This window comes from Phoenix dactylifera, chromosome 18 (assembly GCF_051530095.1).
Source record: "Phoenix dactylifera cultivar Ajwa chromosome 18, Ajwa_hap1_PhDact_Kaust_v1.1, whole genome shotgun sequence".
Classification (NCBI taxonomy): Eukaryota; Viridiplantae; Streptophyta; class Magnoliopsida; order Arecales; family Arecaceae; genus Phoenix; species Phoenix dactylifera.
Window position 1 is genome coordinate 12,142,738 of NC_143207.1, and position 72,089 is coordinate 12,214,826.

Here is a 72,089-nt window from a genome sequence, read left to right on the forward strand (position 1 = left end):
TGAAGGATCTCGTAAAGCTCTAATAATTTGTCTCTATCTTCTCCGTTTTTCATTGTCAGCAGTCGGATCCGGATTTCTTCAACCGATAAAGGATCTTCATGTTCAAAGAGCAAAAGTACAATTGAAGCGAACGCGAGACGAGGGGCGGAGACGCGTGATGGCTCGGATCACACGCGGACGAAGGATGGAGAGCCAGAGGGGCTTCGGAGTGGTCGTGGGGAAATGGGAGCGATGTGTGATGGCCCGTAGTCCGCGTCGACGTGGGGGAAAAGGGCACTGATGGATTCCGAAGCAGAGGGGGGACGTGATAGGGTGTGATGGACGATGGCTCGCCTTGTACGGGAGTAATTAAGTGGAAGGGGGAGTGAGGGGAGTTTTTGTCTTTGTTCTGTTGGTTAACTTGTATTGGGTTTCTCTCACCCGAAGAGGGAACTGTATCTTTGCTATTTTGCATGGCTTCTCTTCTCTTTGGGAAGAGCTTTGGGAAGAGCCACTGAATATCATTTCCTTTCCCCTATCTTTGTTGGTTTCTTCTCTGGTTGGGACCTACCACCCTTTTCTTGACATTTTTAATAATGAGTTAAAACTGCAAGAGCTTCAGAGTTCAGTGATGTCCAGATTCAGAATGGGCAAATGGCCTTGGTACATACATCATGTATTTGCCTCCCATACATCATGTATTTGCCTCCCATACTGAAGTAGCCAGGTATCTGTATTTATTGCCAGGAAAATATGAGAGCACGTCACGAATAGCTCATGAGTAAGAAAACTTAACTAGAGTAAGAAAAAGGAATAACTTTACCATTAAGCTCATGAGTGCCAGCCAAAACTAAACATTTTTATTATATTGTGCATACCATTGTCACTGGGTTTCATTCTTTGACTTTAATTCAATAACTTAACGGTAGAATTTTATTTGTACTAGCTTGTCACTGGGTTTCATTCTTTGACTTTAATTCAATAACTTAACGGTAGAATTTTATTTGTACTAGCTATGCATTCCCACATGCTGTCATCTTTCAATACAATTATGGGAAAGCCCACGTCCACAAAAAGAAATAAGACATCACCTTTCAGCTAATTAAGAATGGAGTTCCATACGGGGTTCATTGCTAGGGCTCAAGAATGGATGAAAAAAGGACTCAACAAGCCACAATAGCTCTAACTTTGGGGGTTCATGAAGTGCTATAAAATAGCATAAGCTTTGCAATACATTTATCTGGCTATTGTAATTTTATTTTCTTTTGAAGATCTTTCCATTTTCTTGCCAGTGTCATTATAAGGGTGTCATTTTTTGAAATAATGAAAATTCCTACTGCACTGTTATACAATAGTCATATAATGATTACTATGAATTGAAATCCCAGAGAAATTGTAAAGGTATTATGATGACATTTATGTATCTTAGAGATTATAATCATATGAAACAGTGGTTAGTACTTCATATATTTAGAAACCAGACTATTTATTTTTTTTGGAAAAAACAAAAAATTAGGCTGTTTAAATACTAGCTAAAGAGTCATAGAGTTTTAACATAAGTCATGAAAAGTTGAGATCAAATTCACAAAGGTCCACTGGATGTACTACTTTCGGGCTAAAGAATCCTCAATATTAATTTTCATTATATAAGAAGTATATAGGTAGGTCAAACAAAGATAGAAACTATCGGAACTGATTTAAACAACTCATTTTTGCCATGCTATAACTTGGACAACCTATGCAAGTCCCATTTTTGTTGCAATATTATTGACTGTTTCAAACAAAAGAACTACACAACCAGGATAACATTAACCTGATTATTACAAAAAAGAACATTGATTGTCCAAATTAAAACATGATCACCGGTGAGAAGAGAAAAATACAATACAAATTTCACCATCCAAAACATAAGCTCTAGTTATCTGATAATGTAAGCAAGTGAGACGATATAATTATCAAAAAGAAAATGAAAATCTCTAGTAAAACTCGAATAAAACCAAAATTTAATCATTGTTAATCAGAGAGGAAGAGCGGTGAGGGACAGAGCCTCTAATTATTATTAATCAGAGGGAGTCTCTATTTTCTGAGAAACACAGGGTGGATTTAATTCTACCCACAGCCTACAGGCAACCGGCTAAGCTCTTAAAACAACAGCAGCAGCAAGCCAACAACAACAACAAATACCTACAGGGAACCTGGCCCTCAACAGATTAAAAAAATAAATCCCAACCCATACTGTTTGCTGTGTGGGGAAGCTCTCATTAACAGAGCATTTCATGCGCCACATCAAAGCCATTCAGCTTTCTCCGCGGCAAGCCCCATCAAGATTCAAACCCCACAACAAAGCCCCATCAAACTCGAATAAAAATGGGGAAATGGTGGTTCAACAACCACAGCCCCTAAATTCCAGATCGACTGAAATCCCCAAACTTTATGAGAAATGAATTGAAACAAAAACCCATCCAAATCCATCCAATACAAAACCCAAGCTAGGAAAAACAAAACCATCGCCAACAGAGATCACGAGAGCAAAGCAAGCCAGAACCAATTAGAAATCTACGGCCACATAGAGAGCCCGGATCGAAAAAAGAAAACCAAGAGACAGGGTCGGATCAAGAACTGATCGACGATGATACCTGAAGGAAATGAGGTCTGACTTCCGAGGAGGAAAAAGGAATAGTCGTGCTGCCTTGCTGGGATTTGGGAACTGGAAAGTGGGAATTGGGACCAAGGAGGCAAGGAGACGTCAAGGACAAGGGGAATAGCCCGTAGCCGCATGCCATAGGTGATAGGTTTACGGCTTACCAGCTTTACAGCCATGGCGATGGGATTGGGACAAGCTACAGTTGACAGCTATTTCTCAGCGATGCAGGGCCTTTCTTCGGGCCTAGGCCTTAGGTGACCGCCTCGGTCGCCTAACGGACGGGCCGGCCCTGAGCACGTGCCAATAATAGCTCCTCCTTTTCACGGATTGGAAATCTTATGTACTTCCACCAATTGCCTTCAAGAATTTTAATATAAAGCATGTGGCGTTGAAGATTTTTGCTACAAGATTCGGCTTGAAGGCAATTTTCATATAACAAATTCATAAGGTCATCTTAGTCAAGAGAGTGAATTTAATAAATAGAAGCATATTGTTTCTCCCATCTAATTTTATTTGAACGTATAATGCACGGCAGGAAAAGATTTGAGTATTATTTTGGACTCCGTGAGGGTTCTATTTTTTTTAATAAAAATTACTTCAAAATGATCCACCAGGTATTCTTTACTGCAGGGTTTATTTCTCTTTGAGAGAGATACTAATATTTGGGGAGCAGGCACACGCATCTATACTCCGTGTAAATAAAAAAAGGCTACACGCATTGCAATTAAGATGCTTCCTAATCCACCTAGCTAAAATTATTGGCCATTTGTAATTATATTAAGAATATTAGGAAAAATTGCTCAGCAACTATTTATCTAGGAAAAAAAATCAGCTGACATAAAAATTAGAGATTAAAAAAGATATCTTACTCTAATGAGCATTGAAAATGTTAACTAATATTTTTTTTATAAAAAGCGAAGAGCCAAAAGGCCCTTTTTTTTATATATTTTCTCCCTCCTTAACTAACAAGCTCCATATCTTACTGATAATACTAATATTTCCTCATTTGCCCACTAAAATAGAATTTTATATTATTTGTTTTAGTTTTCTTGTCTATATCAATTTTGCTCTAAGCTTGATTTTGTTTTTCTTGTTGTAATTGGCATTCCATATGTTGCAAGTGAGCCTATATTCCACATAGTTTGTTTGGATTTTCCAAAAATTTTTGCTCCTTAAAACTTCCTTGATAATTCCAAACTAACACTTCGTTCTGTTATCCTCTATTAGCAATCTAAGATCTTCAAAGCGTGCAAAGTCAGGCCATTTCCACCCTATAACCAAAGCATATAATTTAATTTTCACAAACCTACCATAAACGGTTATGCCAAACTTCAAAGGTAAAAGACCACATTGCCTCATTATATGCGATAACATCAAGCTTCTACATGCCACAAGATTCTCAAAAGTTGTGGTGTTATCATGCTACACAATCACCGCAAGCCACAAATCTTTGAGGTCCTAAAAACATTATTTAACGAATCATTTATTTCATTTTGTATCTATCCACTTCTTTTTCCTTGCCAGCCTTGTTATTAGTGTCGAGTTTCAAATTTTGAAGGCCCTTGGTTATCTTGCTCTCTTGATATTTTTGATTTTTGGGCTTGTCGGAGTCCAAACGATTTCCATCCAAACCACCTCCTGCTCTGTCCTTTGATGCTTGGCAAATCTCATGGGATTGGCCGGCCTCGACGTTTGGTGCTCAACGAAGCAACCCTTGACTGCAAGTGAGACAAGGAAATAAATAAATGTTAGATAAACATAAAACAGGATAAAATAAAGGAGGATGGGCAATATTTTATAGCTTGTGTCCAATGTAATTTCTCTTTTGGCTGACCTGAAGAAGTTTTATAATTTCATCTTTCGTCTTCTGATCAGGTGCAGACTTGTACTTTTTGAGTAGATCGACTACAATCTTGTCATCGATTATCCATTTAGTTCCATTTGACAGATCGACGATATGAAGCTCCTTTGTTGTAGTTGAACATTTACCTTTGTCGTTCGATTTTATATCTAACTTAAGCATCTTATCTCCAAGTTATACTTTAGGAAGAGGCAAGTGGCTTGGCTCATGCTTGCTAGGGGTTTCTTTAGCAGATCCTTGAAGAATTTTGTCACCGGAACTAGGAGCATCTCCTCGAAGATTGGATTTTTCTAATATATTGTAGAAATACATATCTTAATATGAATTCAATGATGTAGCAGCATGAAACGGAAAATGCTTGAGGATACTTGATGGTACATTGTAGAAATACATATCTTAATATGAATTTAATGATGTAGCAATGTGAAATGGAAAGTGCTGGAGGAATCGTGACATGTTGTGCATCATGGCTTCTTATGTTACATGTGGATGTGTTTGTGGATCGGGCTGGGCTTGGCTTTGCCCGCATATCAACATAATTTATATAGATTCAGGCTTATCTTCCAAGTCCAAGTCAAATCCTTACTCGAGCTTCAGGCCTTAAGTTGGATCTCGGGTTTTCTGGCTGAAGTATGAATGATTAAATATTGCTGACAATCTAAACATGTTTATTGTTCTATTAAGTTCATGTATCAGCAACAATTGTCAAATAAGTAAATAAATAGATCAAATAGAAACAAACAATACAAGAAAAATAAAAAATATTCAGGCCAAGCTGGCTTTAATCCTGATGTCCGAGCCTGGTCTATTTATTAAACAGGTTTGTTTTCCGGGCATGGCTCAGCCCACAGAGTCTGGAACTTGTCCTAAGGATTTCGGGCTTTAGCAAGCCGAGCGGACTGACAAATAATGAACAGGTAACGTTAAAAAGGAACTTTAACAAATGCTCATACTCAAGAAGAGATCAAATGGCAATAAAAATACATATGACCACAATGAGGACTCTCCAATGTGGATCAAAAGTTCCTGAATGAACTTCACTCACCTTTCCTCTGAGCCATGCTGATCTCCCTCAAGCTGAGCTTCTGCCTAAGAACTCTTCTAATCGGGCTTTCTCTAATGCTTGTGCATGTGGAAGGTGATTGCATGATGGCTTCCATTGCATAATGAGATTTTATCGGGCTTTCCCTTCCCCATTCCCTCTCCCTGGGGAGAGGGAAAGAGGGGAGTACCCTCTCCCAGGGAGAGGGGAAGAATCAAAATTTTATTTATTTATTTTCTTGTCCCTGATCCGACGACAAGCAGCATAAGAACGTGATAATTTGGTATTCTTTATCAGTGCAAGGGACATATGGCCAAGTGAAGCTTATCTCACTCAGCACCCACTTGGAGGACAATTGGCCAAGTGACGGCACGTTCATAATTTTGATATTCTCCCAAGGAAAGGCCGTTCATTGAAAGATAAATTTTATATTATTTTTTATTCTTTATTGGGGTTTGACCTACAAAAGGATGGTTACATGATCTGCATCTTTCAACTCTGTATAGTTTTCAAATTACCGTTGTCCCCATCCAGCTATAGAAAAAGCATGATTTAGGAATTGAACAACTGTTTATTTAGATTGGGCTAGCCCAAAGCTCCAGTAACCGAGCTTGGACCTAGTAAGTAGGCCCAGAAGCCAGGCCCGGGCATGAGTGATTCTAGTTATTCCTTAAGGGTAAGCTCGACCTGAACCCTACATGGTTCGCCTGTTGAACAAGTCCATTTCCAACATAGACAGGATTTTACAAGATATCTATCTCCTTGCTTAATTTCTTCTCCTCCATCTTTTGTTTAACCTAAGAACCTTAAATGAAGTCAAATAAGTAAACTAAGCTTAGCCAAATTATTTAAATGAGGGGAAGCTGCTTGCACCAACCTAGAATAGACCTGAACCTAGATTGATTACGAATCCGTCCAGATTCTCGCTAAACAATTTTAACAACCTCACCACCTTAACCTTAATTTTCGCTAATGATTCAGCTCTATCATATTTGTGCCCGAACCAATCCACAGGTCTAATCTGAGTTGAACTTATATCCTCCGAAACAGCATCAAAATATTCATCCATTCTGTAACCCTTTCTAGGCTTATTCTATGATATCTTGACTTCGAAGCACTCTCAAAAATCATCAAATATTACTCCTCTTTACCATTAGGTCTGCTAGCTGTAGGCCACAGAATAGCAAATCTTAGTTTCTTTAATTCCTAAAATCACACAATAGACTTTGTTATAGGCTTTCTGCATCACCCAGTAATGAAGTCACGGAATAGCAAACAAAAAGAATTGTAGTATATATCTGACCTGTGCATAAACATAGGGGTCTACAACACACCAATAAAAGTTATGTCCCTTCTTGCAATATCTTTCGAGGAATGGATGATAAAAAAGACTCGAGCAGCTTGAACTTTATCATGGTGGAGAAATTATCGGAAGTGAGCGTACTAGTAAATGGTGCATTTGCATGCTAACTGAAATGGTAACATCAACTAGACATGATCACACAATTCACAACTTTGAAGATATGTGCAAGGTAGTGGAATGGGAAATCTATGTTCAGTTAATCATCCAGCGATGATGGAAACAACGTTTGAAGTTTTGTCTGCAACTTCGATATTAAAATCTACACTTTTAGCCAAAACTAAAACTGAATCTGGGGTCAGTTTTGAAGTTTTGATAGAAAATAACTTATGGAACCTAATTTTGAACAAAAATGGCCACTTTAATTTCTTCTTTGTTCATGTAGGTACTTTTGGATGATAAAGAGTAAGCCCCTAGAATGCAATATTTGCAAGATTGAACTCAAAACTTGTAGTTTTGAATCGCTTGTAAGCAGTCAGGTGTTTAGTTGCAAAACATTTGGTGGAAACATGAATTTTTCTAAAACAAAAATGTTATTGATTTAAATTTGACTCAAACTAGACAGAGTTTTGTAAACCTTATCTACATTTTGTCATGTATCACAAAAAGGCCAAAAATTCACAAATATGGATATATTTTTATAAAAGTTAAAAAATTTATAAATTGATGCCCACACACACATTTTGGGATAAGATTCTAAGTAGCGTCTTATAACATTAAAATGGTATCTGATTTAATTTTCAAACTTTGTGCTACAACTTTAATTTTTTAAACATTTTACACTTTTATTTCTGATAAATCTTATATTTTAAAAGCCATGAATCCATTGAGACTATATATAATACCGAGAAATTCCAGACTATAAAATACAAAGAAAAATGTTAAGTAAATACTTGCTTTATTTTTCCTTATTTTTTCTATTTTTGTTGATTTTCCATAATCTTTTTGGCTAAAGCTCCAAAACTCAACCCAACACTGATGGATTGTACAATTTGCTTGGTATTCAATATGAAATATGATTCCATTCAAGATTGCAAAATTTTAACCTTGCCCAACAATTGCTATCAATTCCCAAAGAAGTCCATGCCTGCAAAATTCAATATGAAAAACAAGACGAACTTGAGCTTCGTGGCATCCTTAGACCCAGTGCTGCTTTTAAATTATTTCTATGACGACCACTTCTTTTCAAAACACGCTCAAAGGACTGCCCTGACAAACTTTTTAGCCCCTAAGACCTTCATTCACAGTATTAGGCTATTTAATTAAATGTCTAAAAGTATTCAAATTCAATATATAATGAACCAAACTTTCTCCATGGCTCCGTTCTATTCTACTTGTTTCTTCACTTTAGTTTTTTCTATTTCTCATTTCATTCTTGACCGCAAATATATATTGACTTTGTACTTAAGATCCAGTAAAAACAAGAACAAAAGAATAAGCCATTTAATAAGGATATTGTGAGACCCTGAAACTGGGCCCGGTCCATTGACCGGCCCAGCCCAAGGATTTCGACCTCACGTGCGGCGCACGTGAGGGCGGGTGAGAGGGGGGGAGCCATCCCGAAGAAGCCGGCTCCCCTGTTCTTTTTTAGGGCTTCTCCTCTCATTGAAGAGATTGGAAGAGGAGCCGCTGCCGGCCGAGAGAGAGGGGGGGGAGAGAGAGAGAGAGAGAGAGAGAGAGAGAGAGAACCATTAAAAAGGTGGGTCTTCTTCGGCACGGGTCTTCCTCTTCCTCCATTACCGCCGAAGAGAAAGAGGATCGCCGGTCTTCGTCGGAGGCTAAGGTAAGGGCTTCTAACTTTCATCTCCTTCCTTCCGTGATATTTAGCCATGATTTACTGTGGTTTTGAGCCGGCCAAGCGCCGGACTTGGGTCCAAAACGGGGTTTCGGCCCGTAAGCTCGTCGCCGTTGCGCGTTCATCGCCGCCAGCCGCCGGGGGGTGGCCGGGCTTGCTCCGCCACCACCTGCCGCTGCCAAGGCCGGCTGCCGCGGCCGCCCTTGGGTTCGATCGAGAGCAAAGAGGAGGGGGCGGCAGGGGGTGATGAATCCCTGTTTCGCCGAAAGAGAGGAAGGGAGTCGAGAGAGAAAAGAAGAAAGAAGAAAGAGAAAAGAAGAAAGAAGAAAAAGAAAAGAAAAGAAAAGAAAAGAAAAAGAAAAGAAAAGAAAAGAAAGAGAGAAAGAAAAAAAAATAATGATAATAAAATAAAAGGAGGGTGGTCTATGGGTATGAATCTGAATCCGAACTCGAACCCGAGGTGCTAGACACTTCGGCAGGATCGGCCCTGGGAGCATGTTAAAATTTAAGTTTTTATATATATTGTGATTAGTTTTAAAAGAAAATATGATTTTTGGATATTAGGTCCTGCGAGGAATTTGTGAGATTAATTGGATTTGTTGTGGATCGCGTTCAAAGTAAGTAATGAACTGCCTTCGCTAGACTCTTATTTATATAATATTATTTTTGTATCGAATAAATTGTTAATAAATTTATATGTGATTTATGAATTTTACGAGATGATGCTTTGAATGAAAAATAGATATATAAATTGGAATAATATTTTTCAGACTATTGTTATATTACTGTTCTTGCATTGTATATGCATATTTAGATCGGATTATGATATATCTATTATGTTACAAAAGAATTTTGATGTGCATTAGATTTAGAACTCTCAGCCTGGCTATGTTCTGGATCCTGCCAATAGGGGGTTATGCATTGGCAATTCTGGCCCCACCACAGGGTATAAGTGTGGTATTCTGGCCCACTCCGCAGGGTATAAGTGCAGTATTCTGGCCCACTCTGCAGGGTATAAGTGCGGTATTCTGGCCCACTCCGCAGGGTATAAGTGCGGCTCTGTTTCTGGCCTAGCCATAGGGTATAAGTGTGGTCGTAGCTAAAGGCTGATGAGATGAATATGATTTGTTTCGAATCAGATTTATGATTATGTATATAGATATTTGAAAAATACGAATTTTAAAGAATTTATGCTTGAAAAGGAATTGATTATGTTATTATGTTGATTCATCGTAATTTGTATTTATATTTTATGTTATTATATGAATTGACTAGTTAAGGTGTTTATTACTTACTGGGCTGTCTAGCTCATTATACAATTTCTTGTTGTTTTACAGATTCTGAGAACTAACCTATCGGGGATTTAAAATGGGAGAGCGACTAGAAGAACTGAAGCACAAGTTATCCTAGATTAGGCTTTATTTAAATTGATGTTTTATATTTATTGTTCCGCTGTGTATTTAGAACTGTGAGACTATATAAATTGTGTCAGTCAATGGAATAAGATTGCATTTATTTCAGCTGAATTATTTTATTTATATAACTAAGATGTTTGGTTAAGATGCCTTGCATGCTCGTGGGGAGAGTTTCCTACGGGTGTGCGGCGGTTGGCGTGGACCCCCGGCTCGCGATCTCGGGCCGGGGGCGTGAGATCGCGAGCCGGGGGCGTGACAACTTTTATGGTATGAGAGCATGAATGGATAAATTCTAAAAAAAAAAAAAACTCTGACATGACATGAGTGTAGGTGGGTAGACACTAGGGACATTGGGACGTTAGTTTATGATGATTGTAATAACCATTCTATGTACTTGTAATGAACTGGTAAGCTTATTATTGGTATGCTGCTATCTGATAGACATAGATCAGGATGCCTCCACGTCGGACGAGAAAGACTACTCGCAGAGCTACTAATAAGGCACCCAACCCGCAAAATGACAGTACACCCCAACAAGCTGGTAACACCCCTCAGCAGGAGAGAGTCGTCAATCCTGCTAGTGATACTCAGACAGGACAACAAGAGCCAGGCCTAGGCCAAGTTATGCAGACCAGAGTGGGCCTTATGCAGATGCAACAGCAAGTGCAACAGCAGTTGCTCCAACAACAAGCACAGTTGGCCCAGACACAACCACAGCAAGGACGAGGGGAACAATGTGAACAACGTAGCAGTATAGCTGAATTTAAGAGGCTGGCTCCTCCAGCTTTCAAGGGGACTACAGAACCGTTGGAAGCAGACAATTGGCTTATAGAGATGGAAAAAGCATTTGCTGTCTTGAGATGCCAGGATGATGAAAAGATTTTGTTTGCATCGTACATGATGCAAGGTGAGGCATTCAACTGGTGGCGGATGTTGGAACATAAATATGAGCAGGATAGGGAGCCACTCACTTGGGAAAAATTTCGAGGAGCATTTTATGATAAGTATTTTCCTCGGAGTGTAAGGATGCAAAAAGAGCAGGAGTTTATTCATCTAAAGCAAAGGAATATGACTGTTGCAGAATACGAAGCTAAATTTACCGAGCTAGCCAAATTTGTTCCAAAGTTAGTCGAGGATGAGCTAGATCGAGTGCATAAATTTGAGATGGGACTAAAGACTGAAAGTAGAAAATAAGTGATACCTTATGAATTGACTACCTATGCAGCTGTGGTAAATAAGACTTTAATAATTGAAAGGGAAGTTAATGATGAACGGTTGGAAAGGAAAAGAAATCAAAAGAAGAGGAACAAATCGAATGAATTTCAGGGGCAGAGCAATGAAAACGCCGAAAGTTCGAACAGGAAATCAACGAGTGACAACACTAAGCAGGTGAATATCAATAAATGTTCTAGATGTGGTAAGGCTCATGCTAACAAGGATTGCCATTGAAACACCGGTGCCTGTTTTAGATGTGGTAAGATAGGTCATAAAATTGCAGACTGCCCACAAAGAAACGAGAATAGATCTACTCAGGCAATGGAAGGAAGCCAGGGGCCAAAGACTCAAGGAAGAGTATTTGCACTTACACAACAAGATGCACAGGCTTCTGATGTGTTGACGATAGGTATTAATCTAGTCCCAATATTTATTTCTATTTATTGTTTTGCCATGCCCACTTCTCTTTGTTAGACAACTCATTATGCTACTAGAAAAGATTCAATAGTTACATAACATTTTTTTGATTAATTATCAAAAGAAGAATATGAACTTTTAAATTTTGAAAGTGTTCACCTAGATTAAGACATAGTAATGAATGTACCAACAAGCAAGTAATTCTAGGAAAAAAAAAATCTAGACTTGACACGGGTATGTTGAGGTTTAAATCAGAATGTGCAGAGAAAATGTGGTGAATAGAATTATTTGAAATTGGTCAGACAAGACGACTTTGATTTGAAGAGTGTTATGACTTAGTTTGGAAGAAGTATAATCTACTCTTGAACTGCATGTATGAAAATTTCGTGGACGAAATTTCTTTTAAGGGAGGAAGGATGTGAGACCCTGAAACTGGGCCCGGTCCATTGACCGGCCCAGCCCAAGGATTTCGACCTCACGTGCGGCGCACGTGAGGGCGGGTGAGAGGGGGGGGGAGCCATCTCGAAGAAGCCGGCTCCCCTGTTCTTTTTTAGGGCTTCTCCTCTCATTAAAGAGATTGGAAGAGGAGTTGCTGCCGGCCGAGAGAGAGGGGGAGAGAGAGAGAGAGAGAGAGAGAGAAACATTAAAAAGGTGTGTCTTCTTCGGCACGGGTCTTCCTCTTCCTCCATTACCGCCGAAGAGAAAGAGGATCGCCGGTCTTCGTCGGAGGCTAAGGTAAGGGCTTCTAACTTTCATCTCCTTCCTTCCGTGATATTTAGCCATGATTTACTGTGGTTTTGAGCCGGCCTAGCGCCAGACTTGGGTCCAAAACGGGGTTTCGGCCCGTAAGCTCGTCGCCGTCGCGCGTTCATCGCCGCCAGCCGCCGGGGGGTGGCCGTGTTGGGAACCCGCACACGACGCTGATATTTCAAAAATTTTTCAGATGGCAGCGGAAGAGGCATGTGCGGGATCGACGTTCATCGCATGAACGTTGTTTCATGAACCGTTCGTAGTTAGATAAGAATTAAAACTTTTAAAACCTTTAGGAAGATCAGATCTTCACCTTGTGCGGGTAGATGATCACCGCAAACTGAAGTTCGTGGTTTTAGGATGAAGGTTCGCTTGAAGCCGTTCAAGTGTCCGGCCTCTACGGGTGTCCACACGAAGCAGGAACCGATCCAAGCTCTCTATCTCACCGGGGTGCTATCTCCCTTGCAGAGATAGCTTTTGATGGCTGATCTCCTCTCTTTCAATCAATCCTTGATTGTGCTTGAGAGGAGGAAGAAGAAGGATGAAGATGGGAAGAAGATCAAAAGCCCCTGCAGCCTTCTTCTCTTTTCATGCGTTGGAGCCAAGGAAGAAGACCAAGAGGAGGGAGACGCCTCCTCTTCTTTTCCCTTTGCTGATGGCGGCTGAACCAAGGAGAGAGGAGGCCACGGCTGGAAGGAGGTTATTCACCCACCTAGGGTTCCGCCAAGGCCTCTCCTTTTAAAGGTGTGGAGCTCCTAACTTTTAGGAGCTCCTTATTTTCTTCCAAAGAGGGGCGCCGGCCCCTCTCTTCATGCCGCACTAAGGAAGAGCAAAGGAGGGGCGTGATCCTTCTTTATTGTGTTGCCCTAATCCTCCTCTAAGGAGGATTAGGTGTCCCTCTTATGGCTAAGTCCTAATCCTATTAGGCTTTAACCAAATCATGAATCAATTGGGTTCAATCTATGCTAGTCCTAATCCAATTAGGACTTGAATGAACCATGACTCAATTGAACTCTTCAATCCTAATCCAATTAGGAGTCATGTTGATTCATTAGATTAATAATTAATTAGGACTTAAGGAATCCTAATCCAATTAGGATTTGTTTAATTTTAGTCCTAATCCAATTAGGACTCTATTTGAATCCGAAGTCCTATTCCGATTAGGACTCTAGGAATCCTATTCCAAGTAGGAATCCAATTTTGATTCAAAACTCCTAATCTCATTAGGATTGCAGGAATCCTATTCCAAGTAGGAATCCCAGTCCTACTCCAACTAGGATTTCCAGTCCTAATCTAATTAGGACTCTAGGAATCCTACTCGAAGTAAGACTCTTGTTTCAAGTCCAATTAATTAATTCCCTTTGTTCCTTCTTCAGCTTCTTATCAATCGAATTGATTATTTGTGATTCATAATCACTTTTTAACCATCGGATCGGTCAATACTTCTGGTGTGTGTGACCCCATAGGTTCTACTCTGACTGGTAGTGAGATATATTGGGATCTCTATCACAATATCATTGAAAACTCCTTTTAATGGGTTGGAACGATTCCAACTCAACTCATTAGGGTTTATTGATCATCGAGATAATCCCTGTGAGTCCCACCATCCACCAGTGACACCTACAGGATCAGGAACTACAGGATCAGGAGAGTCCTCTGGCGGGAGATCACCAGTCTTACCGCCCAGGGTGTCTCGACAGTTGTAGTTGGTGACTTCAATTGCATCTTGAGTTCGAGTGACAAGAGGGGGGGCAGCCTTCATGGATAGAGCGGACAGGAGGAAGTTTCGCGATTTTGTGTCACGTATTGGCCTGGTGGACTTAGGGTTCTCCGGACCTCAATTTACTTGGTGCAATAATTAGCTTGACAGTGCTAAGGTTTAGGAGCGTCTAGACAGGGCCTTTGCGTCCTCTGACTGGATCCTCTATTTTCCCACCTGCAGGGTTAGTCACTTACCTCGGATTGCTTCGGACCATTGTCCCCTGCTGATTTCCACATCATCGGGACCTAGTCATCACAGCCCCTTCCGTTTTGAGAAGGTTTGGCTATCGTACCCCGAGTCCTGGGATATTGTCCGTGATGCATGGCGCATCCTGGTGCGTGGGGATGCTATGCACAGGGTGTCGCGCAAACTAGAGTTGGCTAAGAGGCATCTCCGGCAATGGAACTGTGAGGTTGTGGATGATATTTTTCGGAGAGTTGAGGGGGTCGAGACTGTGATCGTTACGTTGCAGAGGAAAGAAGATCTAGAAGGTGCGCTCTTGGTGGATGACATGGGTGACCTCTGGGGGCTTCTAGCGACTCACCACTCACTACTACGGCAGCACGAGATCTTCTGGCGACCGAAATCCCGAATTCAGTGGGTACGTGAGGGTGACCGCAACACTAGTTTCTTCCACTGGACTACGGTTATCCGGAGGCAGCGGAGCACGATCCATTCGTTGCGAGATGGGTCTGGACATCGGGTGGCAGGGGAGCCTGCCATTCGACAGATCCTGTTGGATTTCTTTCGTGCCAGATGGACGGAGGATGCGGATTCCGGCGACAGAGACCACCCCCCGAGGGTGGATGCGGGAATCAAGGATGATGAGAATGTAGCCCTGGTCCGACTGATGTCGGCATAGGAGGTACAGAAGGTAGTCTGGGCTTTGGCTCCAGATAAGGCCCCGGGACTGGACGATTTCCCCCCGTTCTTTTTCCGACAGTATTGGGGTATCATTCAGACAGCGGTGGTAGAGGCTATTCAGTGCTTCTTCTCTCAGGCGGTGATGTCGGAGGATTGGAAGGCTACCTTCATCACGCTCATTTCGAAGCGTCAGGAGGCGGCTGAGCCTGGTCACTTTAGGCCCATAAGTTTGTGCACAACCTTGTATAAGGTTGTGGCAAGAATAATGGTCGGAAGGATGAAGCCCCTTCTGCCTGGCATCATCAGCCAGGAGCAGGGGTGTTTGTAGCTGGCAGAAATATTTCCTATAGTGTTCTGTTGGCCCAGAAGATGATGTGGGATCTTCAGCGAGTATCGAAGCGATGTAGCTTGATGGCTATTAAGCTGGATATGGAGAGAGCTTACGAAAGGATCAGATGGAGTTTTCTTCAGCAGGCACTGGAGACGTATGGGTTCCACATGTGATGGATCGGTTGGGTTCTGGGGTGTGTCAGGAGGCCAAAGTTTTCTATCTTGGTCAACGACACACCATCACCTTTCTTCGAGTCTACCATGGGGCTGCATCAGGGATGCCCTCTATCACCTTATTTGTTTATTATTTATGTTGACATTTTGTCTCGTTACTTGCAGAGAGTGTGTGCCCTTAGGGAGCTGGAGGCCTATGTCCCTGCCCCGGGGCTAGCCCTCTTTCTCACTTACTCTTCGCTGACAATTGTCTTCTTTTGGCCAGGGCGCGAGTTTCTGATGCACGGGTCCTTCGTAGGGTGGTGGCGGATTACTGCACGATGTCAGGTCAGAGAGTTAATTTCCAAAAGTCAGCTGTTCACTTCAGCCCGAGCACGGAGAGCAGGGTCATACAGGAGATCCGAGGGATTCTGCAGATACCTAAGCAGGAAGAGACATTGACCTACCTAGGAGTTTCCATCACAGGCTGCAGACTACAGGTGGCAGAGTGCTCTAGTCTGGTGCAGCGGATAGAGAGCAGGTTGGAGGGATGGAGAGCGGCTTTCTTGTCTATGATGGGGAGACTGACTTTGATCAGATCGATGTTGGGGTCCATGCCAGTATATCTCATGGCCAACACCGTGGTTCCGAAGACGACATTGCTGAGAGTCGAGCGACTGCGGTGATGCTTCCTATGGGGGTCACATGGCGGAGGCCGCGGGGTGCATTTGGTGGCCTGGGAGCATGTTTGCCGGCCTACCAGTGAGGGCGGTCTCGGGGTGCAGTCCCTACTGGAGCGGCACGAGGCTTTCATCGCTCGGCATGCAGCTCGGTTCCTGCTAGAGCCACATGGGCTGTGGAGTCAGGTGATGGCAGCCAGATATGGCCGCAAGGGCTCAGGGGTGGCATGGAGTGGGCAGCGAGTCTCCTTCATGTGGCATGAGATTGGAAGGTACTTGCCGATGGTGTCAGCAAACACCAGGTGGCTGATAGGCGATGGGCAGAATATTGATGTGACTGCGGACCCATGGGTGGATACCGCCCCGCTGAGGTGCTGGCCGACCATGGTCGATACGGAGGCAGTGGAGGGGTTGCTGGTTTTCGATCTTCTTGCCTCGGGAGAGTCTGCGTGGGATGACGCCAGGCTACGATAGTTATTCAAAGGATACCTAGCTAAGAGGATCCGATCCCTTCTGGTGCCCAGATGTGGGGGACCCGATATCAGGGTTTGGGGCACCTCTTGCTAGTCCAGCATCAGACTGGGAGACCTTTCCCGTGTTATCCAGCAGGAGCATGAACCGGGGCAGGACTGCACCTGGATCTGGAGGTCGGGGCTGAAAGTGCATCCTAGGTTCTTCGGTGTTTAGCATGCTGAATTTTTTTTTTTAAAAAACCATGGCTGAACCTGATCGGGTTGCCTATGTACCCCTTCATAAGGGGGATCAAGCCACATGTAGTTCTTTTTAAGTTTCAAAAACACAACGAAAAAATGAATCAAATAATTTAATTCATGCATGCTTACAAGATCAAATCTAGAAATCAGCACATTAAGAACACATAGAATTATACCGAAATCGTTTAAACAATTATGCTAAAACTTTTATGCATGATTAACTATCAGATCTGAAACTTAAGAACTCTATTCCAATTAATCTCCAAATATCCATTGAATGAATTTTGGAGATATCTCCGTGAGGAGTCCCAAAAGAGGGTAAAATCTCGGAAAATCGGACCTAGACCTTGACACCATAATAAATGATTAATGCTAGATTAATACCTTTTATGATGGATAAAAGTTGTGGATCTGATCCTTGACTTCGTAGCCATGCACACGAATGGCCTCTACGAGAAGTACACGCGAAGCCCTGAAGGATCTTCTTCCGCAGCAGTGCTAATAGTTGCAGAACACTTGAAAGCTGAAATCTACTTGTCGGGATTCAATCAACTCTTGATCAATCGTCTTGAAGCAGATGGAGATGAGGTTTGTAAGAAAAGTAGAGGACTCAGATCTGATCTTGAATCTTCTAGATATTCAACCTGAAAACTCTATCTAAAATGGAGAAGAAGAGGAGGAGGAGGCGTGTGAGGAAGAAGGCTGCAATAGATATTTTGGGTGCCCATGTTTGACCCCTTTTAATGGCCTCCGAATTTTCATTCGAAATTCAAAATTTATCTTCAGAAAACTTCCTTTAGTTGCCGCATGCAAAGGAATAGGAACAACCCAAATCAGATCTCAACCAAATCTGATTTAAATTCAAATTTTAAACACATGTGCAAGAGGGGAGGAATTTGAAATCCATGCAGCATAATTTTCCTTCCTCTTGTCGCATATATTTCATTTGAAATTCGAATTTAAATGATTCAGAGGTTCACACGCCAGCTAGGGAAGTTATTTGATGTATGAAATCATTTAATATATTGCTTAATATTTGAATTCAAATTCAAACAACAAACAATGTCGCCATGTGTCAAGCAATGGGTCCATGCGCCATGCAATAATTTTGGTTTATTTAAAATTCATGAAATCCAATTCCATGTCGCCACTAATTGCCACATCATCTGAGCCTAATCCTCTTGGGTTGCACCTAATCAAATTTGGTCAAACCCGGATTAAAACAAAGCAATTTGGTTGAACCCAATCTAATGAGGTCAGACCCTGATTGAGCTCAAATTGAATCCAATTCAATTTTTGGCTCATCCAAACTCAATCAAATTGAATTAATTACTTTGTGTTGGACCTAATCCAATTAGGTCAATCCCCAATTAAGCGCAAATTAATTTAAAATTAATTTGATCAGCTTAAGTCCTTTTTGGTTCCGACCTAATCCAATCAGGTCAAAACTCTGATTGAGCCCAAAGTTGAATCCAATTCTATTTGGCTCATCCTTAGCACAATTACTCAATCAAATTGAGTTTATTAGTAATTTAATTACTAATTAATCCTCCAATAATTACTTTAATTATTTTATAAGATAATTTGCCAATCAAATTGACCAAATTATCCCTGAATAATTCTTAATAATTCATCAGCCTTCTTGATCAATCAGAAATCTTCTATGTGTGTGACCTCATAGGTTCGAACTTAGGCCGGTAGTATAGGAACGACTTCCTACACTAATCGATGTAACCATCTAGCAATGGTACCCGACGTCCGGATAGGCTGAATATATGCGAAGCAAATATTCTGAAACCCTAGACTATGGTTACTGTATAATTCAATCCCTTTGACTCCTAATGCCAGGATGACTTAGAGCTCACTGTCAACCCTATAATTAGTACATCCATTATGTGATTAACTTTAGATATCCCATGACTCCTCACTGGAATTACCCTGGCCAAGGTTTTGCTAAATTAATCATAAGACATTATCTCTTGCTTTCAGGAGGGGTCAATTCCATCTTGACTCATAACTGACTACGCAAGTACTTGACTGTACCCAGTGACCTTCCGTCACTGAATTAGAAATTTAGGTAGTCCGGTACCAAAGTACAGTGAATTGCTTGGTAGTCACAGATTGCGGTCTCAGGTCAGAGAGCCAAACTTATATCCATATCTACTCGGAACATCTCTCGACAGTAGAGCATTCCGGAATTGGTCACGTTCAGTAAAATGTACTCCTACACTTCACCTGTGTGGCATACCAGTGTCTCCACACTCTTTGGTTAAGAGGACAACCAACGTATATGTCACACAATGATCTAATCTCGATAATGTTGTCGTCCTAGTAACAACATATCATTTGGTTACGAACAAGTTTAAGGACTCAAAGATAAATCCTCCTTTATTATAACATAAGTCCTAAGGACTTTATCATATAAGAGTTCATTTGAAGATGAAATGATGAATAATGCCAAATAACACTTTATTAATTTGTCAATTCATTTTCAAAATTTAATCATCAATATGCTGACGAATGACATTTAGGATACAAATCCCAACAGGGGCTTCATCTGAGGGCGGCAGTCTTTCTATGGAAGGTGGCGTGGGACCGCCTTTCGACGAGAGCAGTGCTGAGCAGGCGAGGCTGGGGGATCCCAGCGGAGTGCGCGACATGCAGTGTTGAGAAGTCGGTCAACCACGTGCTCTTCTAGTGTACGTGGGCGGGGTCGGCATGACAGTGGGCAGGGATCCCGCGGGAGGTCTGGTGTGGGAGGCTTCAGTTTTTACAGATGATACAGCAGTGGTTGGCCAACCCTCGGACATGTTAGGCGGCTATGAGAGCGACCTGCACAGCTCATCAGATCTGGCTGGCCAGGAATGCCCGCACCTTCGGTGAGCGCAGGGTGTCACCGAGGTTTGTAGCGGAGTTCGCGTGAGTACATGCATTGGAGATCAGACCTTCTTCAGATGGACATTTAATAGCTCGGGACACCAGGGGTTCCCTCTCTACTCCAGAAGCTTCTCAGACGGTGTTCTTCACCTAAGAACCCCCACCCCCGAGTTTCCTCAAGGTCGACTTCGACGGATCGGTTCTGGATGGAGGCGCGTAAGGTGGTGCGAGCTTTGTGATACGGGACCCGCACTCCAGAGTGGTGGCAGCAGGTGGCTGTCAGTTGTTCGGCACGTCGGTTCCCAGGGCAGAGCTACGAGCTGTCTGGGCGGGTCTTCGATATGCGAGGCAAGTATTGCAGGCTGGCTCGGTTGTCCTGAAGGGCGACTCAACCACAGTCATCAGTTGGATTCAGGAGAGGCTGAGGGGTGAGGGCACAGACCACCCCTTGGTTCGGGATATAGGGATGATGTGCGGAGTTGGGGTGGCCGTCCAGGCCAAACATGTATTCAGAGAAGCCAATGGGGCGGCCGATTGGGTGGCTGCCTTTGCGGCTCATCATTTAGGATACACCCTTTGGGTGGGGGAGGGGGAGCTGCCACTGGCACTCCGTGAGTTAGTATTTTTTGACTTTATTGGGTGTATTCGTACACGTATTGTATGAAAATCCGTTTTCAGCAAAAAAAAAAAAGAACAAAACTACTGTCCCCAACTTCCCAAATTGCCCCTCTGCAGGCCAGGAAACTCTCCACCTCCCTTCCATCAAGAGAGAAGACTCATAGCCAGCTCCTGTTCCCGTTTTATATGGGGCCTTTGCTTCCTTTTGGTCAGCCTCCCGGAGGCCTTCCATTGGCCCAAGGCCTTAGGCGACCGCCTCGATCACCTTGGGCTCGGGCCGGCCCTGGTGCAAAGAAAGAGATACAAAGACTATAGGATAAATTTAATTCTAACTAATTTATACTTTTAAATATTATTTTTAAATTTTTATGTATTAAAAATATAAAATGTTATATACATATTTCTCAATAAACATCCTAATAAACTCATATATATATATATTTATATATATATATATATATCTTTTTGTATGCATGAAACATGTGTTCTATAGTATGCCGTACGGTTAATGAAACAAATTACCTTGCTTGATGCAACAACAAACGAGAAAAGAAAATTCAGATGCATGAATTAGAAAAAAGTAAGACACAGAATGCAAGCATTTTGATTTATTCTCGAGTCGAATATATCTTGCTCAAGTGATTATTATTTCTAGATAATGTTAAATTTTCTCTCGTGTGCGCATGCATGTTGTATTTTACTTATCAAATTAAAAATCTTGACCAGTCTATATTTTTTTCCCCAATACCTGATGGTACAACGCCGTTTTGGGAGAGATCCCTCTAACCTATGCCTGGAGGACGAGAGTCCGTTGCAGCGCCCTGAAATCTAGCCGTCGTGTGAGCGATCTGAAAAATCAGACAGATAGCGTACTTGGGCTGCAATAACGATGGCAAGAGAAACCATCAATCTTATTAGATGCGTCACTCGGGGTCAATGAGAGTCTGGGCAAGCTGGCATTTACTTTCAAGCCAAACTCAAAATAAGATCTCTACTAGAAAAAAAGTGAAAAAGGGTCGAGAGCTAAACTATCTTCTGAGCTTTTCTTAGTTCTAACCTGATCATCTTCTCCTCCAAGCGAATATTGTGTCATCTTGAATTTGAGTGTGCCAACTTTATTCTTGTCATACCTCGAATTTTGCTTGCACCACTTTTCTCCACCCCCGCTGCCCATGGTCTTTGTCACGCGCAGATTCCAGCTGCCTCTGCCCACCGGCACTTTCCGTATCGCCTTCGAATGTTTATCATAAAAGAGAGGGGTGTAGCACCAGTATCCCATTGCACTGTTGACAGGAGCTTGTCCAGTGGAATCGAATAATTCTTCCTTAGAATCTACATATAGGAATCATCTATAAATGTGGGCTCACTAAAAGTAAAATCTTGCAGTCCAAAGAACGAGCAGGCACCTGGCTGTATATATATATGTTGTGAAGCACTACATAATCAAACCAATATGGGCAAAAGTAGATAATGTGTGTGTTTTTTTTTTTCGCATCGAGAAAATCACTACGAGATGATTGGCAATCTTGTTTAACTATATCATTTATCCTGCTCACTTATAAAGTTTTCTGATACCCTCTCATGTTGATAAGGTATGGTGTAAATCTGTTTTTTACTCTAATAAAAATAAAAAGTATAAAAAAAAATATCGGTTCTAATAATACATTGTAGCAGTCGCACAAGAACCAGTACCACCACCACCACATGAACCGCTAATTATAGTAGAAGCCGAGCAAGAACCACTACCACCACATAGGGTTTAGGGCAAGCTAGATCAAACTAGACTGATAATTACACCTGTTTCTGCTCTGTTTCCCTTGTAGAGGATTTCTCAGTTATCTAGTCTGCATGTTCCAGCTGGTCGGTCAGGTTACGGTCAAAAATCTCGTAAAGCAAGGATAACTCGGGGATAGAATTGATGTCCCGCATTGCCATCAGCCGGACTTGGGTTACTTCAACTGATGAAGGACCTTCATCATGGAGACGGGAATTAGTTGAGGTACATTCTAGGTTCCTGGGAGCCCAAAGCCATCCCACGCGCTGACACAAGCCTGAATTTCTGCCTATAACGTGATATAAAAATTTCTCTGCGTACCTAGAGACATTTAAGGCAAAGCACGTGGTCTTGGGGGTCGCTTGTGGTTGCTGAATCCAGAACCCAGATACCAAATGAGGCCTCCATTGACTTGATCGCGCGCATACAATTAAGTTTCCTCGGTTCCAGAAGCAGTCGAGCTTTAGGCTAGGCATTATTTTTATACTAGTTTCCCAGAACTTTCCCATTCCTCCAATGAAGTCTTATAACATACAGGGCTTAATGAGGTGCATCCCTACAATATCGAAAAAGAGTAGTTGCCGTTCTAGATGGGGACGATAGACATGTGCCTTGGTGAAGGGCATCCATACAATATCGGAAATTGTAAACAAATTTTAGTTTGGTTCTGGATTTGAGGATGAGGTTTTACATATATACTATATATATACATATATGAATTCATTGTTATGATAACAAATGCACACTTTGGGGCACTCGTCCGAGTAGTTGCACGTCCCAGCGAAATTGCAAATGCTCGACATTGCCAACCAAAAGCATGCAAAGACGCCATTAGGCTTTCCAAAAACTCTAAGCTGAAAGAAACAAACTTTTATATAAAAAAAATAGAGATCGATATATATGTACATATATATATATATATATATATATATATATATATATATATATATATATATATATATATATATATATATATATAGAGAGAGAGAGAGAGAGAGAGAGAGAGAGAGAGAGAGAGAGAGAGAGAGAGAGAGGATTTTTTGTGATACTGACCGTCGTGGGCTGATACAACGAGAGCTAGTAGGAGAATGCTGACGATGAACAAGGACTGCTTGGCCGCCATCTTTAGAGAAAAATGAGGGGGGGAAAAATATAAGGTGTTTTGGGCCTTTGGCTTTTTGGTGCTGGCATTGGGATTTAAGGATGAAGGGCTCTTTGGAATAGGTCGTAAAAAGGAAAACTATTAATGGTGACATAATAGAAATCCATTTTTGGTAGTTACAGAATGGAAACCCTTTATAGTGTATCTCTACGAAGATTATTGAAAGATTTGCTATTTTTTTTCAGTCTGCATGTGGTCATAAATTGGCATACATGCATACATGCGGGCCACATGAGCCTATCTCAAGATGGGCCGGTGAGCCAAATTAATGAGAGGGCCAGGTCCTCACAACTTAGGATCATTGAATTAGTAACAGAAAATAAAGCTAGAAATGAGTCTGCCTGAGACCTATCAAGCTGGCCTAACATGAGATCAAGCTTTGGGTATGAAAATAATAGAAATAGTGTGTCATGTTTACAACTATCACTAGCTAAAAATATTAGGTCTTAAATGACCACATTTTTTTTCTTGAGCTTCAGTGTAATTCTACTTCTGAGTTTCGGTCGCAGGAACATGCATTTCTTGAAAAGCCTTCCTGGCAGAAGCATAGATCACTTGAACCAGGTTTGTTGGATCCACATTAGTATCAATGCATTCTCAGCAAGAAGCATAGAGAAAACAAACTTCCTGTCCTGTAAAATAGACATAAACTATACCAGGTGTTTGTAAAGAATCCAACATCTGCAAAGTTAATTGCATAAATACATCCCTAACATGTCATCAGTTATTAGTTTACTCTCCTAAAAGGAAGAGAAAAAGTAAAATTAATTGCATTTTATTCAGAAATGTACTCTTAGGGCCTTATGCCATCCCAAACATCATCAACAACATTGCAGTTAAAACTTGGATAATCTAGAAATTCTCAAAGAATTTACAATATCCTTCCCAGATGAACTTAGGGGATGGTCCACACTAGGATACATCATCAACACACTGACGAATTTTGAATTAATTTAACAAGTAAACACAGAATTCTATTATGGTAAAGTTTGGAAAGGGCAAGAAGTGGAGTTTCTAACTTTTTCAGATAAGCATATATTTATATACTAATTATTCTCCAACAGTGTACCTAAACATGTGTTTTTCATCACTAAGCAAAGCATACACAGGAACCAACTCATAATTCGATAGAAGTGAACCCCTAAGATGAAAAGAGCACTTCTATTCAATAGAAACTCAGAAGTCACAAAATATTCCCACTAAAGCAGAGGTTTTTGAAGGTCAGGATACCTGAGTATCTCAACAGTTGTTTGAAGACCTCTAGCTGACTCGGCCGCTGAAATATCAATGTTATCAGCAAGCTCAAACGTTCTGTTGCAATTCCTTTGGAGCATTGTAGCAATGCAGTCAAGATAAGGTTGTTTTAGACTTTTAGATGTTTGGGACTATCAAGCACTTCTGTCCTCTAGCGCAAAATATCCGCCACAACATCACCATGGAGACCTTCTTCCCACGAAGAACTCATTTCTCTCCCTCAACCTCCCTCTTATCATCACCAAAATCCAACGAACAACTTTCTGATTCCTCCAAAATCAAGCCTGGATTTTCACCAGAGGTGTCGCCTTTTTCACCAAATTCAGCAACATCGCCATTGGAGAAGCATTAGATTTGTCGCCAAAACCGGAATTTTTTATCGATTGCAGCCTCACCGGATTCAGAAATCGACGCGCTGTCCGGCTCCACAAAATTAAAGCTAGTGCTTTTGCCATCCTCCTCTCCGGATACCGCCTCGCTGCCGGACAAGAAGAATCTATGGTTCTGGTGGTGGGAGTGGGGAGAATCCATCTGGATGGAATCGGGTTTGGTGGTGGGATTTGGGTTAGAATTTCAGAAAGACATTGGGGATGGAACGGAAGAGGCCTCTGAATCGAGGAGGATCTCAGAAGGAAAACCCTAGCTCCTGTGGATCTCCACATCTCTTTTCTCCTCTATGTGATGTGGAGGCCTGATAAGAGAGAGGGAGGTGGTTTTTAGGGTTTACGGTTTCGTAACCCAAATAACACCGATATTTCTACGTAACGGGCTCCTACGGAACAGTTAATTGTGGATGTTATAGAAATAACAGCTGTTATCTATCCGACTGTAATCAGCCCATTATAACTGAAAATAATGGATGATTACCAAAAAAAAAGTGTTGCATGATAAGATGAAAATAAATATCTTCCGGTAGATATAGAGATTTTATGTTATTGAACACTAGAAATTTTGAATGGCAATTGTTTTTGTTGTTATTTATGAACTGTTATGGTGGGGTAGTGGCTAGATAATGATTGGACTTGTGTACATTTAGCGAGGTCATGATAAATGTAGAACTTTATTCCTTAGGAGCACAAATTTGAAGAACCATCTTAATTGGTATCAACCAAAGGGTTACAGTAGCAAAATATAACATGAACTTCACATGTCATACTTGATTCTACTTTGATGCCTATCTCGCTTGCTAATTAATGACGATCATGCCAACATCAAGGATACTAGCTAGAGCTAGAATCAAGCAGGCTGGGTCAGGCTAGGCCCTTAGTTGAGTATGACTCAAAATTGTCAAAATCTCACCCGAGCCCCAGCCCTATCTTAGCCCAGAACCCAATAAGGTTGACCTGACCCAACTGGGATGAAAGACTAGGCCGACCCAATCCATCCTTGTTGCCCTCGTTGACTCTCATTGTAGCAAGCTGGTTGAGCTCATCGAGAAGGCCCTTACCTTTGAGCGCAACCAACCAGGTAGACCTCACCGCCATGGTCCATCTGGACATGGTGGTCCTCCCCGACAGCGTGATCCACAACATCGAGTGGGAGGTGGAGAAGGTGACCGAAGTAAATACTCATATGGGCTTGCCGATGTCTTTGATGAAGCATAATGGTATGATCACCGAGCTTTATGCAAGGTCGCTTATGCGATCTGGCTCATAGATATTATCTGTTGGTGCTGCAAAGAGTAACTCCCAGCAGCATCTCTCAACCATTCAGATGATTAACTTCTTGATGAAGTGTGTGGATCCAAGGAGTATCTCTCCAAAGCCTCTAGTAAAGTAGTCCATGTCATGGAGCAATGCCAAAGTGATCTTATACCATTTGGCAGGAATGCAGCGTTTGAGGCATTACAAACTGCAAAGATGATAGCTGGACAAAAAGGATCTAAACATGCAATTGTTTCTTTCGAGGATGGCTTTTATATCAAAGCCTGCTTGGAAAGCAATAATGCAAAAGTTGAGTTAGAGTAGTCTGGCGATAGCGAGATGAGTGATACAAACAAGAGAAGTCAGAGGCATTTTCTGGATTTATATAGAGCAGTGCCACAAGCGCGGTAACAAGAGATATTGCCCCTAGTCCTCATGTATGCGAGTTGGAGAATATTGAATTTATTAACTAACTGTGTTATGTTCAGAGAAAATAAAGACTCGCAACGAATTTATTGGTCTTCCAGAATTTCCTACTACAGCTTATAATTGAGGGTTTGTTTGAATAATTGGACTGAAAATTTTATTGGATTCGTGGATTGGGCTAATACAACTAGCAAAATTATAGAATTATGGATTGGGTTAATACAACTAGCAAAATTATAGAATTATAGATTGGGTTAAGCCTATATTCATAAGTATCTAGAAATAGCTTTGGACAGGGCCGGCCCGAGTCCTAGCGCCTAAGGCCTCGGGCCAATGGAAGGCCTCCGGGAGGCTGACCAAAAGGAAGCAAAGGCCCCATATAAAACGGGAACAGGAGCTGGCTACGAGTCTTCTCTCTTGATGGAAGGGAGGTGGAGAGTTTCCTGGCCTGCAGAGGGGCAATTTGGGAAGTTGGGGACAGTAGTTTTGTTCTGGGTGGGGAGAAAGAGAGAGAAGGGATTTGGTTGGCTTGATACACGCGCGTCTGAAGCCACTCTTATCTTTCATCCCTTCTCTTTTTTGGTTTTGGTCTTGGTTTTCCTTCCCTCACATTACTCCTGATCCAGCCGGGCCATCAGGAAGAAAGATAGGGGGATTGGAGATGGACTTCTTGGAGGGTAGAGAAAGAAAAGGGAGGAGGGGGGGGGGGGGACTTTTATTAATTAGATGGAGTGAATTTCCCATAATGCCCCTACTTTCTCTCACAGAGATTCTTTCCGGGACAAATTCTTTCCTTTACCTTGACCATGAAGTGCCATGGGATAACCCAAGCATTATCTCAGTTTTTTAATCAATTTTATGGCCCTTCTTTAAGCATAATTACTTTTTCGTGCTTTCATTCAAAAATTATATTAAACTAAAAAAGCTTTTTATCTGTCTTTGTTTCATACATGCATTTTTTAGAAATAATGTACTTGATAACTATCTATTTTTATATCTTTTTTCTAAGTATTTTATATTTATTAAAAAAAATTATTATTAAAAAAAAGGCCTCATTCACTGAATCTGTCTTAGGCCTCCAAATGTATTGGGCTGCCCCTGATTACATTGGTTTACACAAGCTATAAAATATTTCCCATCCTCCTTTATTTTATTCTATTTTATGTTTATCTAGCATTTATTTATTTCCGCGTCTCACTTGCAGTCAAGGGTTGCTTCGTTGAGCACCAAAGTGGAGGCCGGCCAGTCCCATAAGATTTGCCGAGTATCAAAGCACAAAGCAGGAGGTGGTTTAGGAGGTGGCTTGGATGGACAAGCGCACTCATGGAGTTTTGCCTGCCAAAAATCAAAAATATCAAGAGAGCAAGATAACCAAGGGCCTTCAAAATTTGAAACTCGACACTGATAACAAGGCTGGCAAGGAAAAAGAAGTGGATAGATACAAAGAGAAATAAATGATTCGATAAATAATGTTTTTAGGATCTCAAAGATTTGTGGCTTGCAGTGATTGTGTAGCATGATAACACCACAACTTTTGAGAATCTTGTGGTATGTAGAATCGCACATAACCAGGGCCGGCCCAAGCTTAAGCGACCTAGGCCTAAGGCTCCGCCCATAGGAAGGCCCCCGCCCAAACCCGTATCTACACTACATGAGTGAATTGCAGTCGCAGAGCAACGGCTATAATTGCAGTCGCAGAGCAACGGCTCTCGACAAAGACGTGTGAAAAGGAGGGTCAAAGGGTGTGAGTCCGGAGTCGCTGTTCGCCAGTCCCAATCCCATCGCCCACGGCAAAAAGCTATAAACCTACGCCTCTGGCTCCTCTGGCTCTACGCCTCTACCTCTTCAGCTCTCCTGTATCTTCCTCCTCTGCTCCTTGCCTCCTCATCGTCCTCCTCTTCCGCAGTTCTGCTTCACCGTCTTCACCTTCGTCGTGATCAACAAGGGCGTCGGCGAGCGGGCGAGGTCATCTCCGGCCGGCCACCGGGGTTACAACTTACAAGGAGTACCGCCGACCATGGCTAGTCCTCAGTCCTCACCTCATCGTCCTCCTCTTCTGCTTCTGTGCTTCACCGCACCGTCTTCGCCTTCGTCGTGAGTCCACTCTGTACCATAAATTCTAAATCCCTAATCCTGTTACATATTGGAAATGGAAGATCTCTCCGTGGATTTAGATCTTGTCTCGTTGGAAAATGGAAAGCTGATGTGTTTGGAGTATAGCTTAGAGCCTCAGATCGTTCGAGCTTTAGCTTTCTTGATGGTTTTGTTCGGAAATATTTTTTTTGCTTTGGAGAGCCCATGTGAGGCATTTTAATACTCGTTCTCCTGGGAGAGAGAGCTCAGAGAGGTGGGTAGCTGTTGGGAAAGTTTATTCATAGAAAAATAAATGGCATTTATCTCGCATGATATACAATGCTCTCTCTCTCTCTCCCTTTCGCCGAGAGCAGAGGACAACAGTCGAATATCCCTCTCTCTTGGGGGGCTCCATCCACAATGAAAAAAATGGTGATAGATCTGTTCCTCCACTCTCTTCTCCCTTCTCGCCCTTGGACCGTTGTTTTCTTTCTATTTTTTTAGCGTTTTCGGTCGTATTTTTCTTCCTTGAGAACTCTTTTAATCTTCTCTTCTTTTTTTTTTTTTTTTTTTTTTTGGTACAACGGCGGCTCACACCCTACGGGTGTGGATACGGCCTGCAAAATCTGAAGCAAGTAAAGCTGAAAGGGATTCCGGCACTGTGTCGGAATCCCTCAAGATAAAATCCCCGATGTGATGAGCCGCATAGGAAGCGACCCAATCAGCTGCACAATTCGCTTCCCTGTAAACATGTGTAGCCTGGAAGGTATCACACGCCTGCAGAAGTCTGCGAACGTCCAGAAGCAGCGGTCTGCCCTCACCTGCACGATCTCGCTTCCCTGTAATCTTCTCTTTTCTGTCTTTGTTTTGTACTGGTTTTTATATGTATCATTGTTTCCCTTTGTAAATTAGATTGTTTTAGTTTTTTCTATTCGTTCTCTATTTCTATCACTTATAGAGCGTCGAGGTTGTGAATCCAAAGGCGTACCCTTTGGCCGATGCTCAGCTGATGATAACCATACTGTATCTCCGATCTCGTCCAGCAAGCAGCGAACTAAAAGCAGCTCAAGAAGAAAACTAATGAAGGTTGCCACTCTCGCCCATATATATATATACACAAACATCCCTCTGCTTCTCTCTCTGTTGCTTTTCTTTAAAAAGTCTGAATTTTGATGCATCGGGAAGGAAAAAGTTTGCATTTTTGATTTTTTTCGGCTACTTATATTTATGTTGAACATCTATATTTGGGTTTTAATTCTTTGACTGCACAGTGACGAAGACTCTGAACAGGGGCATCTCCGAGTTTGTTGTGATGGCGGTGGATACAGAGCCACTTGAAATTCTTCTACATCTTCCTCTGCTTGCACAGGATAAGGTATGTATTTTCTCTGATAGCTTATTAATTGAAGATTATTGTCCTTGCTGCTGCTGTTAGTTTTTCATTCTGTGCCTGTATGTGAGAGTTGAGGTGTGAAGTGAGGATGGCGCCAACACTAGTGATAGCATAAGCTTTTATTAGAAAAATAAGTTTCTACCCTTCTTAGTAACTTCAAATGGTTGGTAAATAGACGGTTCCTAAAGTATATTGCACTTATTAAAATTTTTTTATTATTTAAAATAAAAAATAAAAAAAGGCCTTTCTTAGCAAGTTCGCCTTAGGCCTCCAAATGCATTGGGCCGCCCCTGCATATAATGAGGCAATGTGGTCTTTATCTTTGAAGTTTGGCATAACCGTTTATGGTAGGTTGTGAAAATTAAATTATATGCTTTGGTTATAGGGTGGAAATGGCCTGACTTTGCACGCTTTGAAGATCTTAGATTGCTAATAGAGGATAGCAGAACGAAGTGTTAGTTTGGAATTATCAAGGAAGTTTTAAGAAGCAAAAAATTTTGGAAAATCCAAACAAACTATGTGGAATATAGGCTCACTTGCAATATATGGAATGCCAATTACAACAAGAAAAACAAAATCAAGTTTAGAGCAAAATTGATATATACAAGAAAACTAAAACAAATAATATAAAATTCTATTTTAGTGGGCAAATGAGGAAATATTAGTATTATCAGTAAGATATGTAGCTTGTTAGTTAAGGAGGGAGAAAACATAAAAAAAAGGGGCCTTTTGGCTCTTCGGTTTTTCTAAAAAAAATATTATTTAACGTTTTCAATGCTCATTAGAGTAAGATATCTTTTTTAATCTCTAATTTTTATGTCAGCAGATTTTTTTTTCCTCGATAAGTAGTAGCTGAGCAATTTTTCTTAATATTCTTAATATAATTACAAATGGCCAATAATTTTAGCTAGGTGGATTAGGAAGCATCTTAATTGCAATGCGTGTAGCCATTTTTTATTTACACGGAGTATAGATGCGTGTGCCTGCTCCCCAAATATTAGTATCTCTCCCAAAGAGAAATAAACCCTGCAGTTAAGAATACCTGGTGGATCATTTTGAAGTAATATTTATTAAGAAAACATAGAACCCTCACGGAGTCCAAAATAATCCTCAAATCTTTTCCTGACGTGCATTATACGTTCAAATAAAATTAGATGGGAGAAACAATATGCTTCTATTTATTAAATTCACTCTCTTGACTAAGATGACCTTATGAATTTGTTATATGAAAATTGCCTTCAAGCCGAATCTTGTAGCAAAACTCTTCAACGCCACATGCTTTATATTAAAATTCTTGAAGGCAATTGGTGGAAGTACATAAGATTTCCAATCCGTGAAAAGGAGGAGCTATTATTGGCACGTGCTCTCATATTTTCCTGGCAATAAATACAGATACCTGGCTACTTTAGTATGGGAGGCAAATACATGATGTATGTACCAAGGCCATTTGCCCATTCTGAATCTGGACATCACTGAACTCTGAAGCTCTTGCAGTTTTAACTCATTATTAAAAATGTCAAGAAAAGGGACACTCCAGTTCCCCACTACGTCTCTTTGAACATGAAATCCTGCTCTTGGAAAATCGCAATTTTGTGCCAAATTGCTTCAATTGTACTTCTGTTAGCATGAAAACATATATTTCAAGGGGAATCGTGTTTTTCATTGTTGTAGGCTACTGTCTAACCCAGTAGAGATGGATCAGATGAGACCATTAACACATGATCTTAAAGGACGAGCATATTACTTACATTTCTTGAGATGCAGATTGTTAAAAGTGCTTTCCCAACTGTGAAATTTCTAGTAGGATTAATTTTCTTTGCACCTAGTGATGCAAGTATGACCTCATAGAGTGGTTGTTGAAGTTTGATGTGCAAGCTTGTTAGATCAGAATGAGTTCCAGTTCATGGTTCACGAACTATTTCTTTTCTTGTGACTTTCTTATGCAAATGTTACTTTTCTCGTAAGCGTTCAATATGCAACCATATGCATGATCTTTCAGGTCGATTACTCTAACTAGCCCCCCATAAGTCCATTAAACAACTTGTATATATAAAACAACTAGGCTACATATGATTTCGTGTCTGTAGAAGATTAGAAGCTCTCCAATCCTAGCAGACAACCAGACCCTTACTGCTACCCTTGAATGAAAATTAAGGAAAAGCTGGTGGCGAAATGTGTTCGAGTGGCGAAAACCAACCTACCTTCCTTTTTGGCCAGATTGAATGGTTGGACTTCTTGCTTGCCAGTGTAGATTTCTGATTTTCTCAGATAGGTCTTTTTCTCCAACCTATCTAAATGCAGTGGAAGTACCATTTGGTGTCTTCCAGCAAATTACGCAGATGAATAACAATTCCATTTCTGTATGAAAAGAGCTGATATACAGTGGAAGTATCAATTGGCTTCTTGCTGGTTAGTCAATGTCTCCAGGCGAAGGGCTTCATAAGGTACCTTAAAGTGTAAGGTTATTTCCACTCTCCATTAAATAAATCTTAATGCAGATTCAAGGTTATGCCCAAGCTTATGTCTTATGGTAGTATCTTATAGCTTACTAGGATCTATTCCAAAATTTCTTATAGCATAACCTAAAGCGTAAGGTTATTCCCTAAGAATTTTTCCTATTACTTTTTAATGTAAGTACAAGTGGCCAATAATTTTAGTTGGGTGGATTGTGAGGCATCTTAATTACATTAGTCTCTCTAACATACAAAAATAAATTCCTATCTGTAAAGTATACCTGGTAGAAAATTTTAAAATAATATTCAATAAAAAAGATATAGTGTAAGGCCTGGCCCATTGCTAAAATAGGTCCAACAAAAAAAGTAGGGGGGAGCCTCCATTGCCTATAAGCCGAGCTTCTACCCTCTCGAGGGGTCAGTGGTTCGTCGTTGCCAGAAAGAAGAAAAAAAAAGATTCGCTCTCGCTCAACCATCATTTTTCCTCGCTGTCATTCTTCTCAGGGCCTCGCCGGAGTTGTGCTACCACACCCCTACCTCTCCTGACCTCATCGTTCATCGAGCCATCGTTGCCAGCCGAGATCTCATCATGAGATCATCGAACTTGGAAACGGGAGCAAATCCCCTATTTTTGTGATCTACCCCTTCTTACTTTGATATTTTTTATGATGGCCAGTCGGACCTTCGGCCAAGTCTTCATGGGACTCTCCTTGACCCGCATGGTGGAACTTCGACCGCCGGCGAGTGATTTGAGCTGAGTGAGGCTCCGGTTCATGTTTTAGGCTGACCATTGTATTGTTTTTCTATTCTCTTTCTTCCACCTTGTCATTACCGCTGTCTCTGCCGCCATCGCAGCCTCACTGGAGGCTGAGCCTGTGGCAGGTGCTAGTTGCCACTGATGCCGGCTCTCTTCCACCCTAGTTCAAGTTACCAAACCTTCCCTATTTAGACTTCATTCACTGCTGACCAACACAGTCGTTGATGTTGTTGTGGTTGTCACCAGTGGCCAGACATTAGGCCAACGATGATGCAGCCGATCGCCAGTGTCGCCTCCATCTAGATCAACCTCTAACCTCCCTATTTTGAGAAAGAAGGAAAGAGTTTCCACTTTTCTTTCTCTTTTCTATCTCTTCCTTTCTCTCTTGTCTTCCTCTCTCTTTTGTTTGCTTCTAAGCGGATCCAGTAGAGAATCCTTCTCCCTCTTTTGTTCCTCTCCATGTTCTTTGGTCAACCTTGTAGACAGTCTTAGAGCACCATTGTTGTGATTGCCTTGAGTAGCTATGCAGCATGTCAGCCCCCACCGCAGCACTTGCCAAGCACAGTTTAATTTCATCATCATTAATCTTTCTTGAGCTATCTATACTATAGTCTGACTCTAGGTTTATAATTGGACTAGTGAGATTACCTAGATCAGATCAACCGGAGTCGTCTGATGTTACTACCTAACTGGCCATGTCTTTCCTCCACTCCGACCTTCGTCGGTTATCTAAAAATATGACATGTTACATTTGCTTTGATCAGAGACCGATTTCTTGATCAGATGAATTGGGATACATTATGCTGACCGAATCTGACTACTCGCCACCGCCACCCGACCGGCCTCATTTTTCTTCATATGCATATCTACTTTATGGTCAGCCTTGGTTATGTATGGGGGTGCAGTCATTCAAACAAGAAGAAGAACAAAAGAATTTTATACTCTAGTTCTTCAATCAAGGTAGAACCCTAATTTCTTATTTATTTATTTAATCTCAAATTAGGTAGGAAAGAAAAATTAGATTTAACTGTAATTTAGATATTAGAGCTCCGAAATAGGAAACTAACAATGATTGATTTATTTCTTATACTAATGTTTGGTCAAGGACGGGTTGGATTTATACAGATTGATTGGGGGTGCAGTCATTCAAACAAGAAGAAGAACAAAAGAATTTTATACTCTAGTTCTTCAATCAAGGTAGAACCCTAATTTCTTATTTATTTATTTAATCTCAAATTAGGTAGGAAAGAAAAATTAGATTTAAGAGTAATTTAGATATTAGAGCTCCAAAATAGGAAACTAACAATGATTGATTTATTTCTTATATTAATGTTTGGTCAAGGACGGGTTGGATTTATACTGATTGATTGGTTTGTATCGCTGGGTTTATATCGTGAGATTTGCATCAACAAATTTTGTTTTGTATGAGATATGTTTTATTTGATTTTCAGATATGAACATATTTATGTGTTATTATATATGGATATCAGCTATTGAAGTTATAATTATATAAATTCTAATTCATATTATTTTGAAATTATGAGAAATACATTATTTAATTAGAGTTGATTTGACAAGAATAACGTATAAAATCAGATAGATAAGAAGCGGTTTGGACTAACTCGTCATGTGGATAGCCTTCACGGGGTTATGTGTGGGACGGCCTCAATGAGCTTATGCATGAGATGGCCTCCATAAGCTTATACGTAGAACAGCCTCCACAAGCTTATACGTGGGGTAGCCTCCACGAGCTTATGCATAAAAACTTTGTTTATCAGTCATGGACTCAGACATGATCTTGGTTAGTCCAAAGCTGGAAAGTAAATTATTATAGAACCTAGAATTGAGATAATAAGAAATGGATGATAAGACATATGAAACCAATGCTAAATAAAATGTTTTGGTTGTTGGTATTTGTGATATATATATCCCTTTTGATAAGCCAAATATTTGATGTATGTTTATGCAGATATTTGTCAGTTTAATTGAGTGATACTGAATGTTTGAAAAGAGGTACCATAATTTATGTTTTCATTTTGATATCGTTTATTACTATTCTCAAATTATAATATTATATTGGTACAGATGGGCAGAGAATCTTACTAGGCTGTAAAGCTCACACTAACTTTTTTCTTTTCTTTTTAGAGTTGCAGAATTCTTAGTACTTGGTTATGGTTAGGATCATGGGTGAAATGATAAATAGGTTGATACCAGTTAGATGATTGAATTTTGAAATTGTACAAGTTTATTACTTGTTATGAATCGAGATCATTATTATTTACTAATATTGAGGTTGCAATGAATCTTCAAGCTTTACATGTTCTGAAGAGCCTTGTCCTAAGGAGTATGCAAGTTGTGTCATGTGGTCGACCTGGATGATAGGTTTGGAGCATGATAGAAGTGGTGTCAGAGCATAGATTTAAGATCACTAGGGACTGTGACAAAAGTTGTATTAGAGCTTAAGGTTATGATCACTAGGGATATGACAAAAGTAACAGAATAGATTCAGAGCCTAGGTTTAAGATCGCTAGGTATTGTGATAACATTTATGCATGGGGTTTGGCAAACGATGAGTACTGAAGGGCTAGATGATATATGTTTCTAATTTCAATAAGTGGGTTGACCTAAGATGAGTGCAAGAGGTTTTGGCTATGGATTATAGTGTTACATTAGTAGGTTAATTATGCCATATGTACTTATTCAATCGTCATTTAAGTGATTTGGAATCCCAAACTTGATGCGGGTGCAAACCATGATAACGTTCTTGTTCTATTATTAATTGTTCGGTTGCAAATTTTGGATTTATTAGCAAGAAGTTGTGAGGCAATAACCTCTAATGAAACTATATGTAGATCACGTATTCTAGTTTATCGCCTAAGAAAGAGTTTCATAGTATTAAAGTGGAATTTGTATGTGGATCTTTCATAGTACTAAAGTGAACTAAGAAAGATTTTCAAAAAGGAGTGTTCTTCGTGGTTGAATCTATATGTGGATTATATAGGTAATTGGCATTTTTGGATACTATAAATAGGTATATTTCTATTAATAGATTTTATTTTATTTTATTTTTAAGGTTATAGAGCATTCATATTGGTGGAAAACACTAGTAATTTGAATTTTTATGTTTGGATTGGGCTACTAAATCTTTTTCATAATTATTGGAGACAATTGAATGTGCTAAAGCAAACTCAAATCTAGGTTTATAATTCGATCAAGAATTTGTCATTGTTGATGAAGCCACTAGTAAAATATAATAATGAGTATAGACTTTGGTTATGAGCCGCTTAGATAAGTTATTACATATATCATTGCTACATTAATACTATTATAACTGTTGATGGTTGTGCTATTTGATGAATGGTTAGGAGGTTTCAAAGAAACATGATTTTTGGTTTCTTAATGTATATCATGATCAATGTTATGTATTCTTAATTTAGAATGTCCATTATCGACTTTGAGTTGGTAAAACAAAAGATCTTGATCCTTTCAAAAGGAGAGTAGACAAACACTCAATCTACAATTCTTCTTCTTCTTCTTTCATCTCTATCATCATGGTCTACAGTTCCATTGATTCTTTATAAATGTTCATTCTTCCAAGCATTTATTAGTTATAATAGTTCTTACATGTCTTGCTTCAAGCTAAAATAGGCTTGTTTTATGTACAAGTCATGATTAGACAAAATTGTTTAGACTCAATAAAATAATGAACTCATACTTTTGATTACAATATCTAACCAATTGAACTAAACCTACCAATAAAGAAGGATTCTAAATTTTGAATTTTTTTTATGAGTGGAATGACTTGATAAAGATGATCTCTGTAGACATAATAAGTGGTCAGCAAATTCACTACATGTGGGGCTCTATCTAAATATGCATTATGTTTTGCCTTATAATCCAAGTTGATCAACCCAAGCCCAAGCATACTTTTGAGGCTCGATAAACTATTTTTCGAGTTTAAAATGGTGAAGGAGATTTCTTCTTCGTATTTTTGTTGGTTGGGGGGGGGGGGTTTGTGATGGTGTGAGGCAACATGCTTTTGTGGTAAGTTTTATAATACATAGCAAAGCATGTTGAGAAACATGTATAATTCATTTGTTTTTGTTGTTGTTGTTTGTGAGGGCATGCCATCCACATTTAGTCATGCACAACATGCATAATTCATATGACTCGGTGTGCATGGATCTTAGAAAGCATCAAAAGAGCAATTATTTTATGTATGGGAAATGCCTCATTCACCCACCAAGTCATTACAATAACCCGATGTCGTGCTTTACTAATCCAACACTTTTGACTTGCATGAAACTAGTACTCTTGCAATACCAAAGCATGCAATGTTGTCATGCCAATATACATGACCTTGATGTTCACAACTTTTTGCCAAACTTGGTGTCGCAGATAATAGTCATTGGCTTTACAACCAAATGCAATTCAATAACACAACTACAAATACTTACAATCCAATAGAACATAATGGATTGCCAAACCAAGTGACAACATGAGTCCTCTATTCCTTCTTCTAATCTAAAGTTGAAACCCTAATCATCTCAGAGTCCCATCTAAACTCCTGCAAGACCCAGCCCAAATGGAAAAGGACAAGGAGGCCTGCATCTCCATTCCAGTGGCCTCTATTCTCTACCATTTTGCTCTGGGCCCCACCTCTTTGGTAAAGTAAGGATTTTTTTTTTTGGTGAAAAATTAAGGTAAGCCTGCCGCCGGGATGCTCTATAAAGGAAACCGGATTCCCTCTTTCCGCTCCCCACCTCTTCATCTCCGAGCGCTGGAGAAATAGAGGGGGAGGATCGGGGAATCCCTAACCCTAACCCCTTTTTTTAACTCCCCATCCTCTCTCTTCGATCTGATTCCACCCCTTAAATCTGTCCATCGCTTTGAGTTCTCTACGGATCCTTCCCCGGTTGATCCATCCAGGTCCCTCTGCCGTTCGATTTGGGGTTCTCTCGATCGTAGAAGCCGTCGTTTCTTCGTTCTCTTCTCGATTTTCCCGGTTGGAGTGGTTGTTCGGGGGATCCTCGGATGCGCCGCGGCTTCGGGCGATTCTGCTCTGGCGATGACGGTCTAGTGAGCTCGGATCCAATCTCTCCTCCTCCGGCTGAATCCCTTTGATCGAAGGGGTTTTTCTTTTCGCGGAAGCCTCTCTCCTCTTGTAGCGGCTGGGGGCGTTCGGCGATCTTGGGGATTTATCTGCGGATCGTGGCTCTTTGCTGTTGGGATCGCTGTTCTATTCGTTCGGAACGTAAAGGGGTCGGCGGAGAACTCATCTCGAGCTCTTCCTCTTTTCCCTTCCGGAAAGATCGTTTCTTGATGGGATAATTGAGCGTTATCGACATCAAGGATTGCTTGTATCAGGCCTTAATATCAGGCCTGCTTTTTAATTTTCGGCCTTTTAAATTCAGTTTGCTGCTTTTTTCCGGGCAATTTGTTCATTGTGGTCGAGCTGGTCTGCAATTAGATCAGAGGAAGTCCGGAAAGGGAAAAAAAAATAATGGTTGTGTATTATAAGTTTAAAAGTGCAAAATATTACGAATCTATTCTAATTGAGGGTCAATTCATATCTGTTGCCAATTTGAAAGAACGAATTTTTGAATCCAAGCATTTGGGAAGGGGTACCGATTTTGACCTCATGGTCTCCAATGCGCAGACTAATGAAGGTTGGTTCTTCTTCTAGACTAGGTTCTCTTGATTGGTTTATTCATGCAGTTTACTTGTAGGAGGATAGTTTAGTTCATTCAGAATTAATTGTCATTAGACTAAAAACTAATAAAAAAAAGGATTGATTGGAGTATTTTTAGATAATTGTGCTTGAAAAATTAAGAGATAAGGGGTAATGGAGTTGGGGTGAGATTGTGGCTACTGTTCGATTGATAGTGTGTCTGTTGAGTTACTTTGCTGGGAGCACTGTGGGTTGCTCTAATCTCACTCTGGATTTTTATAGACTCTGTGTTCTTCCATTTTCGGTTTCAGAATATGCAGACGAAGCTGCTATGATACCCAAAAATACATCAGTATTGATTTGTCGCATCCCAGGACGGCCATGGAAGCCCATTGTTACGGAACGAGATGAGTACTATCTCACACTCTGAATCTTGAGCATTTGATGAGCTCTTCTATTTGCATTTACATTATGCTTTTGCTAATGATTTGTAGATTTGGTTATGTGGGAGGGATGTAGTGTTACTGAAATATTTTGAAACTTTATTAGGATCAAATTTTGTAAGATAAAAATTGAGACAATGTTGATGACTTTCCTGACTGGATTTTGATATTGAAAGTTTGCATTCCATCTGCAGGACAAAAGTTGTAGAGGATAAGTTAGAAGATCTTCCACCAGCAAGTAACACTTTGGTTGGCGACCCATCTACCATGAAATATGTAAGACTAATAATTTTTGAATATGATTCTCTAGGTGCTTAATTTTTTTTTTTTTCATTCTGAATTGGTGCCAGCCACCATTATTATCTTAATTCTTGAGTGGATAATGGGTGTATCTTTCCTGAACGTTCTCATCTTTGATTGATGGCAAGGATATTGATAATACACATTCAATCACATTTTGCAGCCTGAAGAATCTGAATGGGATGAGTTTGGTAATGATTTGTATGCTATTCCAGAAGTCCTTCCTGCTCAGTCAAGCTGTTCAGTGGTAGATGTTTCTCCTGCAAATAAGGTTGATGAGGATAGCAAGATTAAGGCTTTAATTGACACACCTGCCCTTGACTGGAATCAGTGAGACATTTAATTGGATCATTGATATTTCTTATATTTCAGTGGTTTTATTTTTTAGAAATTAAAAAGTTTAGAGAAGTTCGAGAGAATGGAGTAGCAATAGCAGTCACATTTTGTTTACCAATGAGGAATCATTTATAACATAATGTTTTTCACTGGGTCAATGTAACTTTGCAGTCAAACACAAGAAGGTTATGGTGCTGGAAGAGGCTTTGGTAGGGGAATGGGTGGGAGGATGATGGCTGGTCGTGGTTTTGGTAAGCCCATGAACACTTGTAGAACTCTTCATGCTTGTCTCTTTTCCCGTCTTTGTATAGCTTTTTATTCTTGTGTCATTTTCCTTCTTTGACTGTCTTACACTCAGAGCCTCACAATAACATTAACTTTTTAAATTGAACTAGGATTTGGTTAATTGCATCTTTATATATGTATATTCCTCTAAAAGTAGCATATACTCTCTTGGTTCCTGTATATGTTTGTGATGATAGGGATTCCACAAATGCATTTTAGGATTAAAACATTTGCTATCCATTCTTTTGTAGACTTTTTGTTGCAAGAGCAGTCAAATTCTTAGTTTTATGATATATGTTGCATGTATCACTTTATTTTATCTTCCCATTTTCCTGGATACTGACATTTTCATTTTTCTCATTAAATTAAGGCCGAGGTGGGCTGGAGCGAAGGACACCTCCAGCAGGCTATGTTTGTCATAGATGCAAAGTGCCAGGTACGTTTATAATATGTTGACTAATGAGGTCATTGTAATTAATTGTTTTCAGCATTTGCGAGCGCCAGTTAATGTATGTTAAGAGTTTTTTTTAATTTTATTCAGGTAATTTTATCCAGCACTGCCCCACAAATGGTGATCCAAGTTATGATGTTAAAAGGGTGAGACCCCCAACTGGCATTCCTAAATCAATGTTAATGGCAACTCCTGATGGTTCCTATGCATTGCCTGGTGGTGCTGTTGCTGTTCTTAAGCCAAATGAGTAAGTTGATGACTTCATGCAATGTTCCTTGTTATTACAGAATTGTGATAGATATGACAGCTGATGACCAACTCTTTTTTTTGTCATAGTTCTCTTGATTTTATATGCATAGTTCACTTATAGCATATGGGAAAGCTGCATAAATTGAAAAAAATATACATTTTGCAGGGATCTGTCCGATTTAGGCATCGTGGGTATGAACCAGGGGCATGGATATTTGACCAGGTAAGAATTTGAGGCTAAGAAAGCTGATCTAAGATGGAAGCGTGAAATGGGCCGACTCAATGAAAGGTAATTCAAATGGTTACTCTTTAGTTCTGTTTTTTTTTTTTCATTTTTCTGAATTTGTTGATGTTTTTGCAATGCCAAACTGAAGTGTTGCTTAATGTGTATATACACACACGGACGCACGCACACGCATTTGCGCACATGAACAAGATAACTGTGTTAGGCAGCTGAGGAGATTTCAGCTTCTAGGTCCTAGAATGGTGTTTGGTAATTTTATGAAAATTATGCTGTGGAATTTATGTGTTCAAGGCTTGCTGTTTGTGGTTTAAATGGAATTGAAAGATAAGAATTTTAATGGTGTTATGCGAAAGCTAATATACACAATGTTACAGCTATAACATTACATGCACATGATACTCCTTGATCTTTTTTTTTCTTTTTCAATTTTAAGTTTCTCGTAGTGGTTTATTTGCTATATTACATGAGAAACTAGTAGTATAATTACTTATCAGATAAGATAAAATAGTTGACCAAAATATGCACATATATTCATAGGCATAGTGTAGATGGATGTAATCATGGGTGAATATTTACAACATGTAGAGAAGAAAGGCAGTTAAAAATAAAATGACATTATGTGGTAGATGCAATAGTTTAGTCTACAGTTCCATTGATTCTTTATAAATGTTCATTCTTCCAAGCATTCATTAGTTATAATAGTTCTTACATGTCTTGCTTCAAGCTAAAATAGGCTTGTTTTATGTACAAGTCATGATTAGACAAAATTGTTTAGACTCAATAAAATAATGAACTCATACTTTTGATTACAATATCGAACCAATTGAACTAAACCTACCAATAAAGAAGGATTCTAAATTTTGAATTTTTTTTATGAGTGGAATGACTTGATAAAGATGATCTCTGTAGACATAATAAGTGGTCAGCAAATTCACTACATGTGGGGCTCTATCTAAATATGCATTATGTTTTGCCTTATAATCCAAGTTGATCAACCCAAGCCCAAGCATACTTTTGAGGCTCGATAAACTATTTTTCGAGTTTAAAATGGTGAAGGAGATTTCTTCTTCGTATTTTTGTTGGTTGGGGGGGGGGGGGGGGTTTGTGATGGTGTGAGGCAACATGCTTTTGTGGTAAGTTTTATAATACATAGCAAAGCATGTTGAGAAACATGTATAATTCATTTGTTTTTGTTGTTGTTGTTTGTGAGGGCATGCCATCCACATTTAGTCATGCACAACATGCATAATTCATATGACTCGGTGTGCATGGATCTTAGAAAGCATCAAAAGAGCAATTATTTTATGTATGGGAAATGCCTCATTCACCCACCAAGTCATTACAATAACCCGATGTCGTGCTTTACTAATCCAACACTTTTGACTTGCATGAAACTAGTACTCTTGCAATACCAAAGCAGGCAATGTTGTCATGCCAATATACATGACCTTGATGTTCACAACTTTTTGCCAAACTTGGTGTCGCAGATAATAGTCATTGGCTTTACAACCAAATGCAATTCAATAACACAACTACAAATACTTACAATCCAATAGAACATAATGGATTGCCAAACCAAGTGACAACATGAGTCCTCTATTCCTTCTTCTAATCTAAAGTTGAAACCCTAATCATCTCAGAGTCCCATCTAAACTCCTGCAAGACCCAGCCCAAATGGAAAAGGACAAGGAGGCCTGCATCTCCATTCCAGTGGCCTCTATTCTCTACCATTTTGCTCTGGGCCCCACCTCTTTGGTAAAGTAAGGATTTTTTTTTTGGTGAAAAATTAAGGTAAGCCTGCCGCCGGGATGCTCTATAAAGGAAACCGGATTCCCTCTTTCCGCTCCCCACCTCTTCATCTCCGAGCGCTGGAGAAATAGAGGGGGAGGATCGGGGAATCCCTAACCCTAACCCCTTTTTTTAACTCCCCATCCTCTCTCTTCGATCCGATTCCACCCCTTAAATCTGTCCATCGCTTTGAGTTCTCTACGGATCCTTCCCCGGTTGATCCATCCAGGTCCCTCTGCCGTTCGATTTGGGGTTCTCTCGATCGTAGAAGCCGTCGTTTCTTCGTTCTCTTCTCGATTTTCCCGGTTGGAGTGGTTGTTCGGGGGATCCTCGGATGCGCCGCGGCTTCGGGCGATTCTGCTCTGGCGATGACGGTCTAGTGAGCTCGGATCCAATCTCTCCTCCGGCTGAATCCCTTTGATCGAAGGGGTTTTTCTTTTCGCGGAAGCCTCTCTCCTCTTGTAGCGGCTGGGGGCGTTCGGCGATCTTGGGGATTTATCTGCGGATCGTGGCTCTTTGCTGTTGGGATCGCTGTTCTATTCGTTCGGAACGTAAAGGGGTCGGCGGAGAACTCATCTCGAGCTCTTCCTCTTTTCCCTTCCGGAAAGATCGTTTCTTGATGGGATAATTGAGCGTTATCGACATCAAGGATTGCTTGTATCAGGCCTTAATATCAGGCCTGCTTTTTAATTTTCGGCCTTTTAAATTCAGTTTGCTGCTTTTTTCCGGGCAATTTGTTCATTGTGGTCGAGCTGGTCTGCAATTAGATCAGAGGAAGGCCGGAAAGGGAAAAAAAAATAATGGCTGTGTATTATAAGTTTAAAAGTGCAAAATATTACGAATCTATTCTAATTGAGGGTCAATTCATATCTGTTGCCAATTTGAAAGAACGAATTTTTGAATCCAAGCATTTGGGAAGGGGTACCGATTTTGACCTCATGGTCTCCAATGCGCAGACTAATGAAGGTTGGTTCTTCTTCTAGACTAGGTTCTCTTGATTGGTTTATTCATGCAGTTTACTTGTAGGAGGATAGTTTAGTTCATTCAGAATTAATTGTCATTAGACTAAAAACTAATAAAAAAAAGGATTGATTGGAGTATTTTTAGATAATTGTGCTTGAAAAATTAAGAGATAAGGGGTAATGGAGTTGGGGTGAGATTGTGGCTACTGTTCGATTGATAGTGTGTCTGTTGAGTTACTTTGCTGGGAGCACTGTGGGTTGCTCTAATCTCACTCTGGATTTTTATAGACTCTGTGTTCTTCCATTTTCGGTTTCAGAATATGCAGACGAAGCTGCTATGATACCCAAAAATACATCAGTATTGATTTGTCGCATCCCAGGACGGCCATGGAAGCCCATTGTTACGGAACGAGATGAGTACTATCTCACACTCTGAATCTTGAGCATTTGATGAGCTCTTCTATTTGCATTTACATTATGCTTTTGCTAATGATTTTTAGATTTGGTTGTGGGAGGGATGTAGTGTTACTGAAATATTTTGAAACTTTATTAGGATCAAATTTTGTAAGATAAAAATTGAGACAATGTTGATGACTTTCCTGACTGGATTTTGATATTGAAAGTTTGCATTCCATCTGCAGGACAAAAGTTGTAGAGGATAAGTTAGAAGATCTTCCACCAGCAAGTAACACTTTGGTTGGCGACCCATCTACCATGAAATATGTAAGACTAATAATTTTTGAATATGATTCTCTAGGTGCTTAATTTTTTTTTTTTTTCATTCTGAATTGGTGCCAGCCACCATTATCTTAATTCTTGAGTGGATAATGGGTGTATCTTTCCTGAACGTTCTCATCTTTGATTGATGGCAAGGATATTGATAATACACATTCAATCACATTTTGCAGCCTGAAGAATCTGAATGGGATGAGTTTGGTAATGATTTGTATGCTATTCCAGAAGTCCTTCCTGCTCAGTCAAGCTGTTCAGTGGTAGATGTTTCTCCTGCAAATAAGGTTGATGAGGATAGCAAGATTAAGGCTTTAATTGACACACCTGCCCTTGACTGGAATCAGTGAGACATTTAATTGGATCATTGATATTTCTTATATTTCAGTGGTTTTATTTTTTAGAAATTAAAAAGTTTAGAGAAGTTCGAGAGAATGGAGTAGCAATAGCAGTCACATTTTGTTTACCAATGAGGAATCATTTATAACATAATGTTTTTCACTGGGTCAATGTAACTTTGCAGTCAAACACAAGAAGGTTATGGTGCTGGAAGAGGCTTTGGTAGGGGAATGGGTGGGAGGATGATGGCTGGTCGTGGTTTTGGTAAGCCCATGAACACTTGTAGAACTCTTCATGCTTGTCTCTTTTCCCGTCTTTGTATAGCTTTTTATTCTTGTGTCATTTTCCTTCTTTGACTGTCTTACACTCAGAGCCTCACAATAACATTAACTTTTTAAATTGAACTAGGATTTGGTTAATTGCATCTTTATATATGTATATTCCTCTAAAAGTAGCATATACTCTCTTGGTTCCTGTATATGTTTGTGATGATAGGGATTCCACAAATGCATTTTAGGATTAAAACATTTGCTATCCATTCTTTTGTAGACTTTTTGTTGCAAGAGCAGTCAAATTCTTAGTTTTATGATATATGTTGCATGTATCACTTTATTTTATCTTCCCATTTTCCTGGATACTGACATTTTCATTTTTCTCATTAAATTAAGGCCGAGGTGGGCTGGAGCGAAGGACACCTCCAGCAGGCTATGTTTGTCATAGATGCAAAGTGCCAGGTACGTTTATAATATGTTGACTAATGAGGTCATTGTAATTAATTGTTTTCAGCATTTGCGAGCGCCAGTTAATGTATGTTAAGAGTTTTTTTTAATTTTATTCAGGTAATTTTATCCAGCACTGCCCCACAAATGGTGATCCAAGTTATGATGTTAAAAGGGTGAGACCCCCAACTGGCATTCCTAAATCAATGTTAATGGCAACTCCTGATGGTTCCTATGCATTGCCTGGTGGTGCTGTTGCTGTTCTTAAGCCAAATGAGTAAGTTGATGACTTCATGCAATGTTCCTTGTTATTACAGAATTGTGATAGATATGACAGCTGATGACCAACTCTTTTTTTTTGTCATAGTTCTCTTGATTTTATATGCATAGTTCACTTATAGCATATGGGAAAGCTGCATAAATTGAAAAAAATATACATTTTGCAGGGATCTGTCCGATTTAGGCATCGTGGGTATGAACCAGGGGCATGGATATTTGACCAGGTAAGAATTTGAGGCTAAGAAAGCTGATCTAAGATGGAAGCGTGACAAGGTAGAAGGGTTTTTGCCCTCTTCCTTCTGAAGGTCCTTCATCGGTTGAAGAAACCCGGGTCCGGCTGCTGGCAATGGAAAACGGAGAAGACAGAGACAAGTTATTAGAGCTTTACGAGATCCTTCACCTTCATCTGGCGAATGTCCGGCTGGTAGATGCTGACAAAATCTATGAGGCGTTCCTCTACAAGAAAAATAGAGCAGAAACAGTAATTATCTGTTTCTGCTCTGTTTTTCTTGTAGAGGAATGCCTCATAGATTTTGTCAGCATCTACCAGCCGGACATTCGCCAGATGAAGGTGAAGGATCTCGTAAAGCTCTAATAATTTGTCTCTATCTTCTCCGTTTTTCATTGTCAGCAGTCGGATCCGGATTTCTTCAACCGATAAAGGATCTTCATGTTCAAAGAGCAAAAGTACAATTGAAGCGAACGCGAGACGAGGGGCGGAGACGCGTGATGGCTCGGATCACACGCGGACGAAGGATGGAGAGCCAGAGGGGCTTCGGAGTGGTCGTGGGGAAATGGGAGCGATGTGTGATGGCCCGTAGTCCGCGTCGACGTGGGGGAAAAGGGCACTGATGGATTCCGAAGCAGAGGGGGGACGTGATAGGGTGTGATGGACGATGGCTCGCCTTGTACGGGAGTAATTAAGTGGAAGGGGGAGTGAGGGGAGTTTTTGTCTTTGTTCTGTTGGTTAACTTGTATTGGGTTTCTCTCACCCGAAGAGGGAACTGTATCTTTGCTATTTTGCATGGCTTCTCTTCTCTTTGGGAAGAGCTTTGGGAAGAGCCACTGAATATCATTTCCTTTCCCCTATCTTTGTTGGTTTCTTCTCTGGTTGGGACCTACCACCCTTTTCTTGACATTTTTAATAATGAGTTAAAACTGCAAGAGCTTCAGAGTTCAGTGATGTCCAGATTCAGAATGGGCAAATGGCCTTGGTACATACATCATGTATTTGCCTCCCATACATCATGTATTTGCCTCCCATACTGAAGTAGCCAGGTATCTGTATTTATTGCCAGGAAAATATGAGAGCACGTCACGAATAGCTCATGAGTAAGAAAACTTAACTAGAGTAAGAAAAAGGAATAACTTTACCATTAAGCTCATGAGTGCCAGCCAAAACTAAACATTTTTATTATATTGTGCATACCATTGTCACTGGGTTTCATTCTTTGACTTTAATTCAATAACTTAACGGTAGAATTTTATTTGTACTAGCTTGTCACTGGGTTTCATACTTTGACTTTAATTCAATAACTTAACGGTAGAATTTTATTTGTACTAGCTATGCATTCCCACATGCTGTCATCTTTCAATACAATTATGGGAAAGCCCACGTCCACAAAAAGAAATAAGACATCACCTTTCAGCTAATTAAGAATGGAGTTCCATACGGGGTTCATTGCTAGGGCTCAAGAATGGATGAAAAAAGGACTCAACAAGCCACAATAGCTCTAACTTTGGGGGTTCATGAAGTGCTATAAAATAGCATAAGCTTTGCAATACATTTATCTGGCTATTGTAATTTTATTTTCTTTTGAAGATCTTTCCATTTTCTTGCCAGTGTCATTATAAGGGTGTCATTTTTTGAAATAATGAAAATTCCTACTGCACTGTTATACAATAGTCATATAATGATTACTATGAATTGAAATCCCAGAGAAATTGTAAAGGTATTATGATGACATTTATGTATCTTAGAGATTATAATCATATGAAATAGTGGTTAGTACTTCATATATTTAGAAACCAGACTATTTATTTTTTTTGGAAAAAACAAAAAATTAGGCTGTTTAAATACTAGCTAAAGAGTCAGAGAGTTTTAACATAAGTCATGAAAAGTTGAGATCAAATTCACAAAGGTCCACTGGATGTACTACTTTCGGGCTAAAGAATCCTCAATATTAATTTTCATTATATAAGAAGTATATAGGTAGGTCAAACAAAGATAGAAACTATCGGAACTGATTTAAACAACTCATTTTTGCCATGCTATAACTTGGACAACCTATGCAAGTCCCATTTTTGTTGCAATATTATTGACTGTTTCAAACAAAAGAACTACACAACCAGGATAACATTAACCTGATTATTACAAAAAAGAACATTGATTGTCCAAATTAAAACATGATCACCGGTGAGAAGAGAAAAATACAATACAAATTTCACCATCCAAAACATAAGCTCTAGTTATCTGATAATGTAAGCAAGTGAGACGATATAATTATCAAAAAGAAAATGAAAATCTCTAGTAAAACTCGAATAAAACCAAAATTTAATCATTGTTAATCAGAGAGGAAGAGCGGTGAGGGACAGAGCCTCTAATTATTATTAATCAGAGGGAGTCTCTATTTTCTGAGAAACACAGGGTGGATTTAATTCTACCCACAGCCTACAGGCAACCGGCTAAGCTCTTAAAACAACAGCAGCAGCAAGCCAACAACAACAACAAATACCTACAGGGAACCTGGCCCTCAACAGATTAAAAAAATAAATCCCAACCCATACTGTTTGCTGTGTGGGGAAGCTCTCATTAACAGAGCATTTCATGCGCCACATCAAAGCCATTCAGCTTTCTCCGCGGCAAGCCCCATCAAGATTCAAACCCCACAACAAAGCCCCATCAAACTCGAATAAAAATGGGGAAATGGTGGTTCAACAACCACAGCCCCTAAATTCCAGATCGACTGAAATCCCCAAACTTTATGAGAAATGAATTGAAACAAAAACCCATCCAAATCCATCCAATACAAAACCCAAGCTAGGAAAAACAAAACCATCGCCAACAGAGATCACGAGAGCAAAGCAAGCCAGAACCAATTAGAAATCTACGGCCACATAGAGAGCCCGGATCGAAAAAAGAAAACCAAGAGACAGGGTCGGATCAAGAACTGATCGACGATGATACCTGAAGGAAATGAGGTCTGACTTCCGAGGAGGAAAAAGGAATAGTCGTGCTGCCTTGCTGGGATTTGGGAACTGGAAAGTGGGAATTGGGACCAAGGAGGCAAGGAGACGTCAAGGACAAGGGGAATAGCCCGTAGCCGCATGCCATAGGTGATAGGTTTACGGCTTACCAGCTTTACAGCCATGGCGATGGGATTGGGACAAGCTACAGTTGACAGCTATTTCTCAGCGATGCAGGGCCTTTCTTCGGGCCTAGGCCTTAGGTGACCGCCTCGGTCGCCTAACGGACGGGCCGGCCCTGAGCACGTGCCAATAATAGCTCCTCCTTTTCACGGATTGGAAATCTTATGTACTTCCACCAATTGCCTTCAAGAATTTTAATATAAAGCATGTGGCGTTGAAGATTTTTGCTACAAGATTCGGCTTGAAGGCAATTTTCATATAACAAATTCATAAGGTCATCTTAGTCAAGAGAGTGAATTTAATAAATAGAAGCATATTGTTTCTCCCATCTAATTTTATTTGAACGTATAATGCACGGCAGGAAAAGATTTGAGTATTATTTTGGACTCCGTGAGGGTTCTATTTTTTTTAATAAAAATTACTTCAAAATGATCCACCAGGTATTCTTTACTGCAGGGTTTATTTCTCTTTGAGAGAGATACTAATATTTGGGGAGCAGGCACACGCATCTATACTCCGTGTAAATAAAAAAAGGCTACACGCATTGCAATTAAGATGCTTCCTAATCCACCTAGCTAAAATTATTGGCCATTTGTAATTATATTAAGAATATTAGGAAAAATTGCTCAGCAACTATTTATCTAGGAAAAAAAATCAGCTGACATAAAAATTAGAGATTAAAAAAGATATCTTACTCTAATGAGCATTGAAAATGTTAACTAATATTTTTTTTATAAAAAGCGAAGAGCCAAAAGGCCCTTTTTTTTATATATTTTCTCCCTCCTTAACTAACAAGCTCCATATCTTACTGATAATACTAATATTTCCTCATTTGCCCACTAAAATAGAATTTTATATTATTTGTTTTAGTTTTCTTGTCTATATCAATTTTGCTCTAAGCTTGATTTTGTTTTTCTTGTTGTAATTGGCATTCCATATGTTGCAAGTGAGCCTATATTCCACATAGTTTGTTTGGATTTTCCAAAAATTTTTGCTCCTTAAAACTTCCTTGATAATTCCAAACTAACACTTCGTTCTGTTATCCTCTATTAGCAATCTAAGATCTTCAAAGCGTGCAAAGTCAGGCCATTTCCACCCTATAACCAAAGCATATAATTTAATTTTCACAAACCTACCATAAACGGTTATGCCAAACTTCAAAGGTAAAAGACCACATTGCCTCATTATATGCGATAACATCAAGCTTCTACATGCCACAAGATTCTCAAAAGTTGTGGTGTTATCATGCTACACAATCACCGCAAGCCACAAATCTTTGAGGTCCTAAAAACATTATTTAACGAATCATTTATTTCATTTTGTATCTATCCACTTCTTTTTCCTTGCCAGCCTTGTTATTAGTGTCGAGTTTCAAATTTTGAAGGCCCTTGGTTATCTTGCTCTCTTGATATTTTTGATTTTTGGGCTTGTCGGAGTCCAAACGATTTCCATCCAAACCACCTCCTGCTCTGTCCTTTGATGCTTGGCAAATCTCATGGGATTGGCCGGCCTCGACGTTTGGTGCTCAACGAAGCAACCCTTGACTGCAAGTGAGACAAGGAAATAAATAAATGTTAGATAAACATAAAACAGGATAAAATAAAGGAGGATGGGCAATATTTTATAGCTTGTGTCCAATGTAATTTCTCTTTTGGCTGACCTGAAGAAGTTTTATAATTTCATCTTTCGTCTTCTGATCAGGTGCAGACTTGTACTTTTTGAGTAGATCGACTACAATCTTGTCATCGATTATCCATTTAGTTCCATTTGACAGATCGACGATATGAAGCTCCTTTGTTGTAGTTGAACATTTACCTTTGTCGTTCGATTTTATATCTAACTTAAGCATCTTATCTCCAAGTTATACTTTAGGAAGAGGCAAGTGGCTTGGCTCATGCTTGCTAGGGGTTTCTTTAGCAGATCCTTGAAGAATTTTGTCACCGGAACTAGGAGCATCTCCTCGAAGATTGGATTTTTCTAATATATTGTAGAAATACATATCTTAATATGAATTCAATGATGTAGCAGCATGAAACGGAAAATGCTTGAGGATACTTGATGGTACATTGTAGAAATACATATCTTAATATGAATTTAATGATGTAGCAATGTGAAATGGAAAGTGCTGGAGGAATCGTGACATGTTGTGCATCATGGCTTCTTATGTTACATGTGGATGTGTTTGTGGATCGGGCTGGGCTTGGCTTTGCCCGCATATCAACATAATTTATATAGATTCAGGCTTATCTTCCAAGTCCAAGTCAAATCCTTACTCGAGCTTCAGGCCTTAAGTTGGATCTCGGGTTTTCTGGCTGAAGTATGAATGATTAAATATTGCTGACAATCTAAACATGTTTATTGTTCTATTAAGTTCATGTATCAGCAACAATTGTCAAATAAGTAAATAAATAGATCAAATAGAAACAAACAATACAAGAAAAATAAAAAATATTCAGGCCAAGCTGGCTTTAATCCTGATGTCCGAGCCTGGTCTATTTATTAAACAGGTTTGTTTTCCGGGCATGGCTCAGCCCACAGAGTCTGGAACTTGTCCTAAGGATTTCGGGCTTTAGCAAGCCGAGCGGACTGACAAATAATGAACAGGTAACGTTAAAAAGGAACTTTAACAAATGCTCATACTCAAGAAGAGATCAAATGGCAATAAAAATACATATGACCACAATGAGGACTCTCCAATGTGGATCAAAAGTTCCTGAATGAACTTCACTCACCTTTCCTCTGAGCCATGCTGATCTCCCTCAAGCTGAGCTTCTGCCTAAGAACTCTTCTAATCGGGCTTTCTCTAATGCTTGTGCATGTGGAAGGTGATTGCATGATGGCTTCCATTGCATAATGAGATTTTATCGGGCTTTCCCTTCCCCATTCCCTCTCCCTGGGGAGAGGGAAAGAGGGGAGTACCCTCTCCCAGGGAGAGGGGAAGAATCAAAATTTTATTTATTTATTTTCTTGTCCCTGATCCGACGACAAGCAGCATAAGAACGTGATAATTTGGTATTCTTTATCAGTGCAAGGGACATATGGCCAAGTGAAGCTTATCTCACTCAGCACCCACTTGGAGGACAATTGGCCAAGTGACGGCACGTTCATAATTTTGATATTCTCCCAAGGAAAGGCCGTTCATTGAAAGATAAATTTTATATTATTTTTTATTCTTTATTGGGGTTTGACCTACAAAAGGATGGTTACATGATCTGCATCTTTCAACTCTGTATAGTTTTCAAATTACCGTTGTCCCCATCCAGCTATAGAAAAAGCATGATTTAGGAATTGAACAACTGTTTATTTAGATTGGGCTAGCCCAAAGCTCCAGTAACCGAGCTTGGACCTAGTAAGTAGGCCCAGAAGCCAGGCCCGGGCATGAGTGATTCTAGTTATTCCTTAAGGGTAAGCTCGACCTGAACCCTACATGGTTCGCCTGTTGAACAAGTCCATTTCCAACATAGACAGGATTTTACAAGATATCTATCTCCTTGCTTAATTTCTTCTCCTCCATCTTTTGTTTAACCTAAGAACCTTAAATGAAGTCAAATAAGTAAACTAAGCTTAGCCAAATTATTTAAATGAGGGGAAGCTGCTTGCACCAACCTAGAATAGACCTGAACCTAGATTGATTACGAATCCGTCCAGATTCTCGCTAAACAATTTTAACAACCTCACCACCTTAACCTTAATTTTCGCTAATGATTCAGCTCTATCATATTTGTGCCCGAACCAATCCACAGGTCTAATCTGAGTTGAACTTATATCCTCCGAAACAGCATCAAAATATTCATCCATTCTGTAACCCTTTCTAGGCTTATTCTATGATATCTTGACTTCGAAGCACTCTCAAAAATCATCAAATATTACTCCTCTTTACCATTAGGTCTGCTAGCTGTAGGCCACAGAATAGCAAATCTTAGTTTCTTTAATTCCTAAAATCACACAATAGACTTTGTTATAGGCTTTCTGCATCACCCAGTAATGAAGTCACGGAATAGCAAACAAAAAGAATTGTAGTATATATCTGACCTGTGCATAAACATAGGGGTCTACAACACACCAATAAAAGTTATGTCCCTTCTTGCAATATCTTTCGAGGAATGGATGATAAAAAAGACTCGAGCAGCTTGAACTTTATCATGGTGGAGAAATTATCGGAAGTGAGCGTACTAGTAAATGGTGCATTTGCATGCTAACTGAAATGGTAACATCAACTAGACATGATCACACAATTCACAACTTTGAAGATATGTGCAAGGTAGTGGAATGGGAAATCTATGTTCAGTTAATCATCCAGCGATGATGGAAACAACGTTTGAAGTTTTGTCTGCAACTTCGATATTAAAATCTACACTTTTAGCCAAAACTAAAACTGAATCTGGGGTCAGTTTTGAAGTTTTGATAGAAAATAACTTATGGAACCTAATTTTGAACAAAAATGGCCATTTTAATTTCTTCTTTGTTCATGTAGGTACTTTTGGATGATAAAGAGTAAGCCCCTAGAATGCAATATTTGCAAGATTGAACTCAAAACTTGTAGTTTTGAATCGCTTGTAAGCAGTCAGGTGTTTAGTTGCAAAACATTTGGTGGAAACATGAATTTTTCTAAAACAAAAATGTTATTGATTTAAATTTGACTCAAACTAGACAGAGTTTTGTAAACCTTATCTACATTTTGTCATGTATCACAAAAAGGCCAAAAATTCACAAATATGGATATATTTTTATAAAAGTTAAAAAATTTATAAATTGATGCCCACACACACATTTTGGGATAAGATTCTAAGTAGCGTCTTATAACATTAAAATGGTATCTGATTTAATTTTCAAACTTTGTGCTACAACTTTAATTTTTTAAACATTTTACACTTTTATTTCTGATAAATCTTATATTTTAAAAGCCATGAATCCATTGAGACTATATATAATACCGAGAAATTCCAGACTATAAAATACAAAGAAAAATGTTAAGTAAATACTTGCTTTATTTTTCCTTATTTTTTCTATTTTTGTTGATTTTCCATAATCTTTTTGGCTAAAGCTCCAAAACTCAACCCAACACTGATGGATTGTACAATTTGCTTGGTATTCAATATGAAATATGATTCCATTCAAGATTGCAAAATTTTAACCTTGCCCAACAATTGCTATCAATTCCCAAAGAAGTCCATGCCTGCAAAATTCAATATGAAAAACAAGACGAACTTGAGCTTCGTGGCATCCTTAGACCCAGTGCTGCTTTTAAATTATTTCTATGACGACCACTTCTTTTCAAAACACGCTCAAAGGACTGCCCTGACAAACTTTTTAGCCCCTAAGACCTTCATTCACAGTATTAGGCTATTTAATTAAATGTCTAAAAGTATTCAAATTCAATATATAATGAACCAAACTTTCTCCATGGCTCCGTTCTATTCTACTTGTTTCTTCACTTTAGTTTTTTCTATTTCTCATTTCATTCTTGACCGCAAATATATATTGACTTTGTACTTAAGATCCAGTAAAAACAAGAACAAAAGAATAAGCCATTTAATAAGGATATTGTGAGACCCTGAAACTGGGCCCGGTCCATTGACCGGCCCAGCCCAAGGATTTCGACCTCACGTGCGGCGCACGTGAGGGCGGGTGAGAGGGGGGGAGCCATCCCGAAGAAGCCGGCTCCCCTGTTCTTTTTTAGGGCTTCTCCTCTCATTGAAGAGATTGGAAGAGGAGCCGCTGCCGGCCGAGAGAGAGGGGGAGAGAGAGAGAGAGAGAGAGAGAGAGAGAGAGAACCATTAAAAAGGTGGGTCTTCTTCGGCACGGGTCTTCCTCTTCCTCCATTACCGCCGAAGAGAAAGAGGATCGCCGGTCTTCGTCGGAGGCTAAGGTAAGGGCTTCTAACTTTCATCTCCTTCCTTCCGTGATATTTAGCCATGATTTACTGTGGTTTTGAGCCGGCCAAGCGCCGGACTTGGGTCCAAAACGGGGTTTCGGCCCGTAAGCTCGTCGCCGTTGCGCGTTCATCGCCGCCAGCCGCCGGGGGGTGGCCGGGCTTGCTCCGCCACCACCTGCCGCTGCCAAGGCCGGCTGCCGCGGCCGCCCTTGGGTTCGATCGAGAGCAAAGAGGAGGGGGCGGCAGGGGGTGATGAATCCCTGTTTCGCCGAAAGAGAGGAAGGGAGTCGGGAGAGAAAAGAAGAAAGAAGAAAGAGAAAAGAAGAAAGAAGAAAAAGAAAAGAAAAGAAAAGAAAAGAAAAAGAAAAGAAAAGAAAAGAAAGAGAGAAAGAAAAAAAAATAATGATAATAAAATAAAAGGAGGGTGGTCTATGGATATGAATCCAAATCCGAACTCGAACCCGAGGTGCTAGACACTTCGGCAGGGTCGGCCCTGGGAGCATGTTAAAATTTAAGTTTTTATATATATTGTGATTAGTTTTAAAAGAAAATATGATTTTTGGATATTAGGTCCTCCGAGGAATTTGTGAGATTAATTGGATTTGTTGTGGATCGCGTTCAAAGTAAGTAATGAACTGCCTTCGCTAGACTCTTATTTATATAATATTATTTTTGTATCGAATAAATTGTTAATAAATTTATATGTGATTTATGAATTTTACGAGATGATGCTTTGAATGAAAAATGGATATATAAATTGGAATAATATTTTTCAGACTATTGTTATATTACTGTTCTTGCATTGTATATGCATATTTAGATCGGATTATGATATATCTATTATGTTACAAAAGAATTTTGATGTGCATTAGATTTAGAACTCTCAGCCTGGCTATGTTCTGGATCCTGCCAATAGGGGGTTATGCATTGGCAATTCTGGCCCCACCACAGGGTATAAGTGTGGTATTCTGGCCCACTTCGCAGGGTATAAGTGCGGTATTCTGGCCCACTCCGCAGGGTATAAGTGCGGTATTCTGGCCCACTCCGCAGGGTATAAGTGCGGCTCTGTTTCTGGCCTAGCCACAGGGTATAAGTGTGGTCGTAGCTAAAGGCTGATGAGATGAATATGATTTGTTTCGAATCAGATTTATGATTATGTATATAGATATTTGAAAAATACGAATTTTAAAGAATTTATGCTTGAAAAGGAATTGATTATGTTATTATGTTGATTCATCGTAATTTGTATTTATATTTTATGTTATTATATGAATTGACTAGTTAAGGTGTTTATTACTTACTGGGCTGTCTAGCTCATTATACAATTTCTTGTTGTTTTACAGATTCTGAGAACTAACCTATCGGGGATTTAAAATGGGAGAGCGACTAGAAGAACTGAAGCACAAGTTATCCTAGATTAGGCTTTATTTAAATTGATGTTTTATATTTATTGTTCCGCTGTGTATTTAGAACTGTGAGACTATATAAATTGTGTCAGTCAATGGAATAAGATTGCATTTATTTCAGCTGAATTATTTTATTTATATAACTGAGATGTTTGGTTAAGATGCCTTGCATGCTCGTGGGGAGAGTTTCCTACGGGTGTGCGGCGGTTGGCGCGGACCCCCGGCTCGCGATCTCGGGCCGGGGGCGTGAGATCGCGAGCCGGGGGCGTGACAACTTTTATGGTATCAGAGCATGAATGGATAAATTCTAAAAAAAAAAAAAACTCTGACATGACATGAGTGTAGGTGGGTAGACACTAGGGACATTGGGACGTTAGTTTATGATGATTGTAATAACCATTCTATGTACTTGTAATGAACTGGTAAGCTTATTATTGGTATGCTATCTGATAGACATAGATCAGGATGCCTCCATGTCGGACGAGAAAGACTACTCGCAGAGCTACTAATAAGGCACCCAACCCGCAAAATGACAGTACACCCCAACAAGCTGGTAACACCCCTCAGCAGGAGAGAGTCGTCAATCCTGCTAGTGATACTCAGACAGGACAACAAGAGCCAGGCCTAGGCCAAGTTATGCAGACCAGAGTGGGCCTTATGCAGATGCAACAGCAAGTGCAACAGCAGTTGCTCCAACAACAAGCACAGTTGGCCCAGACACAACCACAGCAAGGACGAGGGGAACAATGTGAACAACGTAGCAGTATAGCTGAATTTAAGAGGCTGGCTCCTCCAGCTTTCAAGGGGACTACAGAACCGTTGGAAGCAGACAATTGGCTTACAGAGATGGAAAAAACATTTGCTGTCTTGAGATGCCAGGATGATGAAAAGATTTTGTTTGCATCATACATGATGCAAGGTGAGGCATTCAACTGGTGGCGGATGTTGGAACATAAATATGAGCAGGATAGGGAGCCACTCACTTGGGAAAAATTTCGAGGAGCATTTTATGATAAGTATTTTCCTCGGAGTGTAAGGACGCAAAAAGAGCAGGAGTTTATTCATCTAAAGCAAAGGAATATGACTGTTGCAGAATACGAAGCTAAATTTACCGAGCTAGCCAAATTTGTTCCAAAGTTAGTCGAGGATGAGCTAGATCGAGTGCATAAATTTGAGATGGGACTAAAGACTGAAAGTAGAAAACAAGTGGTACCTTATGAATTGACTACCTATGCAGCTGTGGTAAATAAGACTTTAATAATTGAAAGGAAAGTTAATGATGAACGGTTGGAAAGGAAAAGAAATCAAAAGAAGAGGAACAGATCGAATGAATTTCAGGGGCAGAGCAATGAAAACGCCGAAAGTTCGAACAAGAAATCAACGAGTGACAACACTAAGCAGGTGAATATCAATAAACGTTCTAGATGTGGTAAGGCTCATGCTAACAAGGATTGCCATTGGAACACCGGTGCCTGTTTTAGATGTGGTAAGATAGGTCATAAAATTGCAGACTGCCCACAAAGAAACGAGAATAGATCTACTCAGGCAATGGAAGGAAGCCAGGGGCCAAAGACTCAAGGAAGAGTATTTGCACTTACACAACAAGATGCACAGGCTTCTGATGTGTTGACGACATGTATTAATCTAGTCCCAATATTTATTTCTATTTATTGTTTTGCCATGCCCACTTCTCTTTGTTAGACAACTCATTATGCTACTAGAAAAGATTCAATAGTTACATAACATTTTTTTGATTAATTATCAAAAGAAGAATATGAACTTTTAAATTTCGAAAGTGTTCACCTAGATTAAGACATAGTAATGAATGTACCAACAAGCAAGTAATTCTAGAAAAAAAATCTAGACTTGACACGGGTATGTTGAGGTTTAAATCAGAATGTGCAGAGAAAATGTGGTGAATAGAATTATTTGAAATTGGTCAGACAAGACGACTTTGATTTGAAGAGTGTTATGACTTAGTTTGGAAGAAGTATAATCTACTCTTGAACTGCATGTATGAAAATTTCGTGGACGAAATTTCTTTTAAGGGAGGAAGGATGTGAGACCCTGAAACTGGGCCCGGTCCATTGACCGGCCCAGCCCAAGGATTTCGACCTCACGTGCGGCGCACGTGAGGGCGGGTGAGAGGGGGGGAGCCATCTCGAAGAAGCCGGCTCCCCTGTTCTTTTTTAGGGCTTCTCCTCTCATTGAAGAGATTGGAAGAGGAGCTGCTGCCGGCTGAGAGAGAGGGGGAGAGAGAGAGAGAGAGAGAGAACCATTAAAAAGGTGTGTCTTCTTCGGCACGGGTCTTCCTCTTCCTCCATTACCGCCGAAGAGAAAGAGGATCGCCGGTCTTCGTCGGAGGCTAAGGTAAGGGCTTCTAACTTTCATCTCCTTCCTTCCGTGATATTTAGCCATGATTTACTGTGGTTTTGAGCCGGCCAAGCGCCAGACTTGGGTCCAAAATGGGGTTTCGGCCCGTAAGCTCGTCGCCGTCGCGCGTTCATCGCCGCCAGCCGCCGGGGGGTGGCCGGGCTTGCTCCGCCACCACCTGCCGCTGCCAAGGCCGGCCGCTGCGGCCGCCCTTGGGTTCGATCGAGAGCAAAGAGGAGGGGGCGGCAGGGGGTGATGAATCCCTGTTTCGCCGAAAGAGAGGAAGGGAGTCGGGAGAGAAAAGAAGAAAGAAGAAAGAGAAAAGAAGAAAGAAGAAAGAGAAAAGAAGAAAGAAGAAAAAGAAAAGAAAAGAAAAGAAAAGAAAAAGAAAAGAAAAGAAAAGAAAGAGAGAAAGAAAAAAAATAATGATAATAAAATAAAAGGAGGGTGTTCTATGGGTATGAACCCGAATCCGAACTCGAACCCGGGGTGCTAGACACTTCGGCAGGGTCGGCCCTGGGAGCATGTTAAAATTTAAGTTTTTATATATATTATGATTAATTTTAAAAGAAAATATGATTTTTGGATATTAGGTCCTGCGAGGAATTTGTGAGATTAATTGGATTTGTTGTGGATCGCGTTCAAAGTAAGTAATGAACTGCCTTCGCTAGACTCTTCATTTATATAATATTATTTTTGTATCGAATAAATTGTTAATAAATTTATATGTGATTTATGAATTTTACGAGATGATGCTTTGAATGAAAAATGGATATATAAATTGGAATAATATTTTTCGGACTATTGTTATATTACTGTTCTTGCATTGTATATGGATATTTAGATCGGATTATGATATATCTATTATGTTACAAAAGAATTTTGATGTGCATTAGATTTAGAACTCTCAGCCTGGCTATGTTCTGGATCCTGCCAATAGGGGGTTATGCATTGGCAATTCTGGCCCCACCACAGGGTATAAGTGTGGTATTCTGGCCCACTTCGCAGGGTATAAGTGCGGTATTCTGGCCCACTCCGCAGGGTATAAGTGCGGTATTCTGGCCCACTCCGCAGGGTATAAGTGCGGCTCTGTTTCTGGCCTAGCCACAGGGTATAAGTGTGGTCGTAGCTAAAGGCTGATGAGATGAATATGATTTGTTTCGAATCAGATTTATGATTATGTATATAGATATTTGAAAAATATGAATTTTAAAGAATTTATGCTTGAAAAGGAATTGATTATGTTATTATGTTGATTCATCGTAATTTGTATTTATATTTTATGTTATTATATGAATTGACTAGTTAAGGTGTTTATTACTTACTGGGCTGTCTAGCTCATTATACAATTTCTTGTTGTTTTACAGATTCTGAGAACTAACCTATCAGGGATTTAAAATGGGAGAGCGACTAGAAGAACTGAAGCACAAGTTATCCTAGATTAGGCTTTATTTAAATTAATGTTTTATATTTATTGTTCCGCTGCGTATTTAAAACTGTGGGACTATATAAATTGTGTCAGTCAATGGAATAAGATTGCATTTATTTCAGCTGAATTATTTTATTTATATAACTGAGATGTTTGGTTAAGATGCCTTGCATGCTCGTGGGGAGAGTTTCCTACGGGTGTGCGGCGGTTGGCGTGGACCCCCGGCTCGCGATCTCGGGCCGGGAGCGTGACAGATATAGATGAAGCAACTCAACTAACAGTATCCGTTATGCCCTGAACCCAGAGCGCGACAGATGCCGCAGCTGTATGGCGGACCGTACAGGCTACAGATTATATTAAAGCAATACTAAATCCTAAAAAAATATTTAAGCATTAATTTATTCAAATAGTTCTTACAATAGTTTCAAAATAACATGTGCTAACTAATAGCATAAATCAATTAAATACTCTAACTAGTCTACTAAAATGTCAATAACTGAAAGAATTTTCAGGAATGTAACGCACTTCCCAGGTCCGAAGCAATCATGCATCTAGATCTGAAAAACAAAAAAAATATAGTAATGAGCTATACTAGCCCAATAAGCAACATAATACCTCAGAATGGGACCAAAGCATGCTACATATTTAATTAAAACACAAAATAATGACTAGAAAATAAATCACAAATAAGCATATTTTTCTTGAAATTTATAAAGCATTTTCATAAATAGTCTATGGATACGTAACCTAGTGGCATGGGTTGCACAAAATGCCAAATTCACTATTATTAACCACATGTGGTAACAGTGTCTAAATACCACTATTCTAATCACTGATGATGTGGTGTCGAAACCAGTTTCTCACAATTTACAAGCCGACATATCTAATAAATAATCCCCATTGGCAGGGCTATAACAGATCATAGCCATGTTGAGAATATATATATACAAAAGAAATTTTTTATAATTTAATCAGTCACATTTTTCAGTTTTCATAATATATAATATAATTTTAAAATGATTATTAACATGTCTGGCCCGTTTTACTAAGTACAAAACAAATATTAGAATTTAATCAACTAATTATTAGTTTTACCAAAAATTTTGAAAATACACTTTGAAGCATTAGGTTACTTATCTCTTTCCACTTTAAATCCTATTTCAGGCAAACATGTTAGATACACATATTTAATATCATTAAAATATTATTAAGTTTAATATAATTTTAGAAGTCAAAATTAAATACTACTGTCTCATGCCCCAGATCAATTATGTCCGAGTAAAGAGAATTCAATGGGTCAAAGATGAAGATCGAAAGTGGCCAAATCTAACTAGCACTAAAGTAATAGCCGGTCTACTGCCTTTTATATCGGGGCAGTTTAGGGTCTCTAAACTACGTCAACTTGGATCCGAACAACAAGAAGAACAGGATTTATACTAGGATCCTCGAGCATGTCTAGAGAGAGAATCTTAGCTTAGGTCTAGATTTGGTCTGTTCTTGGTCTTGGGCTCAATTCGAGTGGTTTGGATTGACGATTAGGAGAAAGGTCTGGATCTAGTCAAAATGTGGGCTTGCTTAGAAAGAGAAAAAGATACACGATCTAAGGCTAATTGAGCTTTTGGGCCAGATCCATCTGGTTAGGTCTAATCGGAGGCTTGGCCTATTCAGTCCGGTTTGACTAAAATAGGAAAGGAGAGATTTGGCTTGGGTCGACTTGGATCAATCAATATATCTAGTCTAAAATGAATGGACTCGGCCCACAATGGATGAACAGGGCCCACGAGGAATAAGGCCCACAATAGATGAGCAGAAACCAAAATGACAGATCACGGCCTAAAATGAACATGACCCACAATGGATGAACAGAGCCCAAAATGAATACGACCCACAATAGACACGGCCCATAATAGGTGAATAGGGTCCAAAATGAATAGGACCCACAATAGATGAATAGGGCCAACAAGGCCTAAAAGGAATACAGTCCATAATGGGTAAGTAGGGCCCAATAGGATTATGGCCTACAATGGATGAAGAGGGCCCGAACTCAGCCCACAATAGACATGGCCCAACAGGATGAATAGAACCCAAACTCGGCCCACAAGGGGCACGGCCCAACAGGGCCCAAAATGATTGAATTGGGCTCAAGTTTGGCCCACAATGAACATAGCCCAACAGGGTGAACAGGGTCTGAACTCGACCCACAATGGGCACGACCCAACATGGTGAATAGGGCCCAAACTCGACCCACAATGGGCACGGCCTAACAGGTAATCGGGCCCAAACTCGGCTCACAATAGGCACGACCTAATAGGGTGAATAGGTCCCAAACTCGGCCCACAATGGGCATGACCTAACAGGGCTCAAAATGAATGAATTGGGCCTAAATTTGAACGGGCCCAATCATGGCCCAAATGGTGTTTTCCATGCCGTGAACTAAGAAACGGGGAGAAAAGGAGAAGAGAAAGAAGAGAGGAAGGAGAAGCCAGTAGGGTGGCCGGGCCTGAGTGGCCGGAGGCCATCATCCGGTCAATGGCCAACCGACAACAATGACGGCCAATGGCGCTGTGGCGGCTAACGAGAAGGAAGACCAAGAACGGACTTGTTATGGCTTGCAACAGGGGAACAAAGGCTCAAGTTGATTCAGCCAAGAATCGAAGAGTACAGGGAAGGGAGCTTACTAACGGTCGACAGAGGCGGCGCTCTCAGCCGGGAGTAGCCGGTTCGGCGGGTAGGTAGCAGTGGCACTCAAAACAAGGAGAAGGAGAAGAATCAGGGTCGTTAGGAGTCTAAAGAGAAGAGGAAGGATTTCGGTGGCGGCGCTTGGCCGAGTTGGTACCCCGGTCACTGGAGAAGAGGAAGGAGGAGGAGAGGAGGTGCTTGGTGGAGGATCCAGTGGAATGAAAGAGGGGGCTTTATAGAGAGCTCACAAAGAAGATAAGGTCGGAGTCGTTGCTCTGCCACGATCCTCGTGGTGATGAGATCGACGGACCAAACCACCGGTGGCCGTTTGAACGACCTGCGGCCATTTGAATGACCCACGGATTTCTCTCCAACGATGAACGATGGGCCCCCGATCGACTTCAGCCCAAAACAGCCTATCTGGGCCGGATCTCGGGGTATCCAGCTTCCAAAGAAGCTACTATAATGAAACATAGTGATATCTATGTTTTTCTAATACAAACACAAGATTTAAGGAAAATGATTTGTTTTAGGAATATATAAAGAAGTAGCAGTAGATTTCTTGACTGCTGAAAAGAATTGTGAATTGTTGACAAATTTCTATGACTTCCAAAAGAAACCATGTATATCTAGGATCTACTCATAATTAATGCAGCAAAACGCTGTCAAAGAAAAAAGTCTCTATTTATGGTAAAAACGATGGGGCATATGAAAAAAATGCAAATATATGTAACAAACAATATCACAAATAGAAGTAGCAACTCTCAAAGAAACCTTTGCAATAATTTTTGGACATACTGTCGGCCAACTTGTAAAAAAAAAAAAAAATCTTTGAGTAACTGATATATTTTATAATTCTCTCAAGGTTTCATCTGATGTTTTAAGTTTATGTAGTTCAAATTAATGATGCTTATATAGACAATTCTTATATATGCAATTATGTAATTACAAGTTTATGTTTTAAGTCTCACCTATTATTAATGCTTACCGCAGAAAATATATATGCATAATTGGATACCAATTTCATTATTATATCCATGTCACAAAGTTCAGATGAATACGCCTCTAGGAACAGAAGTGAAGAGGCTTGAACCATTACATTTTATGGAAGATTTCAACTTCTAATTCTGTCTCGTACCTTGGGATTCTGCATTTTGGGCTTTTAAGAGCTATTGCTTTAAGATCCAGCCTGCAGTCCAGATTAACAGTTGAAACAATATTCCTATGGAAAACAAACAGGAGCCATAGAGCGACGATTATTGAAAGGAAGATGACTATGTACATGGCACTAACAGAAAGCATTATATCAGCTTTATTAAGGACATAAAGTTGACTCAGCAAATAGCTAAATGAAAGTTTTGGCTAAATATATACAAGGCAAATAGCAAAAACAGCAATATTCTTAAAGCTTCAGCTAGTATTACTACAAAAAATTAGTCAATCAGCCATCCAATATTTTGTTACGAATTACAATTTGTCGCTAATAAGTACCATAATACAATGAAATAAAATGTTTGTCATGAAATATCATTTAAGTAGTATTTTTAGCAATGAAATTATATTTTGTTGCTAATTTTTTCACCAAATTTGTGCTGCCAAATATTTCAACTCCGGCCTTTTGGTGATAATTTTATTGGCAACAATTTATGATAGTTTTGCAATAAAAAATTTTGTTATGAATACTATGACTTTTAATGACATTATATTTTTTATCATGAATTAATTATTAATTTGGATGATGATGTTAGAATCATTCCTAAATATATACTTGTGGATATAAGAAAATAAAAAAATATTAGTAAATTTTTATGACAAATTAATTTTGTCACTAATATTTTTTATATTTGGCAGCAAAACTATGTTTTGTCATAGATGAATCTCTATTTTTTGGTGAGGATAATATTTCATCACGAAAAATTTATTTATTAGTGGTGCATACAATTTTGTCACATAATGTAGGCCATCTAGTGATGAAATAGTATGTCATCATACATTCTTCCATTTATAAATTTATAACAAAAACTATTTTTATTGTTAATTATCTAATTAACTATTAACAATGATAATATTTCGTAATTAAACACACCTTTATTGGTAACATATATATTTTTATCATAGAATAGTAACTATTTAATGACGAATTAGATTTTATCACCTATACATTATTGTATGATTTTTATGATGAAATAATTTTTGATGCACATGATTTATATAATTTAGTGATGACAATGTTTTATCATTAAATATATATTTATTGCCAATATATAATTTTTTTTGCAGAATCTTGACCATTTAACGATGAAATGGAAGTTATCATCCATATGTCGTTGTGTAACTATAGTTTGCAACAAAAGAATCATGAATTATCTATTTTTAAAGAACTTTAGAAAAAATATATATAACTAGTTAAATATGTTGAAATTATTTAAAATATATTTTAAAATTTTAAAGGTATTACAAAAAATAAAATAAGGTTATTTAACTTTTATTTTTGTTAAAATGAAAAAGATTGAATTTTATAAAAATAATTAATTATTAAAATATGAAATACTATAATGCATTTGAAATGATTATATTTTATAATGTGAATAAGTTTTCAATAAGTATAATGAACCATAATTTTTGATTACAAACTAAAGTTGTCATAGTTGTTGAGTAGTATATAACAAACCAAGAGGTCATGGGATCTGATAATGGAAATAGAAACATATTTCATCTCTAATATTTGATTTTGACAAACGAAAAAGTATCGTCCCTAATAGCCATCTTTTCATGATGAAAAAAAATTTCATCACCAAAAAAATTTATGACGATATGCTTTCAAAAAATTTAGTCACCAAAATATTTTAGGACAAATATGCTTTAATCATAATAAAATTATTTCTATAGCAAAACTTAACCTTTTGCGACAAAATAGATATTTAGGAAACCACATTTACTCACTTTTAGTGATGAATTATTTTGTCATGAATTATGTTTTTGTTAGCCACAACATTCATTTCATCACAAAATATTGAATATTTTGTCATGAATTAATATTTTCATTGTAGATGACTTTTAACAATAGGGCATTGGCTACAAGTCTAGCGACAAATTTTTTTTTGTCCCAAATAGTTTAAGCAATGAAATTTATTTTTTAGCATCAAATATTTTTTGTGGCTAAATGTATAAATTCTTATACTGATATCAGCACACCAGTTGCCGCTTCAATTAGCATCAAGTGCACCAATTGCTAGCATCGTATCCATTCTGAGCAATCTTTACTCATGATATAGACTACATAGACAAATAATAGTAACTTGCCAGTATGACTTGCAAAAGAGAGATCACTGAAAACTTTTATAATCTTTTGATGCGCCTTTCAGTTAATCCCACAGTATAACAAAAGCTCTAACCAAATTTAACATAATGAAGGTTCCAAGGATTCGTTCTTTTTAACCCATTTTCACCAAAATTTACACCAAAAGAAACAAACAAGACATGATTTAGATAAAAACAACCTTAGTCAGCTATCCCCATTCACATGTTTATGGGCATACATTAAGGAGGGATTTCGCAAACAAGATAAAATGTGAATACACTGCCTCTTAAGTATGGTGCAAGTTAACCTACCCGAGTTCCACCCTTTAAAGAGGATGAGGGTACAGTAACACCTGTATACTATCACAATGGTCCCTATTGTACCCCATGTAATTGTTATTAACCATTATAATCATTGTAACAGTTGTTATTTGCCCAAGTTCAAGTACTGATTGTTGTAGTTTCTTGCTGTAACAAAAAATAATGGTCAATTGTCCAAAATAACACCATCATTTCCCAAAATCATTATAATGATAGAAAAATGGTCAACAAATGAAAATAATATTATTATCTTATGAAATGCCATTGACTCCCCAAACAAATTGATGATTGAGTAGAAAATTGCTTTTTCTAGTTGACATAAAAATCAGGTCCAAGAAAGAAACTACCGAGAGCCATTCTAAGTTGATCTACTCTAAATTTTGGCACATGACAAGTTGATGACATCTAGTATTTGGGTGGGAGATTTTATAACTCAGCTGTGATTACCTAGAAACATTTGGTTCATCCATTTTGGACTTAGGTGCATGAGACATTAATGACATTTAGTAATTGGTTAGCTAAGAGAAGCTGCCAAGTTACAAAATTTGTATGGTCGATATATGGTTGCATTGGAGACCTTGGTTAAAATCCCAATTTCACTGAGGCTTCAAGGGTTAGTAAATTAGTTCATCAAATTTAGGTCTATATAAATAGAGCTTCTCTTGCTCCAGCTCCATCAGCTCAACCTTCTTCTCCCAAGCATCAAGGGGGGGGGGGGGGGGGGGGGGGGGGACCGTGCACTTAGGGCCGTGTTTATGCATTGACTTAACAGGATGCTCAAGCATCCAACATCGCGGTATCAAGTATATTTTTGATTTTATCTATTTATACCCATATGTTATTTGATTCTGGTGCTACACATTCGTTTGTGTGCAAAAGCATAATCTACCCTATGTACCATTAGAGTTTGATTTGTATGTTAGATCCCCTACCTTACTAATTAGATTTGCAAGTTTTGTTCAGTTCAATTAGTAGGTAGAGAATTGACTACTTATTTGATAGTCTCATAAACATTCATGATTTTGACATAATTTTTGGGTATGGACTGTTTAGCATCACATTTTGTTACTATTGATTGTTATGATAAGCAAGTAAATTTTTGAATCCATGAGGATACTGAATTTAGCTTCATGAGTAGTGGTGGTGGAATAATTTTTGGGTTGGTCAGAAATAGTATCTCTTTGATTTGAAAAACTTTTGATGGTTGATCTTGTTAAAGGATAATTTGGTTGTCAAAGGATAGTGTTTCTTATTCTTGATTGATTTGGATTCTTCTATCTACTATGCAAAGAAAATTTCTAACATTTGAAATCTAGGACTAGTAGAATGTTGGTTCCTGCATTAATTGATCTTGAATTTGAAATATTTTAGTATGGACATTTTTTATAGATTTGTAGCTTATTCTTTTGAAAGAATTTGCGTATAAATATCAATCTTGAAGAATATTTTATGTTTAAATGTTTTTAAATTTTAGTAGTCTATAATCTCGTGATAGATCAACTAAATTAACATCAGTTGATATTTAGATATGAAACTTGGTATTCTTAACTAGAATTAAGACATTCATTTCAATTTCACAAGATAAAGGATATTTGATTTAGACTGTCGACAACATGGACCAAGTCTTAGGATATTAAACTTTTCTTACAATAAGACTTAATAATGAAATTCCTTTGATAAGTAAGACGCTTGAGAACAGGACTACGTAACCCTAAAATTTGAAGGTATGTAAATTTCGAGGACGAATTTTTTTTAAGGAGGGAAGAATGTGAGGCCCAACCTCACATGGGCTTGCCCATTGGCTCGGCCCAACATCAAGAGAGGCCTGAAGGCACTCATCACCAGGCTCAAGCCTACAAAGAAGTCCAAAATTCGACGACCAAATGTCTTCAGCATATAGACTGGGGAGCCTCAGCGGCGCCCCAATCCCATAGGCTTGGAACCCCGACAACTCCTGCACATATCATCAGTGAGGTCCATTGTACCCCAAACTTATTTCTAATAAAGAATTTCTTGTCATAATTATCTTTCATATCAGGCAACCGCGATAGATGTATTCGACATCGATTACCCTCAAAGACGACCGAGATCCAACAAAGGAGACACCCCAAGGATGCTTGGGGCCTTCCCAAGACCGGCCCCCGTGCTATAGGCTTGGCTTGCCACTCGACCTCTCTAAGTTATAAATGGCCCGAGTGAAAGACCGGCTCCTACGCCGTAGGCTTGGCTTGCCACTTGACCTCTAGGTTGTAAATGACCCGAGTAGAAGACCAATCCTCCTACCATAGGCTCGGCTTGCCACTCGACCTCCCTAGGTCGTAAATGGCCCGAGTGGAAGACCAGCCCCTGTGCCGTAGGCTCGGCTTGCCACTCGACCTCCCTAGGTCATAAATGGCCCGAGCAGAAGATTGGCCCGTGCCATAGGCTCGGCTTGCCACTCGACATCCTTAGGTTGTAAATACCTCGAGTGGAAGACCGTCCCCGATGCTGTAGACTCGGCTTGCCACTCAACCTTCCTTGGTTGTAAATTGCCCGAGCGAAAGACTGGCCCTTGTCACTAAATAACAAAACCACATCATTATTCATAATAGTATGTCATGTAGATGAATATTTTAGATTGGTAATAACTATACACCTTTCAGTAGATAGATTTCTTGTCACGAAAACAAGCATGTTTTATGACAAAGGAAAAACCATCATGGGAAATATTGAGCTTAAGTGGCAATTTCCATTCTGGCGTCAAGAAAGTTTTAGCGATGAAAATTTATGTTTCACAAAACAAGGACTTCTGTGATTACCTTATGTTGCCAGCAAATAATAAAACCTTGTCACACTATTCACGATTTCCGGCCACGTAGAGGCATATTTTGCGTGGCAGAATTTGTACCATTTGGTGACTAGATTTCTTATCATAAAAGCAAGCATGTTTTGTGATGATCAAAGCCCTAATGGAAACCTTTAAGCTTTAGTAAAGAACATCCTTTTGACATTATGAAAGTTTTAGTGATTAGCAAAGTACGGGACAACCTTGTGACAACCAACATCTTGTCACCAAAACTTTTAGTGATAAGTGTACTATGGCTTTTGATGACAATTTCTAGTCTAAAAATATATATTTTTTTTTTGCGGTAGCGTCTGATCATGCATCAAAGAATGTGTTTTCTAGGTGAATTACAGATGTATCTGTTAAAGTGTAACAACAATCCTAATAGATATGTCTCTTGGAAACCATCACAGACAAGAGATGTCTTGAACACTTAAAAAAATAAATTATTAGGTGGACCAGGTCGACAGTAGACTTAGGATGAAATGAGTCTACCTAATAATTTCATCCTAGGATGAAATGAGTCCACCTAGGATGATTTCACCCTAGCTAGGTCGACGGTGGACTTGGTCCACCTAATAATTTCATCCTAAAAAGAGAGAATGCTACGCTGAATGGACTTATCCATTCGAAGTAACACATGAAGGCTTTTTGAAATAATGAAAAACTAAATTTTGTAAACAATGTTTACAAATAAAAAAGTAATTTTTAGTTAGAAAATCACACTCCAAAGCTGCAAGCAGATATCACTAATCAATGGACAGAGATCATAAGACAATCAACCTGTTCACAAAGAAAATGTAGAAGACAAATTATCCCAAGTCAACAACTTCCTGCAACACCAACAACCAACAAAACGATCTGACCTAGAGAAGAGAGTTCTGAGCACACCATTGGTCCATTGTTTATAACATAACGCTCTGACCTAGGAAAAACGGTTAAGAAAAGGCTCTAGGTCAATCACATAATCATCAATTGATATCTGATTGTGGTCAGTTGAACTTTCACCGGCTGTGGAGAATTGCTCGCTGGTACGCACATTCGATTGGTTTATGTCTTGGTGCATGGCCCTCTCATTTGAAATACCTGCTGCGCCAGATGGATGTGGTGGGAATTGCATGGTAGATTGATTGCCTTCAGTGCCTGATGCAGCATGTGACTGCAAGTGCGACACCGAAAGAACAAGGGTCAGATAGTACAAGTAAATAATAAAAAGTAAGTTCCGTGTAATAGCTGCTTAGAATCCATGCATGATGGGAAGATGATAGTCTGCAACTCATTCCTACAGAAACTAACAAGATATAGAATTTAGTGTTGGGAGATGCCACATTCTATCCCATTCCTTTAGTTTTCTTGCGCACCTGTTGATTTTCATCATGTGCGTAAATATGCGCACTTCCCATGATTTGGCTTGAGCCTTCTTGATTTGGCATGGAAGACTGATGGCTTAAATTCGGGTCTTGGTGCATGGCACTCTCAGGGACCATGGAAGGTGATGCAGAATCTGGCTGCAAGTGCGACCCCGAAAGAACAAGGGTCAGATAGTACCAGTAAATAATAAAAAGTAAGTTCCGTGTCATAGCTTCTTAGAATCCATGCATGATGGGAAGATGATATATAGTCTGCAACTCATTCCAAGGGAAACTGACAAGATATAGAATTTAGTGTTTGTGAGATGCCACATTCTATCCTATACCTTATTTTTCTTGCGCACCTGACGAATTTCATGCGTGCTTTGACCTGGGGCAGACTTGAACATTTTTACGATTCTAATTACCGTCTCATTTTCAATCGACCAGCTCGTTCCATCAGATTCATCGAAGACTTCAAGTTTCCATTTATTGTTCCAATTTCCGGGCAACGGAGGACCCTGTTGAATATGGAATCCGAAATCTATGTCGTGTACCTGAGGTGCTGCAGGTTCCACAGTAGCCGTATTCATGAAGGCATCAGGATGTCCCTGCAGAATATTGTTGCTTTCATCGGCCATGCCTCCTTGATGAGTGAAATTTTCTGAGACAGTAATATTATGAGCTGAAGGCGCAAAATCTAGAAAAAAAAAATAATGATGCAGCATGATTTATTTTTCATGTAAGAATATTGAATGGAAAATATGCCTTCTCCTTCACCTCTCTTACATCATCCAAAGGAGATGGGGGCTTTGAAAGACCCTACCAGTTCATTGATACAATTAAAAAAGTCAAGCCGGCAAGCTAAATTGTACAAAAGTTAAGATATTATCTGAGTGGAACAAAGAAATATGCGAATATATACACACACACACACACATATATATATGTATGTATGT

The 72,089-nt window shown here is 39.4% G+C and overlaps 2 protein-coding genes and 2 long non-coding RNA genes across 8 annotated transcripts; 2 read left to right on the forward strand and 2 right to left on the reverse strand.

The window, feature by feature from the left end:
- Positions 1-3,953: 3,953 nt before the first annotated feature.
- Positions 3,954-5,747, reverse strand: LOC149750930 (uncharacterized). The gene is made up of 3 exons (XR_016398955.1): positions 5,530-5,747; positions 4,458-4,774; positions 3,954-4,341 (listed from the first exon to the last, which is right to left on the reverse strand). It is a non-coding gene; the product is annotated as an uncharacterized LOC149750930 (long non-coding RNA).
- Positions 5,748-28,489: 22,742 nt separating this feature from the next.
- LOC120112440 (E3 ubiquitin ligase PQT3-like) lies at positions 28,490-41,435 on the forward strand. 5 transcript variants are annotated; one of them, XM_088714653.2, is made up of 10 exons: positions 28,490-29,648; positions 29,766-29,893; positions 30,079-30,182; positions 39,393-39,492; positions 39,719-39,800; positions 39,988-40,154; positions 40,332-40,411; positions 40,816-40,881; positions 40,987-41,143; positions 41,312-41,435. In XM_088714653.2, exons 4-10 carry the CDS (start codon positions 39,413-39,415, stop codon positions 41,370-41,372), a joined length of 693 nt encoding a protein of 230 aa, XP_088570779.1. In that variant the 5' UTR covers positions 28,490-29,648; positions 29,766-29,893; positions 30,079-30,182; positions 39,393-39,412; the 3' UTR covers positions 41,373-41,435. The 5 variants fall into 5 exon arrangements, with proteins under 5 accessions (XP_088570779.1, XP_089784509.1, XP_089784510.1 ...); XM_089928383.1 differs by having other exon boundaries at positions 28,491-29,648; positions 30,098-30,182; positions 41,312-41,434; XM_089928384.1 differs by having other exon boundaries at positions 28,493-29,648; positions 39,393-39,486; positions 39,717-39,800; positions 41,312-41,434.
- LOC149750931 (E3 ubiquitin ligase PQT3-like) lies at positions 41,312-46,681 on the forward strand. Its single transcript, XM_089928382.1, has 8 exons — positions 41,312-41,434; positions 44,457-44,556; positions 44,781-44,862; positions 45,048-45,214; positions 45,392-45,471; positions 45,876-45,941; positions 46,047-46,203; positions 46,373-46,681. Exons 1-8 carry the CDS (start codon positions 41,428-41,430, stop codon positions 46,431-46,433), a joined length of 720 nt encoding a protein of 239 aa, XP_089784508.1. The 5' UTR covers positions 41,312-41,427; the 3' UTR covers positions 46,434-46,681.
- A 4,049-nt stretch (positions 46,682-50,730) lies between these two features.
- On the reverse strand, positions 50,731-52,520 carry LOC120107230 (uncharacterized). Its single transcript, XR_005509130.3, has 3 exons — positions 52,307-52,520; positions 51,235-51,551; positions 50,731-51,118 (listed from the first exon to the last, which is right to left on the reverse strand). It is a non-coding gene; the product is annotated as an uncharacterized LOC120107230 (long non-coding RNA).
- Between the last annotated feature and the right edge of the window lie 19,569 nt (positions 52,521-72,089).

Bases quoted from the DNA above. Each gene is read 5' to 3' on its own strand.
- LOC120112440 (XM_088714653.2), top strand. From the start codon at position 39,413: ATGATACCCAAAAATACATCAGTATTGATTTGTCGCATCCCAGGACGG. The intron at 39,493-39,718 runs GTACTATCTCAC...TTCCATCTGCAG, and splicing joins ATTGTTACGGAACGAGATGA to GACAAAAGTTGTAGAGGATA. The intron at 40,155-40,331 runs GTGAGACATTTA...GTAACTTTGCAG, and splicing joins CCTGCCCTTGACTGGAATCA to TCAAACACAAGAAGGTTATG.
- LOC149750931 (XM_089928382.1), top strand. The intron at 44,557-44,780 runs GTACTATCTCAC...TTCCATCTGCAG, and splicing joins ATTGTTACGGAACGAGATGA to GACAAAAGTTGTAGAGGATA. The intron at 46,204-46,372 runs GTAAGTTGATGA...TACATTTTGCAG, and splicing joins GCTGTTCTTAAGCCAAATGA to GGATCTGTCCGATTTAGGCA.